Raw genomic sequence first — 72089 nt, 5'->3', positions numbered from 1 at the left:
TGGCTTTTTTTCCCCCCCTCCAAAAAACAGCCCCCATCCTAGTTTTGAGAGACTATCTCCAGCACTTCTTGCACATTTCTGAAGAGCCTAGGGATGGTAAGTCTATCCCTAGTTTCCCTCAAGCTCTTTTGTGTGCTGATGCATGACAGCAGGTTCTCGCAGCTGGTAGTATGCACCTTTGCTGATCTGCTGCTGTGCTGCAATCTATCTTTTACAAGGGATGCTGCATGGGGCCAGTTATCTAATGAACTGCTCATGTGTGCGTAGGAGGGTTCAGGGAGCGCTGATGAAGCCCCATTAGCAATCACATTGCTGGTTCTGCAGGTAGTCCCCTCCCTCCATTTTTTGGATGGCATGACAAAGAAACTGCACATTGACAAAGCCAAAAGGAATTCAGCAAGAGCCTTGCTGTAGTGGTTCCCAGAAAGGTGCCTCCTGCTATCCCGCAGAGCTGGAAAAATGTGCACCCATGTGCTGGGACTTGGGGGAAGTTCTTCCATACAGTTTGAGAGGCCTCAGCAAGCATTTCATTATCCCTCTTTATATCTTCAGCTCATGGCTCATTGCATCCATAAAACTGTCCTGCCCTCAGGCTCAGACATTTCACGGAGGTGAGAAAGGGTCCACGCATCTGTGCTTCACAATTTAGGCTTTGCATAAATAATTCTGTTGCGGTCTGCTACACTGACTTCAGAAGGCTGGAGAAAGACCAAAACCAGAGCTGGATTCATCAAGCTTAAGGCATACACTTTCTACAGCCAGCAGCACATGGGGGAGAGATGTGATTGGTATGGTGTTAACCACTGCAGCTTGAAGGTCCACTGACAGCTGGGTGACCCACCAGCAGCCCTTGTCATGAGACATAAGGGGGCACAAACTCTCAATCTTGGCTCCCATAGCTCTGTGCTGCCACTCCCCATTGCTGCTACATGACTCACAGGCAGCTGAAAACCTTTCCTGATAAAGGTTTTGCAGAAACAAAGAAAGAAATACAGCAAGCAAGAAGTAACATAATAACAACAATAATAATAATAACAACAATAACAAGATCTTCAAGAAAAAGGCAATATAAAAACTTCCTACTTTTCATGAAATGAGATAGCACAAAGAGATACAAGCTGGCACTGATTTTCTGTGTGAATTGCTGCGTTTCCAGTGCAATATGTCCTCCTGAATGAAGCCTCCAAGTCTCACTTCTCATCAAATGCCTTTGCTGGAGCTGAGCATGTGGTCCTTAAAGATGCAGAGCAAAATGGAGAGCTGTGCTTGGTGGGGAGAGCAGCTAAACAGTGGGGGAAAGAGGGGAAAGGGCAGCCACAGTCCTGGGCACACTGACCAGAAGAAAAACTGGGGAGAAAGAGGCATATTTTGCCAACTGTACTCGCAGTTATTTAGCCTGCAGCTGCAGCCGAGGGAGAGACCAGCATGTAGGATAAATGCAAGCTCACATCCACACAAGATAACTCATTTTCTCATTAGTGAGAAATGTACTGCACGCACTGACAGTGACCCATAGCCGAATGCAGCGCTAGTTTCAGGTCTCCCCACTGGGGCTGAGCATTTCCAGAAGCTGGCAGCAGGAATTAGGGTCTTGGTTTGGGCTTGATTGCTGGCACGTGCTGGGTAGGACTCACCATTTGTCATCTCCTCAGCACCCTTTAGCCTACATCTGTGCTGATGCCTTGGGCCAAAACTCTTGTCCCTCTCCTGGTACTGTAGAAAGCTGACTGGAGATGAAGTGGCTGTCCACGTCCTGCTTGTCAGCCTCAGGTCATCTGAACATGGCACAGCTTGGGTCCCTTACATGACCACTCCAACCCCAGAAGCTGAGAAGGTCCAAGGAAAACCAGCTCCACCGCCAATCCTGACACGGCATTGCTCCTGATGCAGTGCAATCCAGCCGCAGTCCCAGGAGGGATTGGGTACCCACCAAGGGGTGTTGGCACCAGCTCCCACTGCCCTACCCAGCTTTGATAATGCTGGCACCCATCTGCAGTCTGCTTCTGCCCCCTCCTTCCCATGGTCTTTCTCCATGGCAAGCTCTCAGCCCATCTGTCTCCAAAGCTGGATAGTTTTTGCCCCATGCCTTGATTCCTTCTTTCCTCATCTGACTCCTTCTCCAGCAGCAGCTGAGGTGGCAAGAGAGCAAAAGCAGGGTCTTGCAGGCCAGCAGCAGACTTGCTTTCATCATCCTTGCGATGCTACCATCAGCTTGAGTTGCTTCAAAACGTAGACTCTGCTGACCTCTAGGGGACTGCTACAAAGCCAAAAGCAGAAAGGCTTCAAACTCATGGCACGTTACAGCCCTTCATATTCTCTTAAGGAGCTCTAGGGTGGGTATAACAGCTGACACCCACTCCTGGGCCCTTTAGCACTACTAGAGGCTGTAAATAAAAACCTACCTCCAACACTGCCCCTGCCATTGCACTATTATAGCAGCAATAGCTTAAGAAAAGTGTACAAGCAAGGTAAGGTTGTTGTGGAGAGATATTACCTGCTATCAGACTGCCCCATATAACCACTGCTTTTATTTCAGCACGGTGAAGCACTTGGGAGTTTGAGATCTTGTGCCTTTCAGCCTCTTCTATATCAGTTTTTCTAATAAAAGGTATAAAAACCTTGCCTTGGTGTTACAACTACAGCACTACTCAGTGAAAAGCATGGAGGCATACACCTAGGGATTGGAAATAAAGGTAAACGTGCTGCTTTATGGCATTTCATCATTCGCTAAGCAAATGGTGGAAGAAAGAACCTTGTAACAGAGAAGAAGGAACATGAAGACTTGTAGAAAGAAAGTGAAAATCTCACGTGCTCCTTAAAACAGCACATGAGGCTGCTGAGGGGGGGCAACTCTGCATTTTCCAGTTGACTCTGCTTGACAAAAACTGTGGTGGGTGAAAAAGCCTTACGCAGGACCCTATAGAGGCAACAGAAACTGCTAACCTCTAATGGATCTGTTCTCCTTGATACAGAGCCAAAACCCATCATAACCCTGAAATATCCTCATTTCTTGACTTGGGGAAGGCATGACATAACTCTGGAGAGCAGGAGTGTGGACAGACATGGACCGAGGCGAAAACTATGTGCATGGCCAAGTGTTCCCATCTGCAGCCGCCACCTGATGTGGGAGCTCTCCACTAGAGCAGGGCAGCTGCTTGTCCCTGGGCTGAGGTCCATATTAGCAGAGAGCTGCTGTCTAAGCTGTAGAACTCCACTTGACCTTCTGACGCAGGAAGCGTCCATCCAGCAGACCTGAGCAGGCAGCGGGCTCCAAGTAGCTGAACACATAGTGGGATTGTCACCTTTTCCACAAGACCAGCCGTATCTGTAGCCAGAGCCTAATTGTCACTATGGCTTCCACCATACACAAAGGTCTCTGAAGAGGTTGTGGGACTTGCGTTGCCAGGACCATGCACCAACCTGAGGGAGTCAGTCCTGGCAGGCACTCCACCAGACACAGGAATGGCTTTAGAGCCAACACTGAGGGCTCTGGACACACCACAGGGCATGTAACTGGCACACTCCTACTGAGAGCTCGTGCCCTGGGAAGTGCCAAAGATACAAGTCAAAGTGCAAAGCTAAAGCACTTTTCCACAGGCTGGAAAAATGTTCAACCCACAGAGTCTCATGACAAAAGCTAACGACTGACAGCATCCCTTCAACCAAATCAGGGTGAGGTGATGTCAAAACGGCAATTAAAACTGGAGTGTTTAAAGAAAAGAGACAAATGAGTTGAAAAGAACCGCCAATTTTCATTTCAGCATCACTACATGTCTCTTAATTAGAACAGACGCCTCCCTCATCTGTGCAAAACAGAAGAGGACCTGGAAAGCCTGACTTACTGGCTCATCCACAAATACTACCACCAATTCTCATCTTCTGACAGCAAATCTACCACCTCAGACTGTGCCTAACTGAACTATCCCAGCAGTTCTGGGGCCTGTCCTGCAAAGCAGGGCTTACTCTGCAGTGCCCAAAGCTCAGATTAAATCCTTTTCTCCTCCTTACAGCTGCAAACATCACATTTATCCCACCACGCGCCAACACTGCCCAGGAAATGTAAGCCTATTGTTCCCTTTGCCACACACATCGTAGTTAGGCTTTAGTCCCTCAAAAATCCCTTTTTAGTTGATCTTGCTCACAGAGAAAAGACTCCATCGGTCATCAGTTTGGTAAGCTCTTTAATGGCAAGCTCATGGTGTAACAACGCTGCTGGATTCGATGCCTCGGTGGTGGGAGAGGAAGGAGGATCATAAGAAAGGCAGGATTCCACTGAAGACCTACACTTTTTAAAGCATCAGGTAAAAGGGCAACATCTTTTGGCAACCCATTTCATAGCTTCATACTCCCAAAGACAGAGAGGTTTGCACGGTGTGGCGCAACACAGGTTTCTGCTTGGCATGTTGAGGTCTGCCTGGTCCCTGCATTCGTAAAGGAAAACCTGACAACAACAACAAAATTCCATTGACTGAAATCCAGAGCTGACATTTCCACCACCCCCGAAGATTAAAGCAGACATCTTTTACATGCAGTGTTAGCACAGATCTTTGCCTACACAAGCAACAGCATATCGGTACAGACAGAATTTCAAAGTTCGATGTCTTTTACATGAAACCAGTGAGCTTTGCTGTAGTCAGCAGTAACTAGTTCAAAGAGTTTTTTTTTCTGCAGACCAATGAACACCCTTTTTGTTAATCTGTATATTTGTTTATGACCAAGCTCGTACTGACACTGCAGAGCTATGTGGCTCTGTAGAAAGTGGGGTTTGCAATAATGCAGATGCTCCTTTAGGCACTGCCCTTCTTTTTATTTATTTATTTTTTTAAAAGCAATGAGGAAAAAGTCAAACATAGAGCATGTAAATGATAATTTGGCTTACTGAATGGGTGACTGCTGTAAGTGAAGAGGTTTCCCTCGTACACCTGCCACAGACACCAGATAGCAACAATGCAACTAAGTAAGTCTCAAAAGTCCAATAAAAACCCAAGGTGACAGGATCTGCCCTCCGAGTCTTTCCCATCAGAGGTAAGGATCAAATTTAAGGAATCTATTTATTTTAGTATTTGCCTCTGAAGTGATGTCCCTGAGCCTTCAGCTCCATGGTGACGCTGCAGGGACCACCTCAAGCCCAGCCTGCTGCAGGGTCACTCCTGCCTGGCTGTCACACCAAGGCTTCCCAGCTGCACAGGCTGCTGGGGAGGAGGGGAGGTCCTGCCAGAACTGAACACATAAAGCATTTCCCTCTGCTCAGCAATTTACACAAAGAGGCATGCAGCTAGAGCCCCTGAAGGGATCCTTCCTGATTTCTCATGTCCTGTGGCCAGACCAAAACCAGCCAGCACTGGGAAAGAGACCTGCAGGCTGGGCCAAGCTCCCCAGCAACCAGCAGCCAGAGAGGCCTCATTTTCTGGAAGCCCAGCCTGGAAAGCCTCAATGGGTCATGACTTTCAGAGACTGGATTATTTAGCTAGGCATTGCTCCCTGTGAAAAGATCTTGGGTTTGGCACCTGACTGCTCTCTCCTGCGTAACTCCTGTCTGTCATGGACCAGTCGTGGGTCTTCAAGGGATGACCCACTTTCCACGCCACATCATCCCCCTGTGTTGCCTGTGCAGAGAGGACACTGTGGCTCAGTAACACACTGCGCTGAACTGCAGCTCTCCCTGATGCACCTGGCTTGCAAGCTGTGGGAGATCAAAGGTGTTCCTCTCCCTGCTCCTCTGCTTCCCCTCTTCTAGGAGTGGGAATTTCTGAGAAGAACAGTGTGGTAAGGATGGACACAAGGATGGACACAGGGTAAAGATGGACAAAGGGTGAGGATGGATGAAGCAGTAACATCGCCTCCTGCCACAGCTAAAGCTGACTGTAAAATACCCACAGGCTTCACCCCTGGATCCCAGTGAAAGATCAGGAAACATGTTCAAAGAGCATGGCAGCTTTCCAAAGTAATATCCATAATGTTATTGTAATCATCTTTAGTGTCCCAGTCTCACATCCCACCCTGCAGAAGGGGAAAGGGCAGTTACCTACTACCTGATGTTGTAGCAGAATCTCCTCCCTGCTGTCCGCAGCCACCGTCTCACACAGCACACTTTACATGGGACACAGTACCAAGACGCAGCAGCTAGCGTGCAGGTCACCGATGCAGGAAAACTAAGTCTGGCTATTCCCATCCAAAGTGGCATTCTTACAACCATGCAACTTGCAAAAGCACAGCACTATGCACAGAGGGAAACTGCTGGGAAAACAGCCCAGAGCAGGGCAGGACATGGAGCTGACGCCTGGTAGGGTTCAGGTCATCACACTCAGCGGTGTGTTGTTCCTGAAGTTTGTGCAAGGGAAGTTTGCTTATTTTTTTATCCCACGAGCAAGTCCTTTTAAGAGACAGTACTGTGCACCTAATAAAGCAGTTTTATGCTCCCTCACTGCTGCTTCTACCTGCTTACACAATATTATTAATAATAATGTTGGGGAAGAGAGGAGGACACTTTTCTGTTTGCCTTTTCTCCATCCTTTCCTCTCTCAGCCATCTCAAAGTATGAATCAGGCAGGCCACTGACAGAAAAGCACAACCAAGTTCAAGGCCCCAGTAATGTCCAGAGCAGCTTTTTTGTAAACAGCATAGGTTCAGTAAGCAGATACTTGGCAGAATGGTTTGGGCTGCCTCAGAAATCTCAGCATTTCTCTGAAAGGGGTCTTTCCCACTCTTGCCCCCGCTACACAAACCAGTTGTTACACTTCTGAAATCAGCTCTTCCCTCTGGCATCCCCTGTATTTCTCACACCCCAAGTAGTACTCTGCTCCTTGTGTTCATGCAACTCATATTCAGAAGCAACAGTTTTGCACTGCTCTGTCATATTTATATTTAGCCAGAGCATGAAATGCCAATGAGAGAAGGGCAAAGGAAAAGGGAGGCTCTTCTGTGTCCTTTCCCTAACGGTTTGCTTTGAGGACAGGCAATGAAAAGGCATACCTCTTTTCACCCAAACAGATCTAAAAGCACTTCATACATTGGTGTGTACTAAGAGCCCCTTTTACAAAAGGCTTAAGGTGGGACTTTCAAAGGAGTTACCCAGCTCCCACTGAATTTCATGGAAGCCTGGATGGATGACTGGAGGCCTGCTTTGAATTCCCAGCTGCTGATATCCACCTGAAGTCCAGGGCAAGGCAATGGCAGAGCTCTGAGCCCATATCTTCTCACTGAGTCCTCTGGCTCGCAAGCCTTTTTGCACGTGTTTACAAATCTTGTGTCGCAGTCTGGCAGCTTAGACACTGGGTCACGCTACCTCTGGTTAATTACTAAATGACTATTAACCTCAGTATGTGGCAGGAGTGAGGGCAAAATAAAATACAAATGTAATTTGTAATACAATTAATCCAGTTCCCCATGTCTTGCATTGCTTGATAAGTATGGAACAAGTAACACAGTAATACAGAAATGTATTTGGTCAAAGTAAGCAATAAATATTTTTTGATAAAATACATTCTATATTAACGCTCATTCACATTTAATACACATGAAAATTAAATTTTCTATATATAAAACTCCAGTTTATTCTCAGTGTTGCCTGGTCATGCTTCAGTTCAGCGGCAGGGCCCAGCACATTCGGCTCCCAGCAAAGCGAGAGGGAACAAGAGCGCTCAGCTCTCTGCAGGACCAAGCCTCACGCGTCCCCTGGAGTGCCCGGTCCTGCAGGTCTCGTATGAACAAAATCTTGCTGGCTTCAGTGGGAATTCTGCAGGGGTGAGTGCTGCAGAAGGGCCCCTGGCTGTCCAGCACATGTAGTCTGGTGTGGAAGTCACTCAAATAGCATATGGCATTCCAAAAAAAAAAAAAAAGTGAGTTAATGAATACAGAAAATTATATATCTACATAACTTACAGTGTTATGTTTGCTTGCAACCATATTAATGCTCAACTGCTCATTAACAATTCCATCAATATGCAGGAAAAGGCAGCGGAGTGCAGAACATACTACAACCTCCTGTATGCAATTACAAGCATTGGATCTTAAACTAACTCCTCATTTCATGAATTCCTGCCTTGCCCCGCTGCCACCCAGAGACCAATTCTTCACTGAGCTAGGTGGAGTCAATCCTCAGCACCTAGGCCAGTTCAGATTGCGTCCACACCTCCGCCATGGGCCCCTGCAAGGGGTGCAAAAGGTGCTTTTTGGCCGCGGGTGCTCAGCTACCACCCCCATCCACCCCTGCACCCTCCCCCCTGCTGCGCCGGCACTCGCCTGTGCAGCCACGCACGGAGCCAGATGGTGGGAATGATCCGCCTGGAAAACTGCCTGTCCGTAAAAAGGCAAAGGGTTATTTCCCAGCCAGAACGCCGCCGCGGCCGTGGCTGAGGTTCGTGCAGACGCGCCCGGGGGTGCGTGCACCTGCACCCAAGCAAAACTGATGCAAGTGGCCAGTAAACCTGAAGAGCAGGACTTCGCCTCCAGCTTGTGCTACTGCAAATAACATCTTGCGTTATGTTACAGCAGAGGAAAGTCAGCCCCCAAAAGATCTACTTGTGCGAGCCGCAACCAAAGGATTGGACGCTACTAAGAGAAAAGGTTCTCCCGAAGCAAGGCTCTGTTTAACGTTATGGCACCCGTTTTAGCTGGAGAGGAAAGAAAAACTTCGGGACTTAAAGCAGGGATGGAAACCACTGGTCTTACACTTTATTTTAGTAAGCAAAAAGCCTATTGCTGCTGTACAGTGTTATACAATGAACTGCCACGGTTCTCACGTCACTAGTCCATAAAAATGTGCTGCGACTATCATGTTTATGCCTGCATGCCGAAAGAATGTACAAAGTTGCATTAAGCTCTGTTTCTCTTCCACTTTTTGTTTCTTTTGTGTGTTCTTAAACTCCAACTTTTACAGTGTTGCAGACACTCCTGTGCATACCCAGGTACCACACACCGTCACAGTTACGGAAGGTCTTTGCCCCAGGTTGGAAAAATCAAGTGCTGTGCATCTCTCAAGCCATCATCAGAAATGTAAACCACCAAGATATCTTACTCCCTTGAAAAAAAAACAATCTTTAAAAAAATCTACTGAAAAGGAGACGTCGCTAACAGCAGGGTTTTCAAAATGGTGCGAGTTGTTTCTGGGAGTTGTCCAAGCATTTTCTCTGCGCTCACTTTTTGGTTTTATAAAGCTAATTCTGTATAAAAGGGCTTTTGAAGCGTGTGACCTTCATTTCGTGATTTTAAAAAAACTGGAAAAAAGGAGTAAATTTAGAAACATTTTGCTCAATTGTGGAAAACGGTTGTATTACAATAGAAATCCCTTTGCTTCTTCTATTTTCAGTACAAAAGGCAAGTAAACAAAGAGACCCTGCATCTTCACAGTCTGGCACTCATCCGAGTCACTTAAATATATGCAAAATAGGTATAAAATAGGAGAGGTCTTCTTTCCCTTTATACCAAGACCCCACCAAATCCCTTCGGGGAGCAAGTCTCCAGCTAAGTGAAACCTCACTAGCTTTTATATCAGCCAAAGTAGCAGTATTTTAGCTCCCCTCCTACAAGGTGTAAATGCCTAGACTAGCTCAAAGGCTGGGGAGAAGAACAAGTCCAGCATGATTTTAAGAGCCAAGTGCTGGTTTATACTCCTTATGGCTTCAAAGTTAAGTTGCACTTTAATTCACAATGCCACAAGGTTTGTGTAATAATTTAGCAGTGTATTAAACACAGCAAAGCTTAAAGTTGGTTGTCATGCAGAAGTGAGACAGGCAATGGCTATTTTTCAATAGATTTGCACAAAAGCAGCATTTGGCTTTGGATCAAATGGTGCCGGAGTACCAGGGTTGGTTATAACTTGTACTGCTGATAGGAATTACTCCCAGTTATTAAAGCAGCACTTGTAAACTCAGGTGTCAGGCAAAACAACATTAATACTCCTGACACCAACACTCTCCTGGATTTCCCATTTCCCATTATTTTTGTTAAGCCTCCATGTGAACTTCTGCAGTACCAACCACTATTAAACTAGTGTTTTTCAGGAGAAATCTCTCTGAGTTTGGTACTTTGTCAAAAACCATAGCTTTTGAACTAAAAAGAAAAGCACAAGTCATGTTTGCTCTCTGCGCTGGTGTCCACGGAAAGGTCACGGGTGAGGACTCGGTGCTCTCACCACACTCTTCCTACATTCTCAGTACTCTACATTCGTGTCAGTGAATGCTACTTCTCGAACACAAATCGAAGAGACAAGTCAGCGACAAAACTACTTCTAGACTGATAATGGCAGAATGCTACCAAGACAACTCCATAGAAAACCCACTGAAGCAGGAGCAAAATTCAGGTCACTTCTTAGCAAAGCTCATCACAGATTATTATTGTTATTAAATTTTTGTTTAAACCATTTTGTAAAACTTTTATCCTGGGAGCCAGATATCCCCATGTGATGTGCTAATTCAAACAGGCTAACGTGGGACCACCTGACCCCACCTGGTACCAAAGGCTTCCGAATTTTTTTAGCTTCTCAGGGAATCACTGCTGACTGACACCCATCTGTTGGTGATCGGCTTCTGGTTCCTCTTCTTCCACATCTGCGTTATATTCTTCAAATGCATCATCATCGACATCTGGAAGCCCAAGTAACTACAAAGAAGAGAAAATACTGTGTAATAGTGAATTACGCACTCCTGCAGCTTCGCTGCAAAACTTCACACAATACCTAAGTGCCACTTCTTGAAAGCCTCACTACTGGAATAACAGTACTGCATAATGATCTTGGCGCTCTCTCTCCCTCCTGTGACAGAAAGATTTGAAAATGCATCCTCACACCAAATTAAGTGCTCAGAGATTGGAAGATAAATAAAACCAAAGCAAAGCACTTGCAAAGAGCTTTGTGCTCTTCCCTGAGGTCGTATCACGAATTGTTGAGTATTTAGACTTGGCAGTGGTTTAACTTCAAAAAAAACCACGGAAATACTATAGAAGAGGTTACCTTGGTTTAAGATTGTGTTTGGCAACCCTAAAATAGCCAAAGAAGAAAGCATCCTCATGCAGAACTGGCTAGTATGGAATAAGCAAGGAGACCCTAAAAACCTAAAGATCCTACCATGTTAAGTGTTTTTCCTGAACCCTTCACTCCTTCACACCAGATGAAGCCTTCCATGCTGGGTGAAGCTCTCGCAGTGAGAAATACTGCGTATTCAACTCAAAATTGTCCGAGTTCCTTTAAATTTCTCCAAATTAGATTTGGGCTTGTGAAGAACTGCCAGCCCAAATTCCTTGGACAATGTTTGGATACCTCCACCTGACAGTTCTGATCACTGCAAGGGCACTTGTTTGCTACAGGAAAAGGAGTGAACAGTGATGCTTGAACTTTTCCCCTCTCCTCCAAAAGGTTGCCAAGCCAACAGAAGTCGAGAAGGCAGATAAACCAAATAACAGTCAAAATAACGCATCTGTTGTGGAAATCTCATATTAGAATCCTACACTAGCAGCTAGTAATAGCCACAAAGCAAAATCACATGCCAGGCATTATTGGGAATACCACGTATTTGGCTTGCCAGGGCTGGAAGAGCAGCACAGATGCATGCAACACCCTGTTTGGAGAGTGATGCAGCTGTCAGCTCTTGAAAGAGGCAAAGCCCAGAAAAATTGGGAGGAGGGTAACACTCGCTAGGTGGTGGCATGAAAATGAGAAGGCTGTGACCAGGCAGATTTTTAGGGACCTAAACTAATTTAGCCTGTGATCGACATTCAAAATTATTCAGTGGACAGAAATACAGTGCACAAAATTAGCCTCTGGGTCCAATGAAGTACGAATTCCCCTCTGTCACTGGGAGAAAAACAGGTTTTTAGTTGCAGGGTTTCTTCAGCAGGGAAATGGAAAGGGAATTTGCTGACTAACCTCCATCCTTCGCATTCTAAAAATACTTACACAGAGACCCCAAACTGAAAATGTTCTTGTTTTGTGAGCAGCACAAAGAGTAAATATTACTATGCTTAACTGAACATGAAACTAGTTGGTTCATTTCCAGGATGTGGGGGTTTGTTTCATGTTGAAGCTAAAATTAAAATACTGAGTTTTTAAAATGCAAAAGCAAAGTCTCTAGACTTTCTTATCTACCAGTATTATTTCACTAAACTGATTGAGTGTATTTAAATTAAATGTGAATATTGTACTGCTCCATTTATATCACCTGACAGAAAGACTCTTGATCACATTTTTTTCCCCAGCTCTGGTTTTAATTCCTCCTTGATTTACACGGAAATGAGCCACATGAGTCTTCATTTTATGGTACACCATAAGCCTTTCCTGTGTAAAATTAGCATGGAAAACACAACATATACCATGAAAACCGCAAAGACACACGCGATCCCGAAGGATGGGGAGCACATCCTGCTTTTCACACATCCCCTCTCCCTTTGCGCAGCTCTCCTCTCCCTGGTGCAGCGTAAATCAGAGTGATGCTGCAGATGTCAGGAATTTTATGGAGTGTAGGAAGGATTGGGATGGGATGGGACGGGATGGGACAGGATGGGATGGGGTGCTCCTCCAAAAGAGGCATAGTTTTGTTCTCTCATGGACACTTTAGGACCTTTCAAGGCACCAAGGACCTCAGCCATGCCGGTCCTGCTTTTAGGGGTCCCATCTCGCTGCTTCCCACAGGACTTTGGTCTCTCACTGCTGTTAACCCCTTACAGCTCTCTGGGTTGCACTGACAAATTGGCCAACATCTTGACCCAAGGAGGGAGAATCAGGGTCCAAAGTGCAGGTAGCTCTACAAATACCAGGCCAAAGGAGAAGGAAGCAGTATGAAAGATGAGGACAAAGTAAGATTATGATGGTGGCCTGAGTTGTCCCTGGACTGACTCCCACCTTGTCTTCTTTCACACTACTTTCTGTTTCTAGTCCGTATCTACTTTATATATTGAAGTATCAGCTATGTGGCAGACTGGAAAGGGCTTTAATGGAAAGTGAAAACAAAGAGGTAATACAGGAAAGAGGTGTAGAAAGAGAGAGCTGATCCATCAGCCAACTAGGCAAGGGGAACAAAACTGCCAGGTGGGGACACATGGGGAGAAGGAGGACAGGAGGGTGGTGAGCAGGGAGGACCACAGCAGCAGCAGCACCTGAACTACACCTATTTATTCCTGCTGGCCAAAGTACCCATCTGGAGGTAAAGCACAGGTCACTGGGACCCATATGAATTAAATATGGGATAAATGGCTTTTAAACTGCAGACTCCCCACTTGGGATGTAGGCTTTTTATGCTGAAGGTGATCTCGATGCGGGAGCCCTGGAATTTGCTGCTGAATTGTACAACTCGTGTTTTGGTTCTCTGCAAAATCTGCCAGTCGGTGCAATGTCCCTCAGGCATTTTTTTATTTTTCACTTGTCTTTCTTAACTCTTTCAAAGTACTCTGATTCTATACAAATAACCTAGTAGATGTTAAGTTCCAAACTTATGAAAGCAGAGTGGCATTGCCTCCCACCAAAAGCTGATGCAGAAACATGCTGAAAAATAAGCCAAGTACAAGACCAAGCTTTAGCGGTTCACACAGTGCTACACTAGTGATAACGAGGTTCTGCCAAATCCCAGTGTGAAGGGCTCAGTCTCCAGGCAGATGTGCTTACAAACACCAGCACGGACACCTCTGGCACCAGAGAGACAAAAGCATCAGAGGAGCTGGGATGCTCTGAGGCAAATAGTGGTATTGTAGCCCAGTGCTATTGATATAATTTCATGTACCTGTGCGGTGTCTGGCAATGTTGGATGCTCCCTGAACAAGTAGGTAATAAAGCAAATCACAGGTAACTGAGTCAGGAAGGCAGTAACGGGCAGAGACAACATGCCCCCCACCACCTTCAGCAAAGAAACAGCTTGACTTTGTCTGGAGCAGGATTTAGAGATGCAGTTTAGCTGTTGAGGGTTAACTAACACTTTAAAAAAGCCTCATCTAAATAAATATCCTGTATTTAGGTATCACTGTGTTTATGCCCAGAAAACATGCTGACATTCAGCAGCAGTTTTTCCTAAATGGCCATTTTTCAAACTGAAATTTGCCAGTCTGGTCTCTGACAGCGAACTCCACTGGGATGGTGTAGAAGAAATGCCCTCCAAATGCACTGCTATCTCCAAACTGACAGCAAGGTGGTTTCAGCAGCAAAACAGGTCCAGCAGAGAAAGCATGGGGGACAGCACAATGTACTGCCAAGTAAATAATTTCCCAAAACTGAGGAAAAGTGGCTTTGTTCTGGCAAAGGTCTGAGGGTGCAAAATAACTGTTTCTGTACATCTACTCTAACATTCTTCACTTTTAAAAATCTATCCTGCCATGCATGTGCTATTTTTAATAATTACAGTAAGGGAAAAATGTCAATGCGTTCCTTATGAGTCTACACACAACCATACCTCAAAGGATAAACTCAGTTTTCTTATGCTGATGAAAATCTCTCAATACTAGGTCAAAGGCAAATCTGAGAAACTTAATTTTTGTGGTGCATCCAAGAGAAAATGAAAAGGTACTTGATTACAATCTGCAAGAGGTCTCTGACAACTGAGGACGCTGGTTTTGAGCAGACAAAAGCATGATGAAATTCAACAGCTAGGACATCATGAAACTAGAAAAATGCAGATTGCAAATAAAAGAGTTTTTCACAGTAGCCTAATTAATGATGAGAAGAAAAAGTGCCCAGCAGTGTTGTATCCTTTAAGTTACCTGAAGACTTTACATCAAGACTGGATGTCTTCGGAAAAGACACCCTCCAGGCTCAACCACAACTTATGTTCTTGGCTGTGGGAATCATGGGGTGAAATGTGATGTATTAATGAAGGGCCCAGACTAAATGAGCATAATGGTTCCCCTTGCTTTGAACCTTTTCATTCTGAAGAGCAGCTTAACTTGGTTTGACTGAAGCAAATTTCTCAGTAACTTAAGCTATGCTGAAATAAATGTGGTTTAAATGAAATAAGTGATCTGTACCAATTTAATTAAGTCTTTTTGAAGTCCTCTTTAGCCAAACCAATGGAAGTTTCTCCTCAAAGACACAGCTTTTCTGAGCAGGAGAAAACAGCTATGAAGATCCAAGAGCTGAATATTGTTCTGGGAAACATATTTATATTTTTGTATGTTTTCACAATTACAAGCAGCTGTAGTGACAGATCAGATTTCCAGTCCTTTCTAAGAAAAGTGTGCATCTGTTCTATTTATTTCCAGTCTCTCAAAGGATTATTTAAAACGATGCTCTTTTATATCGACCAGCTGTGGCGGTGCATGGCAAGGCAAAGCAAGGGTGTAACACAGGGAGGGCCAGTGTTTTCATACTGGCACTCCAGGCCCTCCCTTTCACTATAAAATACTTGGGATACATTTTCAGTCTTCTCGATCAGTCAGCCAGAAAGAGAGAGGAAGGAAAACGGTCTACATTTTGAGCATAAAAACATCCGTCGTCAGCTTTCCCATGGACATCATGGGAGTGTGGTTCTGGCAATGAACCTCTGTGCTGTGCTTTGCACCAGCCCCTTACTCAGCCCCAGGCACTCAAAAGAAGAGGCTGTGCAAAGGGAGGACTTGGCAAAAATGAAGGACAACAGCCAGCCTGAGCCACCTCACCCTGATGAAACCCAGACTTTCACCCAAATCGTAGTGTTAAACAAGAACAGAGAAAGCTGAGTAGCAGCAAAACAGAAAAATACAAGCCCCCCTCCACAAAAAAACCCACAGTTTCTGCTCCAACTTCTCTAGCAGTGACCAAACTGGTGTTTGCAAATACCAAGTGGCAACCATCCTAACAGCAAAACTTGGACCACCCCTAAAATAAAACAAACCACTCTGAGGAGAGACTGTACTTCCAGCTTCCAGAGGTTTACTTTTGCCATTCAAATCCTTGCAAAACTCCCCAGTTCCAGCACCAGGAAACGACTCTGCCACAAACAAAGTCCAGCGGCTCGCATCCTGTTGTTTCTGGGTGTCAGCACTGCACTAGCGGGACATGAGCCCCCGGGGCCGCTGCCACCGGCTGCCGCAACAGCTGGCCTCCCACCCCACGCGGGAATCTCACCCTCTCAAACGCAGAGACGGAAATAGAGAGGCAGCTGGCTCCCAAGAAACAATTTCTAGTTGCCTGATAGTGGCTTGTGTGCTAACACCCCTGCGCACAGGCAGCTGACTGGTGATGTTAAGTCCCTGCAGATGAAAAACCATCTTGCTCCCTCTGGCGCTACCCTATTAAAAGTCACAGGTAACTGTCAATGTTCAGAAGTAAAAAAAAGAGAGATACTTACAGGTCTGAAGGATTTGAAGACTTTTTCCAATATTTCATGGAGCGTCTTTTTCCCGCAGGAGGAGATGTAATCCTGTGCGAGCTGCAGAAAAGGTAAGCAGTCCTCACTTTCGCTCCACACGTGCTGAAAGCCAACAGCAATACAAGAAAGAAAAGGCATTAACAGGAATTCACACCAGCCCTTCCACATGTTTTATAAGGTGACATGTTGTAAACATATGTCGAAGTACATGGGGCCTCCTGCGCTTCAGACCTGTACTGGGGGTCTGCAGACTGTTCCAGACACCACACTTCTGTGGAGGAACCTGGATTTTATTGATGCAATGCATCAGAAAGCAGAGAAATTGATCCAGAAGGGAAAACACCTTATGACTGCACCAGCAACAAAGGGTATGCACGCCTTGCACATACACATTTTACAAGTAAAGGTGTTTGTGTTTGACATCAGCTCTACTCAGACCTGGATGTCACGTTGGATTTTCTCCTCTTCTGCATCATCCGCTGCAAGGGAGCCCTCAAGAAGAGCTAAAGCATCTCTATGTCTTCCTGGCATTAGTGCAAGAGTGATGCAACCCTGGAAGTGGAACCTGATGTGTAATTATCTTGACGACGAAGAAGATGCAAAATATACCCACGGGTTAGACACAGAGCCAAGTAGAGACATTTGGGCACTCGGAACATCCTGACACTTCATGCCTCCCTCCCTACTTTGAGGTTTACTCCTCCTGGAGCCAAATCTTCTTTTCCCAGGCAGGCACATATAAAACTATTTGGGATATTCCTCTCATGTTGCTCTTACTTTGGAGATGCTGGTTCCCCAGCCTGGTTTTGTGCAGCCTTATTCTGCTGCTATAAGGCTGTTTTAAAGAGAGCTGGTGAGGGATGGTGGAAGCACTGAGGCAACAATCCGTCTTGCACACAAGGGCAGCCCGCAGCACAAGCTAACCCATACTTTTAAAGACCTTCTTTTTGAAGACTTTATTCACTGGACTGTCTTAGGCAGTCTGCTACACAGAGAAGTGTAATACTACTAAACTGGTTTGAGGCTCTTATACCTCTATTTTTGCACAGCAGCTCTTTTCTCCGAAGTGTTGTGCAGCTTTTTTACTGTGCTATAAACAGTAAAGAAAATAGTAAACAGAAAGAGGAGGGTCTCTCTGAAGCTTAACTAACATTCAGGGAAAGAGCAAGAACGACGGATGTTTCAATTCCCAACTGTTCAGTCGTGAATACCTGCCAGGGATGCAGTTTCACACTTATCAAAAGAAAACACTACTTAATATCACCTAAGCTGCATCTTTAAGATGAAAAATGTAACTGCTTTGCTATGAGTCTCACTTGACCTACATTTTCTTTTCTGCTTGTTGCATCTTACAAGCATAAACATAGAGAAATGTTTTGCTATGGCAAGAGTCCTGCCTTACTGAGTAGGTTCTGCTCTTTCCGTCTAACCAGACTAATTTCTTAAACAGTCTGGCAATAAAAATAAGTTCTTTACAGTCTTGCTAACTCTCAAAGGCACATACCACAAGTCTCATGATACTTCATGCCATCTTAAGAGTCATGGGCCTTGTAGTCCTATATAAATATACAACCAAATCTCAGCTTCTGTTTACCAAAAAAAAAAAAAGTCTGCATTTCGTGATTTCTATGGCCTAAAAAGGCAGAAGGTACATGAAGTGAACCCAAATGAACCCTCTTTAAAATATCAAATGAACACTTTCAAATCGCAACATTTTAAGAACAGCCTCAAAATTCTGGAGGCCTGGCCCACTATTTCTTAATACTTGGGTTAGCAATAACCATTTATTTACTTCTAATCTTAGCATCAAACTTAAGAGCTGGATGTTGCAGTTTGGCAATTCATGGCTCACGCTAAACCTGCTGTAATTGTTTATATGTATAAAATGATTATGACTGCTAACATCCTGATTCTTGTTTAAATTGTGGCTTCTTTTGACAACCAGAGCTACACACAGGAGCTTCCACAGAAATGAAAATCAGGCCCTGCCCTTTTATAAATTATAGCTAGTTTGCTCCCCAGGGAAAGTTAACCCCATGTTGTCCTATCACATTTTTACAGCCTCTTTTCAAGCTGCACCACGTTTTAGACTCCAGTGTAAATTTGTTAGCACTAGCACAGAATAAGATCATCTAGCACAAGGGGAAACCGTAAACTTGGTCATTGAGCCTTTGAAGATACTTTCCTGCACAGCATCGTAAGGTAATAAGCAAGTAAGGCTTCCAACAATTGCCAGGTCTGCAGAAGATTTAAAAGTTTTAGCTGTAGCAACAAACAGACTATGAAAGGTCTCACCTGCCACTAGTGCATGCGTCTCATTTGGAGATGGCTTGATTTCATTTTCCCTCCCAAGAAAAATCCTCAACTGTGATAAAGACACCGGTTATAACACCTACATATTCAGCTGCATCTACAGTTCTCTGTGGATGTTCTGCTCTGCACTGAGGCAGCACAGGAACTGAGTCTCACCACTGACTCAAGCATCTCCAGAGTAACCTGCAAAAGGAATTTTGGCCTCCCAAAATGAAAACAAACGTAATTTGAGGATTCTGCTCTTGTTTAGAAAGTTAGAGCAGTCAGTGAGGCTGCACATCTGGAGATGCTTTTCCTGGAAAAACCCTGGTGCCTGAGAAGCTCTTTGCAGTGGGATAAGCGGGCTGCTGGCAAACCTGTGGGCCACAGTGCTCAGCCATGGCTGCGCAATTAAAAAAATATTAACCTCATCATCTGAGTATGTGTTTTCCAGGCTTGCCCAGTTTCGCTCACAGTTGCTTTGTGTCACTACAAAAGCACACAGCCATTAATTTCCACCTCAGCTGACCTAGGATCATGGTTGAATTATTTAGTTCAGCATCTACACGCAGCGCATAGCTGAGGCAATTCATACGGTTGCTCCTGGAGGGGGTTGCTTTCCCTCACACCTTTAAATAATTCGGTGTTGCTGGATGACAGAGTCACTTGCTGGACCACATTTTTCTAACCAGCCCACCTGCTGTGCATGGCAGTAAAACTTATTTTTCTTTGTGAGAAGAATTCAACTTGTAGAAAATAATCAGACTCACTGACTCTGTTCTAAAAAAATGTACAGGAGATCTTGCATCAAGCTGGCATCATATTTTTGTTTGATCAGTTACTTTGAACACCAGCAGTAACATGGTGACAAAACAAATGACAGACTACAAGGAATAGCATCACAACCTTTGCCCTCATTGTTTACGGCTCTGCAAGTCCAATGAATTTGTTGAGACTACCATGAGCCTCAGGAGCCAAATTATACATAGTTCAGCTGTCTAAAATGCTGATTCAGAGAGTTTTAGTGTCCAGGTGATACTGAAAATGACAACAGGCATCAAGATGGGTCTTCTGCATCCCTAGCATGTTAAAAACCTAGCCCTAAGATTCCTTTACAGGAAATTAAAATTATATGATTGTTGTGATCTGGAATCTCTGATTTTATACAAAATTCTGAGTTATTCTCCCCCAGATTGCATCTTGACAACCTTTCCATGTTTTTCTCCTCCTCCCTTTGCAGTTCATCATGCCCATCATTTCCTCCTTAGAAGTGGGTTATCACGGACTTCTCTGGCACCTCCTACATAGCTTTTTAAGTTGCATTATCATGAAATTAAGACATAAAGAAAGAGAACAAGAATACCAGGCACCAGATGCTTATTAAATGTGAGGCTCCTTTATAAGAGTCACAGGGTGCAAAAAGGTGGCTTGCATTAAGTCTCTTTAAAATAAACTTTAGCCTGTAATTGCACACAGAAAGGAAACTTATCTTCTAGAACATAAAAAAAAGAAAGTGACTGGAAAAAAAAAAAGGAGACAGCCAAGCTAGGAGCAGAAAAGAAGCCCCACAGTGCACCAGGAGCAGAAAACATGATGCTGTTGAATCAGCTCATTAGTGGTTCTTAATCACATTAAAGAGACACCATCAACATGAAAAGAATTAAGAATGACACCTATCTGCCTGTCTTAAAAGTATTATTACTACAAAAAGTGCCTCAAGTAATCATGACCAAAAAAATAGACAGAAGAAAACGCTGCCTCTGTTTTGCCACTGTTTACGTTCTGCATTTGATAGGGGTTGACCCTTTTGCTCAGTTTTACTATTGGCAGCTTTGGATGGGAAGTCCAAAGCAACCCTGGAATGAAAATATTTGCCAAAAAAAAAATAAAAAATAAGGGAAATATGGTTGCAAACCCAGAAAAATTGGCCAAAGTTGGAAGCATGGGAATAGGGTCTAAAACTGCTTAAGATTTTTTTTTTTAAGTTGACTAGATTTTGTTTTGAAAGTGTTTGCTTGATTATTGAGCAGCCTATAAAGAAACAATACATATCTAAGAAAAATAATGAGCTTTCTTCACAATTTCTGCTTTTATTAGCATCCATTCATAGCTTTAGCCTAGTTCTGCATTGGATCCGTATGTATCCCTGCTTAAGAGTCCAGCAGGCACAGCCCTTTCTGGGCACTGGCATCACTAGAAGGGAACAAGCGCCCAGGTTCAAGAGGCTCATAGGTGCTTGGAGATGGATATGCAGGGCTAGTCCCACCATGGACCAGGAGAATTCACACCCTGAGATGCTCCACTGCCACGGCTGCGAACGAAGGTCTCATGTATCCCAGGAGAGATGCATAACTAAACTCCAGATAACTTCTTTCGTAATTCAGCATGACCATTTGCCCGACACGACAAATTAACGTCCTGCTCGCCAAGATTTGTGGTCTTGAAGAAGTCACTTCACTGCTCTTTGTTTCCGTGAGCCCACCTGTCTAATGCGTTCTTACTGCACTTACCTGTTCGAAAGCGAATCAATGAACATTTGTCAAGCAGGTGGAGGGATGAAAGTTGCTCTGAGAAGGAAAGGACCTACAACATTCCTACAATAATGGACTGTGCTAGGAGCTATTTTTTTTTTAATAAAATAAAGTCCTTTATTTGCCATTAGCTGGAGGGTTGCAGACTACATACCCCGTGGAGAGGTGCCGCTTTTTGATTACTCTTCTTGCACTTCTGCTCACCACCGAGAGGGCTGGGGGGAAGGTGAACAACCCACCCCTCCCCATCCCAAATCCACGGGTTGTTTTGCCGGTACCTTTTCCGCGCAAACTTGACGCTGAAGTCCGCGGGGTGCGGGGCGGGGACGCGGCGGCACCGGGGCCGGCACCTGCCCGGGTCCCCCAGCCCCGGCGGGCCCTGGGGAGCGGCGGGGGGGGTGGAGGGGTGGCCCGGCCCTCCTGTCATCCTGACTCCATTTTATTCCTACCCATTCTCCATTTGCCGTGACAGCCCTGCCAGCCTGCCCGTCCCTGCGCCGTGTCCGGGCACCCCGGCAGGATGGAGGGGCCGCGGGGGGAGCGGCAGCTGCAGCCCCCGCGGGGCGCTGGAGGAGCGAGGGGGGCTCTCAGCCCTCCTGCCCCCGGCGCCCACAGCCTCCCCGGGCTGGGGTGATGGGGGAGGCGGGGGGGTCTCTGCCCGCAGCCCTACCCGCGGGGCCGCCCCGCACCGCCAGCGGACTCCATTTTGCAGATTGTGGTGCGCGCTGGGGAGGATCCTCCCCGGCCCCCCGCCCTGTCCCCGCCACCCCCGGCCCACACGCCGGGCTCCCCTGCATCCCACGGCACCACCACCCTGCATCCCCGCATCCCTCCGCCCCTCCGGGGCACGGCCCCGTCCTCCGCCCCCCTCCCCAGCGCTCCCCTTCGGGTGCTCCCCCAAGCACCGGGGACCCGCACGGACAGAGGAGGGGGATGTCCCACAGCGGTGCAGGGGGTGCCCGCCGGTGCATGCACACGCACGGATACCCACGCACGCCCCTGACTACTCCCCACCCTCACCCCCCCTTTCCCGGTCCCCTCCCGGGTCACTCACGAAATTGTCGCCGCAGGCGGCCTCCGGGCAGAGCACGTAGAAGGAGACGCCGGGCTCGGCGTAGAAGTCCATGCGCCGCTCCGTCTCCTCGGCGGCGATGAGCTGGAAGGGCGTGCGGGCGCACCACCGCTCCGCCGCCTCCGCCAGCGCCTCGAAAGCCATCGCCGCCGCCGCCGCCGCTCCGCGCCCGCCCGCGCCGCCCCGCGCGCACCGCGCCGCCCCGCGCCCGCCCCGCGCGCCGCCCCTCGCCGCCGCGCGCCGCCCCGCGCGCCCCCAGCCCCGCTCCGGGGAGCAACCGGGGAGCGGGCGGGGGGGGATTTGCTGCGGACCATTGACTGCACGCCTGCGGGCAACTTGGGGAGGGGGAGAGGAGCCCAGCGGGCCCCGCTGCCAGCCAGACGGTGCTGCGCTTTGCTCTGCTCTTACGCTCTTTCCAGAGCCCATCCGAATTTCTCCTTTTAGTAAGGAGAAAGTCTACCTGGCTAAAATCAGTGGGTACCTCGTGCGCTGAGCTTCATGGAAGACACCCAATGCAAGACACTGAGTTGTCGTAGAATCATAGAACAGTCTGGGTTGGAATGGACCTTCAAAGCTCATCCAGTCCAACCCCCCTGCCATGAGCAGGGACATCTTCAACTAGATCAGGTTGCTCAGAGCCCTGTCCAGCCTGGCCTTGAATGTCTCCAGGGATGGGGCATCTACCACCTCTCTGGGCAACCTGGGCCAGTGTTTCACCACCTTCATTGTAAAAAAATTCTTCCTCATGTCCAGCCTGAATCTCCCCTCCTTTAGTTTGAAACCGGTAGCCCTTGCCTTGTCGCAACAGGCCCTACTAAGAAGTCTGTCCCCCTCTTTCTTATAGGCCCAGACAGATTCATCCCATGACACTAGAAAGCTTTACACTTTGTACCAATGACGCTGAGGACCAATAGATTTGCAGTTAGGTTCATATTACTCTTCCTAGCGTATCCCAAGTGATTATCTGTAATGTCTCGCAAGGCATATGGGATACGAGAGCTGATCTGCATTTATTAAGGCCCTTAGATTTGCATCAGTGTCTACTCTGCCACAAAGGAAAACAAATCCCCACAGACCTGGGTGAGTTTTTGGCTGGAAGCCCAGGATCTCGTGGAGGTGATCAAGTAGCACAGAGCCCACATGTGGCAGCGGGTAGAAGAGTTCGCATGGACAAAAGCAACACCGGCCTCCAAATAATGTCCAGAGGCTGTTGCTTCCCTCTGCCGTGGTGTTCAACTGCATTTCTGCTGCAGGTATCAAGTGCCCAGCTGATGGTACATATGAATTGGTGCAGAAATAATTTGACTGCTGCCAAAGTAACTGGTGAGGTCGCAAGCTGTGGAGGGGATGAGGACAAGCAGGGCAGTGCTGGCAAGGCGGCAGCAAAGAGGCACCCACCCTTCCTCTGGGACACATGGGGCATGCTCCAAGCACCTACCCTGCTGTGCTCGGTCCCACAGTCATCAGCTCCTGCTCCCCAGCTTCACCCAGCTCAGTACTAATGATACCGCAGAGAAAAACCTCCACTGGCGTCACAGCCGAGCACTGAGGTATCAGGAAATACCAGCGACATGAGCGCTCATGCAACCACAGCTTGGCCCCTTTGTGCATGTGGGATGTGACTGCCTGATGGATTTTCCACCAAAGGATGTTTCATTTATTCTGTGCAGATATTTTGGATATTTCCCTCGTTCCTGGGGTGCTATTACAGTCGCAAGTGCTGAGCACCCCTCACTGCACTTGGACTTGTGCTCTGACTGTGCAAAGCATGGTAAAAATTATGCATGTTCCAAAACTCCTGGCCCAGGAGGTGCCACAAATCCCAGAATCTGTGTGTGCTTCTGTAGGTACTTACCCTGGTCTGGCCGCACTTCCCTTCACCATGGGAAAATGAGGCAACATCAGTCTCCTGCCTACTGCACAGGCCTGGGGGGCTGGGTGCAGTGATGCCAGCAAAACACTCGGAGCATGGGGAACCTGTGGAAGATCCATGGTTTTGCAGGCAACCTGGGGCCGGAGCACTGAGTCCTGAACAGCTAGAAAGGAAATCCTAAACCACTTGACATTTTCTGAAAGAGTCAGGGGTTCTGCAGCAACCCAAACATGACCACAGGCTGTCAGGGCTCCAGGGGCTGTCGAGGCTGTGAGTCCTGTGCAGGGCTTTGTGATTTCAACACTCTTTCACTGTCAGGTGCTCGGTGTAGTCTTTTTTTCCCAAATGTATTTACATAATTAGCATGAAAACGGGACACGGAAAATAACAGCCCTTTCTCCTAAAACGTGACGTTGTTGGCTTGCCTGCAGGCGGTGGGCAGTGTGCCACCACCCAGGCAGACATCTCGCTGGCCACAGTGCTCAGCCACCAAGGCCAACCCGAATCCCGCCGTCTCTGTGTGCTTCCCTGAGATCCGGCCTTGTTTTCCGTCCTCCCAAAAGATGGTGTCGGTATTGGGTAAGGACGTGGTGGTGGGAGCAAAGCCCTGGCCTCCCCTCTCACCAACGGGGCCATGCACAGGGTTTGGCACCCGGGTTTGGGGCTGCCCAAGATGGGCAGTTGGGCAGACGTGTCCTCCTGGCTGGCAGCACCCTGGCCTGTGGCAGCAAGGGGTGGTCAAGGCTGCATTGTAAGCAGCCACAGTTTCAAATAAACGGAGTCTCAGTGTTAAGACCTATGATTTATGTGCATTTTCAAAACCCCACGTGAACATCTCTTCAGGCCTTAAAATGTCACTTTGAAGTATGTGCTATTTGTTATCTCCCTTCTGTGGGGTAGGGAAGCTGACAGGTTTCGAATGAGATTTTAAGTGTCTTATTGCAGCATGCAGTGCGAAATCCTTTATTAGGTGTGACAGCGTGGCCACTCAAAACAGACAGCTGTGTTTCTTTGTTTATTGACATGTGACAAGTCTCTTTGCCCTTGCAGCTGTACCCCAAAAGCAGATTATGAAAACAACCTGGTAAAGGATGGCAATTTTGGCAATGCTAGAAAGCAACCTTCAGAAGTGCTGTTTGCAGAGCAAGCCAGGCTGAGCTGCCCTGGCCATCGTGCAGATGCCAGGAGCCGAGGGATGGCAATGCGGACGTGAGGCAGATGCGGTGTCCGTGACACCCTTCTGCCACTCTGCAAGCTGAAAACAGAAGCACCCACTGCTTGTTTGAGTACATGGGTAGATAGATAGATTGATAGGACAAAGAGTAATGGTTTTAAACTGAAGGAGGGGAGATTCAGGCTGGACATGAGGAAGAAATTTTTTACAATGAAGGTGGTGAAACACTGGCCCAGGTTGCCCAGAGAGGTGGTAGATGCCCCATCCCTGGAGACATTCAAGGCCAGGCTGGACGGGGCTCTGAGCAACCTGATCTAGTTGAAGATGTCCCTGCTCATGGCAGGGGATTTGGACTGGATGACCTTTGAAGGTGCCTTCCAACCCAAATTATTCTATGATTCTTTGGCCAGCAGTGCTCAGCTTTTCCAAAATACTACATAAATCATGTGAATGGGTTTGCTTCCAATTTGCTTCAAATGCCCATGAGTGTCCATGCCCTGAAGGATGGCGACATAAAGGTAGCAGCTGACTTCTTGGGAGAGAAGGAGAGGGGAGGTCAATAAGCTGTCTGCTGTGCCAAGGATGGCTTGCAGAAGGGAAGCCGCACCAGAGGGAAGTTATTTCTCCCTACCCTGTGGGGATAGGCTTCCATTTCCATCTCCCTCTGGGATGCAGCAGCTCTGGTGCCTTTCATTGCCTTGATTCAGGCCATCGCAAGGTGGGGGACACGTTGCGAGATCATGTCAGAGAGTTGCCACTAGCCAGTGTACTATTGCCCACTGAAAACAGCATTTCACTTTGAAGAGCATATGGAGAGTGTTAAGAAGGGGGAGCACGTGCACTTCCATAGCCATACTAATTGAATCAGAAGTGAAAATATTGACATTTTACAGGTGACTTCTGGTTTTATGCAGGTATTCCACCCCTCCCAGAAATTAAATTGTCAGGTCAAAGGTGAATGACAGCATTGAATAAACCAATTTTCTGCCATGTGCATGGATTGGAGAAGGTGCGAAGGGGAAGGTCTTTAAAGTATCAGGTACTTGGCTCCCAGGTGTTACCTTTACAAAAGCCTCTGAGATGCCTGATGATGAGCGTGGTCCAGAAGGCTGGAAACTCGACAGCCCTGTGCTCAAGTGAGGAAGGGAAGAGCACCTCGCTGGGTGTTTACTATTTCCCTAATCCCCTGGGACACAGTGACATTAAATGACATGGGGAAAAGGGACAGAGGGGAGGGGGAGTGAGATCCTACAGAAGGTGGAGCAGCAGAGGGGTTTCTGAAATGTGTCAGACAAAGGCAACTTGCCCATGGCTGTGATGTCTCTGAAACACTGAACCACTGTTGTCCTCTACAGTGGGTTAGAAATTTGACAAATCTCAATGGACTGGCCACCTTCAAGGCTTTTTTTTTCTCTTTTTTTTTTCCCTTGTGAAGAGCCCTCATTGGTCTGCTTCTGGTGAACTGCCAAGCAATTCACATTAATTTGCCTGACCAGCTGTAAGAACCCAATTGCCCTCCCGCAGCCCTCATTACGCACTATTCCTGCTGATCTAAATACAGAAAGGTCAGGAAGATGAGCTCCAGTAAATTATTAGAGATACACCCTTAATTGCTGTGCTGCTTCTGCTTGTCCTCTTGAATCTCTACGATGCCTCTGCAGTTTGGTTTCCTAAGGAAAGAATGGTTCCCTTGCTCCAAAAGAGAAATCCTAGGGGGAAAAAATGGGTGAGGGGGGCTGAACCCCTCATGGCCAAACCCTCGTAGACCTTCTTTACACCATGGACCTTGAAAAAGAAAATATTTCTTACTGTTATCGGTACTGACACATTCACAATGTGCGTTTCACATGTCCAGAGAGCCTTGGCTATTGTAATTGCTTGAGAGAGGTGCTGGCAAAAGCCTGGTCTGCACAGGGCTTCCAAGGGTGCATGCACCATCACAGTGTTACACACCTTTTCACCAAGCCTGTAATAGCATTAAACGTCCTACTGCAGCACAGCAGTGGTGGGTTCTTCCAGGGACTCAAGCTGAGTGACCATCGCCCAGCAGATTGGTTTGTAACTGCTTGAGCATCTACACTGAGGTTACTAAAAAGCAAAAAAAATCCTGGCCGCTAAAATATTTCCAACTCACCCCTTGAGTGTTGCATCGTCCTCAAACACAAAACCCCAACCACATTATCCTTCAAGGCTGGAGTCTGGGAGCCAGCACGCTGCTCTCTTACAAATTGTTTCCCACCTGAGTTCCCTGCTCCTGAGGATACTCAGCTTTCCAGACTGTCTAGACAACGATTTGTGTTTTTCTTGTGTTTAATAAGGAATGCAGCTGTGGCTGTCATCTTTGCTTTGGGTTGCCTTTTTTTTAAACCCATTGCCATGGTAAATGGAGTTGAGAAAAGAGCAAGAAAACTGTGAAGAATGATCCAAGCCAAGAAGATGTTGCAGAGGGAAGGTAAATTAGAAATACACAGTTTCTCAATTAAGCTTTAAACTACCAAAAAATGTTAGTTAAAAATCTATAGGATGAAGATCCTGCTGCTTCCACAAATCCTGACGTCCTCCTTTTGAAGTCAGTGGTAGAACATCCCGTTGCTTTGGCAGTAAGAAATCAAGCACATAAATACTCACGAAGATCTGGGCTATGCAAAATCCACTTTGTAATTAGCAGCTTTCCCTGGTGGCATTGCCTGCTCCAAAATATGAACTTAAATTTTAAAAAGTCATCAAACAATCCCAAATCTGTCTTCCTGCAAGTCCCACCTTTTTAGGAATAGGAAGATCATGTGCTAAATGTGAGGAAGAATATTCTGATGTCCTGTCATCTTCCTGGTCCTGCAGGCAGGCGGCTTTGAAACCTCTATTGCTCTTGACACCTAGACCAGCACTATCACACCGCATTGCTGCATGCTGTGCAGTAACAGTGGAGGGTCTCCAGGCTCCACAGTGCTATGCATTTCTTAACGCAATGGCACATTACATTTGTGAGCAGTGTACTGAAATACAATGGAAATATTTGATGACTCAGCAAACTGAGAGTGACACAAGAGGCTGGATTCACCATGGGTCACCTCACCCGAAGCTCTGTGGATATCTTCATCTACCCTCCTTTTATTCTGACCCTCAAAGCCCAGCATATGAAGCCCTCATCCTACTGCAAAACAAAACAAAACAAACACCAGCTGATTTTGAAAGAAGTCTGTTTTCCTTGAAACTGTCTGAAGCACAAGCTACATACACCTTTAATATTCAGTGCCCTTTTGAAAACGGTGTGACTCATCTCAAGTATAGATGTGATGGCAGAAATGAAGAGTTGTGAACATTGTTTAGGGCCAGCCAGCTGAAGGTCAGCAAGCAGGCAGCCAGACATGGCCAGAAATGGGGCTTAGTGAGCGCAGGCTGGGGGCAGGGATGGAGGAAACTGGGAGGAGAGCACTGGACAGCTTCTGCCCTCATATCTTTTTTTTTGGACATAGAGGTTAATAAACCCTAGTTCCCTCTTTTTTTTCACCAGGAGGCATCTGCCAGCACTCTTGTTTATTGTTAGATCTCTGTAGCCATGAATAGATTGTGTGGCCAGGCAAGCCAAGTCAGGGGTATATTATGAACTAGTTTATTAAGAGCTGAAAGGTGATTTTGCAAAGACCTGAATGTTGTAAGGCACCATAATCCCTTCAGGCAAACAAACAGGACTTTTTTGTCACTTTGCTATCCTTTATGTTATTGAAAGGGCACAGAGCTGAAGACTGTCCCTGATTTTCAGATGAATTGCTCCACTAGTATAAAAGATATTCTCATAATAGTCCCAAATCAGTTGATTGCTTGAAGTGCCAGAATCCTTAATGCTCTGCTATTTTAAACATATGGAAATTGATTCAACACTTCTCATCTATTTAGAGATGTAAATTTATTGAAAGAGATGCCACTTCTTGCTAAGCTTCAGGCAAGCTCTGATACTTAGCTTTCTGGGCACAAGCAGGCTTTTACGAGGACTTGTGATTTTAACTACAGTGATTTATTTTCTTTCTAAAGGCTGAGAGAAGCAGAGGAAAATTGACTATATCATCTACAGAGGAAAAAAAAAATACATTGGTACAAACGCTGGTGTGAACTGACACAAATTGGGCAGTATCTGGCACATTGTGCCCTGAGGGCCTTCTCCCAAATATGGACACTGGCCCAGACCTTGCCCTAACTTCTGTTGCAGTGGCTTTGTCAGTATGTCCACACTGATGTCAGAAGCATCACTGCCTTCTGTTACACTCACTTGCTTCAGGGGAAGAGGGATGAAAAACTGAGCGCTGGCAGTGATGGCAATGACATTGATCAGGTCAACACCCCATGGCAAAGGATCTCCCTGCCTTCCTCAATTCAGTTTAAGCTTCTAAGAGCAAAAAGCATTGATCATTCATCTGCAATTAAAAGGTCTCCTCTGAAAGTCAGGCTGGTTCTCAGCTTCAGTCTCTTGGGATACCTCCCTGCATGGACAAGCTCTGCGTTCATGTTGAGGGCATGAGGCTGCTATTAGGCTTAGACGACAAAATCTGCAGTCCTACTACTGCTGCTGACAGCCACATTTTGGATTTGACATAGTCACTTAGCACCTTATAAGATGGAGATTTGTATGTATTATGTAGGAATGCTGTTTGTGCCTTAAAGCTTGTGAAAATGTGAGTTTCTCCTGTGGAATTTTTTTTTTTAAAAGGGGGTTAAGTCTTGGATATTTGATCATATGTTGTTATTCAGCATGATTCATACATTAATACCATATTGAGGATGTCTTTATAAAGTCTAATATTATGCTTCTGGGATTAAGCAGTATTTCTCAATGTGTTTCTTATCCCAGTGTTCTTGCAAAGAGGCTGGAACGGAGCCAGTTCACGCAAGGTGCCTAAATATTAGTAGTCAAGTCAGGAGAGAACCTACAAAGTGAATGTCCCAATCATCCCCACTTACCCTGCTTTGGTTTGCATCACGGAGAGGGCAGATGAGGTATATTCCTCTCAGATGAAAAGTGCACAGCGCGCACGTTGCAACCTAAGCACTCTTCTGCATTATGGATCTGCTCCTGGCCTTTATTACTTGCTGGTGTAGACACACCTACAGCGTATTTACTGTACCTTAAAATGTCTTGATGGCTTTTGGGAAGCGAGTTGACTGGTTGGATTAACTAAGCACCAAACCTGGTATGTTGACTGGCTAATGTTTAATTAGGGGCTTTATTTCCTCGTTTATACCAGTTTGTTTAGGGTGCTGGATCTGGCCTCTGTAGCATGGGAGAAAAATCTGGCTTCATTCCCAAGGTAAAGCACCTTAATCTTTTGCACAAGCCTGAAAGAATTAATTTGGAGTAAGACAGGATTACCTCAGATGGTTTTTAGAAGTGCCCATTCACATTTGGGGGTCAGGTTCAATTAGTATATTTTCTCCCAGTGGGAAGTGGCAATCTCCCCTGTCTTAAGGCCCACCAGCACCCCTTTGAAAAGACCCAGGAACCACCAGAGCCTTCTGCTACTGAGTGGTCCCTTACACTCCCCTTCTGCTATTGCTGTTCACCAACCAGACCCAAGCAACCAGTTGTCTTCCCCAATTACACAATGACCGTGTACGTAAAAATATGTATTACATCATGGAGGAGAGGGTGACAACCCCCAGCATCTCTCAGGGCATTCAAAGCCTCTCCACTATGCCAGTCACCTCTCACGTTGGTTGTACTGGGCTGCAACAGGGCTACGGTGTGACCTGCCTGACAGGACCGTGTGGCTGGCATCATTCACCTTCATGTCCCATCAATGGCTCTGCTGTCATCTCCTCTGTGCAAACCACTCTCAAACCTCTCCTCCCATTCAGCTTCCCAGTGCACATGGGGCACAGCCTGTCACTCTGGCATCATTGAAAATTTTGGTATGCGTCCCACACGCTTACAAAGTTTTGGCCACCTTTGTCTCGTATCGCAGGCTCTGTGTTCCCAGCAGACTGTCACAATCCTGAGACTTATTTGAAGCACCGGAGTAAAACCCACGCTGCTCACTGAGGTATTTAATGGCTGTTTTCCTGAGCAGATGCTTGTTTATTTTTGTTAGCGATTCTAATGTCTGGCAGTAGGAAAATGTTAAGGAGGTATCAGAGCTATGGAGGAAAAAAGCCAACTCCCAAGTTATGAAGGGGTGATGGCAGAATTTACGGCCTGGCTGGTTGCAAAGAAGTGGACAATTATATCTCACTTGCAACACACAGGGAACGTTCTTGTTCAACCCAGGCCCTGTGCAAGTGTGCCTCCAAGGTCTTTGCACAAGGTCCTACAACAAGATGAGCTGATCTGGGAAGAAACATAGGCCAAAATTTTCCTGCAAAACCTTCAACATGATATTTAGTGCATTTTTTATACCCTTCCCTTCAGAAAGCCCTGTTCTTACAAACGTTTGTGAGAATTAAAATCACTGGGAGAGGTACCGGAACCTACGGATTCTGTGGGATTTCAATTCAAATTCATACTATCCCTTCCAAGATATCCCACCAGTTGTGTCATTTAGCTCGTCAGTACCATTTTTAAAACACACAGTTCAACTAAATCCAACAGTACATGTCCCCGGCAGACATAAATCAAATTTAGCAGGGCCAAACATCTCACCAAAACTCTCACGCAAATCCCTTTAGCACGATATTTTTAACCCACTTTTTCTCCAGATTCGACTTCGCCCAGCCACAAGGCAATGGTAGCCGTGAATTTTGTGTTTTATTGACAACGATGCTGCGGGATCAAGCCAGGCTGGCTCAGGTCATGGCTCCACAAAAGGGCATCTTTGATATAGGCAGCAGCAGCTTGAGCTATTTCACCCTCTCGCATCTCAGCACTTGTTCGCTTGCTGTCCACAGGAACAGTGTTTAGTACCAGTAAAGGCAAAGCCAAGCAAGAGGGAGGAAGATGGGTCCGCTTCCAAGGTCTTTGTCATTTACAATAAATTTACAATAAATTTAGATCAAGGGTGAATACAGCTTGTAACATTTCAACACCCACCCCCTTTCCTGTAAATTCCTGCAGCACTTTGGCGGCAGAAAGCATTATTCGTGTGCTAGAAATAATGGAACTACAAAAGAAAGAAAGGAAGGGAGTGTAAGCAGTGGGAATAGGAAGAAATAGCTAAACAGATTCCTTTCAATTTATATACACACCCATTTCACATGAACCTGAGGTAGTTATCTGCTAACTATTAGTTCGTTAATCAGCTTATCTTTTGAGAACAGGGTTTGGGTGTAACATCACAACTACTTTAAATTCACGTCTGTCCCAACGATTGACTTGTTTTTAAGGCAAGCATCGACAATGCTCTTTTTCCTTCAACACTACATGTATTTGTGAGAGTATAAAAACCTGTAAATAACGAGGTAAATTCAACATTCACCACTAGGAGCTGAACCTGAGACCCTCAGAGTTCCCAGCAGTAGCCTTCACCCCACCAGGATGCCCATTGCTGCACCACTGTGTTTCCCAAGGGACGTCTCTGAGTCAGCAGCTGTCAGGAACTGCACAGCGCGCTGGACGATGAAGCACAGGCTGAAAATAAGTGTTCTCCACAACAAGGAATTCCAGGCTACATTTCTCCTAGTTGCCAAATTAAAAAAAAAAAAAAAGGACACGCATGGATTATTGAGCTTCATTATTTTATTCAAATAAATGGACTTTGGAGGAAGAAAAAAAAACTATTAAGCTTTGCACAGCAAAACTGTTCCTATACATGGTTATAAACAGGTAATCAGCTAGCCTATAATAAAGCAAACTGTGAATCAATTTAGGCACAGATTTTTCACGATAGATGTACTAACCACGGTTAAGCTCTGAGCTATCCCAAGCAACGCTGAAGAACAACATCCTCCTGTCAGTCTGGCTCCTCAAAAAAAACGGGTCGGCCAAGGCTTCTGCCAGGAAGGGGATGCTTTGGTGCTGCTGCACCCTCCTACAAACGTGTGACTCTCCTCATGGGACCGGGACACCCTTGGCCTGGAGGTGACCGTCCCCATGGCTTAGCCAGTGACTCAAGCCAAGCCTGGTCAGCCCTAGGGGGCGGAATAAGGGCAGAGGTGGGTGGAAGCTTCTCTGCGCATGACTGGAATTTGAAACAGCAGCTTGGGCGTTGCTGCAATCATGTTTTAAGGTGTTCGAGATGCACAGGCAGGTGACTGAATCTGTCCTTTTTGAAACCAAACTTTTTATTTAAAAAGTTGGTAACTATAGCTGAAATTATGACAACCTAATTCAATACATTTCACAGTATCACAGTATGTTTGGGATTGGAAGGGACCTCAATACATTTAAATCATTATTGTCTATTACTCCTAGAGCAATTCTAATTATGGGAAAAGTTGTAAGCAGGCCGTGTTTGCTGCTGAAGTTTTAAGGGAAGTCAAACTGCTGAAATGGATGAAGTCACAGAACAGAAGAAACCATCAGAAACCAAAGCTGTCCTGAACCACTAACCTCACCATAGCCAGCAGGCAGCCTTCCCATGAATGCAGAGAAATATTTAGTTTCAGCTCATTCAGATAATTGCATTCCATATGCACTGTTAATTCACATTTAAACTAATTGGCATTTAAAACATGTTCCTCTACTTTACGTGGAAGAAGTAGCATCAGGTGGGAAGATCTGTTAGTGCTGAAATCACGACAGATTAGAACCTACCAGGAATGATCAGGAATACTTTGTTTCATTACCAGGTTGAATCAAAAAACATATTTTAGTCAACTTATTTCTCCAGCATCTTAAAGATATTGCCAACTCATTAAAAGAAATCTAAATAACTGTTTTTTTCCCTGGAAGCAATTTGAATTCCAATTTCCGCCTAAATAAAACCTGTTGCAAATCATGAACAAATTAACAATCATCTAATAGAAATGGATAGACAACTTTTACTATTTTGTAATATACAAAATGTAAAATTTTACGAGCCCAAATCAAAGTGTCAGGCTGGCGATGGCTTTAAAACACACTCATGTATTTAGAAAAAGGGAAAAAAAGCAGCAGCCACCCTTTCCAACCCTACGAGTTGCTTACTGAAGTCTCCCCATGGTTGACCTTCACGAAGAGCAGGTGAGAGAGGAGGGGAAGGTGGAGATCCCAGAGAGTTGCTCGGGACACAGGGCAGGGAGGGGACAGGCTGGTCACACACATGTAGAGACTGTCCTTACGGCCACAAGCAGGCTGTGTGCCGCCGCGTTACTCACCAGCCCTGTGGATGGACAGATGGTGTAGTTGGGGTGTGGGATGTCCAGGTGAACAGCTCAACAACAGCAGGTTGGCCACCATTGATACAATCGTCTCCGTGAGGGCACAAAGGATAGCCAAACGTGTTTTAAAAGCTGTATGGAATTGTGTGAAAAAACATGTTTCGTTACCACCAGAGAGGGGAAGAAACCTTTTAGGATGGGATTGCAGGGAAAGGTGACCTGGAGTACAAACCCAAAACAAGGCAAAATTTGATTAGCTGAATGAAGCCTTCTCACTTGTTGATCTAAACCATAATTAAATTGGCGATTCAAATCAATGTAGCCTGGCGTTGTCTCATCCTCATTTCATATATTTTATTTACACATCATCAGTAAACTTCCTATGACATGTCCTGGATCTCAGAACGCGTGAGCAGCCAGTAAATGATAAGCAACAAAAATGCTGCACTGCAGCTTTTACATTTGAGTACAAATAATGTCAACAGAACTCAGGAATAAGCTCCAGTAGCGGGGAAATGGCATCAGAGAAATGTATCTCTGCTTATTGAAATCTTAAGCTGGGGAAGAGTCAGAACCAGTATTAGCATTAATTAGACTGCCAACTACCATGCAAATCTCCTGCAGCAAAATGTAAAATCCCAAATTGGTACAAGCTTGTTAGAACAGAGCACTTTTACTGTTGGAGAAGGAACAGGGCAAAAAACAAAAGAAGAAAAAAGGAGAGCAATTGTGGCTTTACATCAAGTATATTTCATAATTGTATGTTAAAATATGTACTCCATCATAAAACACTTTAAAAAAACCAAGTATTTTAAATGTATGTACAATAATGCAAAAATATGCCTAAATATGTATCTAATGCAAAAAAATAAACCATTTAACAAAATCTCCCTTCAAATGTCCCCTTGCTCTTCAACACCTTAAAAAAACCCAAAAGAGCTTAGTCAACAAACAAGAGTTAAAACACAAACTGGGTGACAGATGAAAGCAGTGCAAAGCAGATACTTGAGAATGAAGAGGCATCCACTGCAGCTTCCCATTCCCCTGGATTACACAACTACAGTGCCACTTGTCCTATGCCAGTTAAATTTTATTTAAATTTTTATTTTAAAAAGTCAGCCTGGTGTCCAAGCTATAAGAGGCCGCCTGTGGCGCTCATTTTCCATGTGAGCAAAAAAGTTAATGATAATCCAACTAAGCACCATTTAAACCCCCTTAAACAGGGGTGAATTTCACCCTAGGCAAATATTTCATGTTCTGCACAAACCTGCCAAGCACAGAGATCCTGTCCATGAAACAGTATGAACTCAAGTCTACCTGCACAACTGTGGTGGGAGAGAGACTTCTCCTGCTCCACAATCGTTTAGTCATCTCTTCTTTCTGCATTCTCTAGGAAACAGCAAACAGGGCTCTGGCCTTACAATTTCAGTAAATCCAATATCTTGTATTTGTGACGTTGCAATTTCACTAGTAATCGGGCTCCTAAATATTTCTAAAGACTAGGCCTGAATGTCTGAGTTAAACAAGACACTTCAGTTGCACAAGGAAATGCTGATCTGGTTGTTATTTGGATATGTTCAGGCACTGACGTCTATCCTTTATCTTGCTAGCGTAACTACCCTCAGAGTAGAGCTGGCTGTACGTGAAATATAGCTCCCATTTGCAAAAGCAATCTGAAGAGGTTTCAGTATTGCTTCCTATAGGAAAGGTGGCAGGAATTGAAGCTTTCTTTAAAAAACCTGCTTATAAGGCACTGGTGCAGCAAGGTTTGCAACGAACATGGTTTTATGATTTCTCTTTTCCAACTCTTTAAAAGTCAATTAAATCAACCATAAATAGTGATAAAAAGACATCAGAAAAGTCCCAAACCAAAGAAATCAACTTAGCATTGAACCTTGATTTATGACAGTCCCACTTCAGTGCACACAGTAGCTCCTGCATGTTTTTTTAAACTCACTGTTGGCTCATGCTCACCCTATATACAAAATTCCCCCCCTAAAGTCATGATGGCCTGGATATCTTCTGCAAACGAGAATTTTTACATGACATCATGAAGTTACACATTAAACTTACAGATGATGGACAGGAACATAGGAACATATATTGGCTTACCCACTGTACATAGCTATTTAAAGCTTTAAAAGAATAAGAATATACACAAAATATACATTTAATTCACAAAGTAAAACAGCCCTCAACATCTGCTATTTTGTAGGGCTATGTATTTCTCCTATTAAAATTCCACACATGGAACTATATCTGTGCCAGCTCCTCTTCATAAGCAATGGGATCACTTCAAGGTAGATTAGTTCTTCATGTATATGTGGCAGAAACAGCAAAAGCTCAGCCTCTAGTCATCACTGTCGCTCCCAGACTCACTCAACTGCAAGTCATTCCCTATGGAAAACAAAAAAAACCAACAAAACACAGCAAGTGGGTAGGCGTTAATTCACATTTCATGGCAATCAAAGCAAAGAACAGTCCCATTTACACAGGAAGATTTAAATAAGAATAGCACAAGGAATGAACGCAAACCTAATCTGGCATTTAATGGAACTGCTCCCCATGCCCGAGAGCATTAAGAGCTGCATGGGGCTAATACACGCTCAGATCCAAACCAAACCGAGTATCCTGGGCTTCAAAGCCACCAAAACTGCTCCCCAGTGGGAGAAGAGTGCTCCCCACGCCAGCATTCCACAGCCTCCACCCAGCCAAGCTCCTGTACGTGGCTCTGGGACAAGGCATCAGGCAATTCCCTGGCTTTCTCAACCCTTTTAAAATAGATTATTTTAAGTCCATTTGGGTAGACAAGGCAAGGCCTCCACGTGTCAATAAACCAAGATGAATGTTAAAGCCATCGCAGCTCGAGGCTATCGGCTGAACTAGGCTGACACACACTGTGACAGTGAAGGACCCGCTCCCAAGTGCCAAGAGACATCAGCCAGGACAGGAATCAAACCTACAGTCTCAGACCATGTTTTGCAGAGCACTCGTGATCTGGTGAGATGGAGGGGATAAAAGGGGATGGGAATCACTCTTGTGTTCTGGTAACCCAACATAGCTCGTCCAGCATTCTCCCATGGCCCTGCCCCAAACACCGGTCCCTGTCGGAGCAGCTATGCAACAGCCATGTCCTGGATTTCTTTATCTCTTCTCCCCCTTTACGGAACAAGAACTTGGCTTAGGGGTGATTCTCCCCATATAGATGGTCACCAGTGACTTGAATGCTCAAGGACATATTAATCCTTGCCAAAAGACTTTTAAATCCAAAGGCAATAATCATTGCCGGAAGAAAAAGGAACTAGCCTACCTGTTTCCAAATTCTCCTGGAGTCAGAGGCTTCTTGACATTAAATGACTTACTCAGTATTGTTGTCACGCCCCAGGAGATGCAGGGAAGAGGCAGCTCACAACCAGAAACAGGGAAATGGAAAGAGTGCTACTGACTGTTGAACTCTGGATTTCACTTAGGCATTCATTACTGACAGGAAGACTGACAGGCCTCTCCAGTTTTCCTGCTGGCCTTTCAGTACGGTCTCTATAATACACTTCTCTTCTGGAAGGTGGAAACCCTGCACTCTACCTGTATTTAAACTCCACCAATTCTCTATGTGTGGGTACCAAGAGATGTACACAAACATGCTTCAGGAGGAAATAAGAAAAAAATATGATAACTAAGTTCTAGTTTCTTGTAAATGCAAAACTTTAACAGCACTGAGTTAGAATGTACTTGATCTAGCATAAAGAAAGAGCAACACAGATGTGCACCATCTCCCCAGAGCATCCCATGGGACAAATTATGCTTTAAAAATGTTTTGGTTTGGTTTTTTACACTTTTTAAATGGTGTAGTGAGTTTGTGTTGATTCAATGCTTGTAAAGGCCATAGCTGTAATATTTTAACCAAATACATGGCACTTTACATTTCCCTTCAAAATGTGATATTTGTGAAAATGCAGCCAAGACCACCACAGTACAAATACTCTGTCAATGTAATACAGCTAATAACGAAAGCCACAGGGACTGTGCATTTATGACCAGGGGACAGCCTTGTGTCACTCACAATTCTTCACAGACCTTTAACTGACAGACATGTCAACTTCACTATTTATCTCTGATCTGTGTTCTCACATTAAAATAATTCCCATTCTCTGATGCATCAGAACATCCCACATTGATGCTTTGCTACCCGCTCATTCCACTTGGAGGCTTGAATCAAAGCTCAGCATGGTCAGTGAGGGCCATTGCACTCATGCCCACAGGCTCTAGACCAAACTAAATCAACCCCACACCTTCAGACAGGCCTTCTGTTCAAAAACCTGTCCACATATTTCAGCTAGAGTGCAACTCCCTGCACTTCATGGAGTTAGCGTAACATGCTAAGGAACGAGTGGTCTCAAGTAGCTTCCCCCAACAAGGTCAAGTGTGAGGTCCTGCACCTGGGTCAGGGCACCCCCTGCTATCAATACAGGGGTCTCTGGTGAGACCCCACCTGGAGTCCTGTGTCCAGCTCTGGAGCCCTCAGTACAGGAAAGACATGGACCTGTTGGAGAGGGGCCACAGGAGGCCACCAAGATGATCAGAGGGCTGGAACAGCTCTGCTGTGAGGACAGGCTGAGAGAGTTGGGGTTGTTCAGCCTGGAGAAGAGAAGGCTCCAGGGAGACCTTATTGCGGCCTTTCAGTACTTAAAAGGAGCCTGTAAGAAAGATGAGGACAGACTTTTTAGCAGGGCCTGTTGCGACAGGACAAGGGATAATGGTTTTAAACTAAAAGAGGGGAGATTCAGGCTAGACATGAGGAAGAGATTTTTTACAATGAGGGTGGTGAAACACTGGCCCAGGTTGCCCAGAGAGGTGGTAGATGCCCCATCCCTGGAGACATTCAAGGCCAGGCTGGATGGGGCTCTGAGCAACCTGATCTAGTTGAAGATGTCCCTGCTCATGGCAGGGGAGTTGGACCAGATGGCCTTTGAAGGTCCCTTCCAGCCCAAACTATTTATGATCGTAATACACAGGCCTTAACTTACGGAGTGTGTTCATGAGCTGGTTGCTTCCTTGCGGCCTGCTGGTGCCATTAGGGACAGCGTTCCTGTTGTTATACTGCTGGTGTGGTGGCTGGGAAGGAGAAACATGTGCTGGCTCTTCTCCCTCACTGCTGGAGCTTTCATCTTCACTCCCAGATGAGCTTTCTGAATCGGATGAGCTGCTTCCACTGCTGCTGCTCATCTGCTCAATAATTTCAACCTCTGCTCTCAGCTCTGAAATAAAAGGACATTTGTCTGGTTGAAACCATAAACAGGGCCCCATGGAATTTTGGAAAAGAATGTGAAAATGCAATAGTTTTGTCAAGTATAATTTATCACATCAAAATATCTCACATGAAAGAGAGAGACAGGAAGGAAAAACAAAAAATTCTGAAAACTTTTTTACTTAGTTGTCATAGATAAATTTAAAGAAGCAACAGCATAGGTTAGTATCATGAAACCTTCACTTGCACTATTATTATTTATATACTTTACACTCCTGAAAGCATTTCCTGCTTCATTGTTTTTGACAGGCTATACGCTCTACATACAAAGTAAGCACATTTACTGATTGAATTTTACAGGCCAACTGCCAGCCCATTTTTTAAAAGCAACTTAACATGAAGAAACCTAAATTTTTAGATGGCAGTGACACTTAGGCTTTTGGAAAACACAAAAAGGGGGGGCTTGGCACATGCTCACAACAGAAACTACTTGACTTCAGATAACGTATGAAATTGCTCCAGCTCCAAGTCACACAATTAATTTTAAACAAACTTCAGAAGATGGATGACATCAAGATAACTTTACAGTGTGGCAGATGAGAACAGATTGGAATATTCACATGTGGGAGAGCGGTAATAATGCCTTAACCTGCTACAGAGCTTACAAGTAGCCAGGAAAATACAGAGACTGTTCAGAAACTGGGAAGTCATTCAAGTCAGACACACCCCACTTCAGGGTTTCCAGTGCAAAGAAACACCAGAATATCATGACAGCTGCATCAGCAGCAGCTCGTGTTGGCTGAATGACTGGTTACTAAACAGCTATTAAGGTAAGTGATCCCAATTCATACCATATTGTTAAATTTGTCATAATTATAAGTGGCCTAAACACTACTAGAGGACAATTCTTTTGTATCCACCCACGAAGCTGAGTATCTAATGACTCAGTTCACCTAGGCAGATTTCCTTGAGAGAACAATATTCTCACACCAAGCATAGGATGCAAAATCCTAAAAATTTTGGCTTTTGTTGTGCCAGCAGTTCTACACCCACCAGGTCCAAACTCGGTACTTGCCCTGGAGAAGTCACAGGCTAAAGGGACAAGAATGAAAGGAGAGATGAGATATTATCATCTCTACCTGACTAATGGAGAACTGATGGCAGGAGTAATTCACCTTAGGTCAGATGTGTGTCAGAGGGAGGTGAACCCCAGCTCCTCAGCTAGGGACATCCTTCTTGTGTATGGCATAGCCAAATCACATAAAGTGAGTCTCTCCTTTATGTAAAAATGTCACAATTTTAACCTTTCTTATCTTCAGCCCCCACAGGAGTAAGTCTAAGCTACTGGAACTCTTGCTTTTTTTAATAAGACTCGTTTTCCCTGGGCTGCTTAAGACTACAGAGTAGCAGCTAAGTTTTCAGCCTCCATATTTTCTAGAGAGAGTTCCTCTAACTCAGCATGTATTGCTTTGAGAAATTAAGTTTTCTTTTGCCAGTTTTAAACCTGCTAGGTTTCAATTCTGAAGTTCAGAGCTCAATTTCAAATGTTACAGTTATATTGAATCAGAGGCAAGGAAGGCGTATTGAAAAGGAACAACCATGCGACTAACTCCAGGCTGGGTATTTAAGGACAGTGAAGTTTATTTCCAACTTTATTCCTAAATCTAGATCCCTGACTAGACCGCCTGTGTTCTCTATACTTAATTAGCATGCCAGGTAAAACTTAACTCCTTCATCTTGAAGACATAGCATAAGAGACTGTTGGCATAGGGAGGAAGAATACATGATTAGGCCAACAGAAGATATTACTTTGTACTGTAATGTCTTTCTCCCTTGCTTTTTCCCTTTAAAATGCCCAGATTTTTTTTTCCCTAGTTTAACGATGTAAAATTTCCACACACTTCTAGTGATGGCGTTATTAGTTGTAAGTTAGCCTGATGATATTAACGCATTGTTAGAATATCATGGATTGTAGCAAGCACAATCACCTACTGACCACACTCCATATTGCAAAAAGATTAAATAAACAAGTCTAACAAAGGACAAGTATCCAAGAAATACGCATGTATGCTTACAGAGCTAGACAGTCTACGACTAAAATGGAGAAGTGTTGACACACAGGCTGAGAAGAACACAGCAGCCTGGAAAGCAGCATATAAAATAGTGTAAAGAAGGTGAAACAATCCAAAAAGTGTTAGTGGTAAAAGGGAAAAGATGCAACAAGAAATGCACTCCAGAGAACTAGGAAAAAAAAAATCTAAGTAAGTTTGAACTTGACACAATAGGTGAGGAGATAACTGAAGGGAGGAAGGAAGTGATGCAGTCTGATGAATGGGAAAGGAAGATTAGCCTGGCTAATGTGAAACAGAATTAGAGATTAGTGTCAGATTGAAAAGTGAGGGTTTTCTGCTGGGAAGCAGAAAACTAAGAGCCCATTCAAGAGGTTTGGTTGTTAGGAGGGAAAGTGAGACGCCTTGGAAGAACTGGTAAGGCCCACAATGCTGAATACAGGCAGGAAAAGCAAAACAGTGCCAATAGCACAAGCATCCAGGACTGGGAAGTTAAAGGTGTCATCAGTGACAGTGCTCACTGGGGGAAACTTGGTCTGAGCCCATTGTCTAGCCAACTTCTGCCTCACAGGCTGTCAGCTTCCCCTCAGGTCTCCTTTGTCTCTTAATTCCTTGAGCCCAGAATTCTAAACATCTCATCTGTGCAGATGAGAGAAAAAGAGATTGTTTTTACTAATGTTATGGTGGCTGCTGCACCGCTGAGTGTCTGGCAGGTAGAACTCCAGAAGGACCACTAAGGAAGTCTGTCTGAAAGCCTCTTGTGTCACCCTGACAAAGACAGTGGCTAAGCCAATGATGACATCAAAGTCCTGTAGAAAAAAAACACATCTGCTTTAAAATTGCCCAATTTTGCATTTTCTTATTTGCCTGTTATGCTCCGTGCAGTTACAGGTAATGAAGCCTTGGCTAAATGTTTCCTTGCAGTGCCTCCAAGTAAAATAATTGTGTGTATACATGTACATATTTGCTAAGCTGAACAACAAGAGTTGGACCTTTCCTAGATCTTTCTGTGCCGTAAGATCAAACGCCTCATGTTGATGCATCTTTAAGGTTTAAAAGATGACGAGAATCAGGATGCACAGCAGTTACTTTTAAGAAAGCTTCCCATTTGAGTCTTCATCATCTGAAAAGGCTGATGTTGCTAGGGGAACCTTAACTTTTGCACATTCAGGTTACAACTGCAGGCTTTCTTTCTATAAACAAAACAGCTTACTGTTTTACACTGGCAGGCAAGGCAGTTTTTAGAGTAAAAAAAAATGCAAGGTCAGAAAACACTATACAAACAGAACAGTTTTTCTCAACAGGGCTGTCTTCTGTACATATTTACACTATCAAATGCCCTAATTTCTTTCCATAATCATGTCTAAGTGCTCTTACTACTGCTCTCAATTCCAATAGGCTATGCAGAATTTTTAACTAAAGCCCTGACCTTGGACTGCAAGAATGGCAATGACTTTTGGAAATAGAGTAACTCAGCCCTAGGGAGGATAAGGTTGTAGGCCCATAACAGAACGCTTATTGTTAATAATGGTATGCAAGGTGGCGAGAAACCAGCTTGATACTGGTGCTTTGAATATGCAGAGATGGCAGCTAGAAGAGGCAATATCTTACACTGAAGGGCAACAAATCTGACTGAGGTGTTCTTGAGTGACAAACACAGTGCTATGGCATAATCCTCACAGACTACAGCTGGTTTTTAGGAAAACAAGATCTTTCTGCATTTTTTAGTGAGTTTCCTTTCCCTTCCCTTCCCTTCCCTTTCCTTTCCTTTCCTTTCCTTTCCGTTTCCCTTTTTCCAAGTACAGCATGTTGTAGTTATGTCAATGTTATGGAAAACATTCATGTTGTGGTCAAATATATCAGATAAATGCTGATTATTTCATGCACATAAGTGACTGTATTGTGGTACATGTGTACAAATGTTCACCACTTAATGAAAAGTTATCAAGTGTTGCCAAGTATTCAAAAGAACAAGCTCTTATCCTTTCCTTTGCTCCTTTCAGGCAGGAAGACAATATAAAAGCTTGCAGGGAAAAAGACCCCTCTGGTGTAGGACCCTAGACATGGCCTCCCAAAGGCCTCTCTGCCTGATGGAAAGGCCTGGTTCGACTCCCATACGCTCTGACCCTGTCCTTGGGCACTGTTTTTTGGACAGCTGTGTAATGGGACAGAACTGACCTACCTGAAAGTTTGTTTCCCAGTTCATCTGTAAGGAGAGCTACAGGAATGCACAGCTGAGGCTGCTGGGGGAACGCAGAAACCTGCACTGAGGTTACCTTCAATCTGTTGTTAACCACTACTAGGGCCGTGTGTCTTACCACAGCCTTAGATAAGGCATACTGGGAGCAAGAGAGCACCAGAGATGCTTCCAGCCACCTCCTCTGGGGACTGTAAGTTCTGTGCTGCATCCATTAGAAAAACCCCACATAATTTCAGCTTTATATTGATCTTTCTTTCGTGCAAAGGAGGTACTTCACTCAAAAGGAAAGCTACTGCTTGAACGGAAAGAACAGAGTCTCTTCAGAACTTATAAGCCTTTGTTCATAAAAAAGACATATTAAGGGAAGATAAAAGGACTGAAGACTATCTCACAGCTTTTACAGTTAAGTTTTATTAATTATTTTCATTGTATGATGGTGCCATTTTAGTTCTACCTTTCCCAATGAGGTTCTTACAATAGAAATGGTTTAGTAATGCTGATGCTCTAAATAATGGATGCTGGAAAAAAGTTATGAAGAGCATATACTGTAAGCAAAAAAATACCTGCCCAGGTATTTGTGCTCTCTCTTTTTGGGCCTTGAACAACTCTTTCTATGAAACACCAATTCTAAGTCCTGTTTTTAGTACAAGTCAGGTGTTGTTTTGCTACATGTTGGAAACAAAACTCATCAGGTTATTTATTTCTAAGTACTTTAGAGTAAAATACAATTAGGTGGCAGGAAAATTACCAAGACAGTTCTAAACAATGTGACATGTATTTTAGACCACTAGAAAATGCTCTTTGTAGAATACATGTCACACCAGACAAACACAATAATTTTACTATAAGAATAGCTTTACAAATTGCTGAATGTATACAAAAGAGTGCCCTAACGGTTCAGTAACTTATTAAACACTGCAAGAAAAGACATTTAAAATTCACAACTGATTAAACTTTTTAATTGATATATCACCTGTTATCTTTCTCCTTACCTATTACACAGAAAATAAAAATGGCAATGCAGCTAAGGGAACGGTAGCTAACAGACTCTCAGACGTTGATTCTGTCTGCTGACCAGCATCCAGGTATTGAAAATACTACTGCTGCGAAAGAGTGAGACCAGTCAGCACCTATGCAAACACACAGATAGCTTAGCAGTAAAAACGTCACCTAGTGATTACCATGAACTGAAAAAATAGCCTGCTAAGTAATTAACATAGTCTGGGCAATTAACATAGGCTGAGTCTACAGACAAAGATTCCTATATGGGACAGAGGGGAAAAAAGCGAAAGAAAAAGAGACCCAGAAAAAAAAAAAATACTAGACAGAAAGAATAGTTTTAAAATAAAATTTTGTCTGCTGCCAGACAAGAAACAGAAGAGAACCAAATAAAAATTTAAATTTAAAGTCTTCCTCATTCTAACTGTGTCATCTACAGCAAAACCAAATACCACACCAATATGAAAGGAAGGGCATGGGTAAAGAAAATGCCATGTGCCCACAGCAAAACACCGAGCCAAGGCGTTGCTTGAGCAGGAGACTGAGTTGAGCCACTTACTTAGTATAGCAACTATATGGCAGATGTGATCAAAGCTGCAGAGGAGCAGCTGTGCTAAAGGAGAAGCTGCAGGGCTGTTCACACCCTCAGCCCTCCTCTACCAGCACTGCTTGGCACAGCACAAACTCCATGTCTTGTGCCAGGGACATAGCCACCCAGCCTTTCCATGTGGTGCAGGAATAACTTTTGTCCAAGCTACGTGATTGCATAACTAGATCTTGGACCATCAGCTTCTGTTGTTGTTGCTGCTGTTGCCTAAGACACCCATTCAACTCATCTAGCACTCAGCTGCAGGTTTCCGAATTCATGTTTATTTTGTCTTCTTTTCAGAACAGAGAAATAGTTTGGCAGGGAGAAAATTATCCACAAAGAGGAAGTTCTCTCATGCCAGAGAAATATCTATGCTGGCAGAAGAGAATAAATAATTCACTAAGATGCCTTAAAATGAAATATAAAGATGACAAATCAGCTGTCGAGTACCATCTTTTAATCCCTGAACATTTTAACACGTTTATATAAACTGCACAGTTAGAGTTTTTGTTATAAGGAAAAAGACGAAACCAACCAAAACTCGGGAAACTACAAACCCTTCTTTACCTCTCTTAATGTCATCCAGCTGTGGCTCAGGCGAGGGATTATCTTTCAAAGGAGAAGTTTTAGGTCCAGCTGCTGGCTTGGTTGGGGCTCTGAACTGTGTCGGAGGCTGAGATGCTCGGGCAGACTGTTGTTCTATTCGGGCTTGGATCTTACTGCTGCCCTCTGCTCTGAAAAAATAACAACCAGAGACATTCAGCAGTACTGTGCAACTGTGTTTCACCTTTTCAGTATCCTTGTACTAATGCATCACCTGTCACTTCCTTTTGTACAGATCCCTACTTTATTTTATAAACAGTGAATTACAGCTTTCTGTATGCAGCACTTGCTCTCCATGGCAAACATTCATATAAAACTACACTGCAACACCCTTACAAAATGTATTTTCAAATCCAGATGTGGCTCAGTGGTGCCAAATTCTCTACTTGAAGAACAATAAAGGCTTTAATTTAGAGATTAGTATTTGTATTTTTAAAAAAGAATAAGCAATCACAGTAATTTAAAGTAACTACATGATGAAACAAATCATAACACTCATAAAAAAATCCTGCTTAACACAGTCACAGCAAAAGAATCTATTTTCTCACTTGCAATTAAATAATCTCAAACTGAACTCTCTTAGAGGTCAACCTGACTAGAGGAATCATTCCTACTGCTAAATACAGCATGCAAGCATTTAATTTGTGTTTTTCATTCGCTTGCTATTATCCCTTTAAAATAGTTCAAGGTGTTTCCTTACTGGGAAGTAGCCTCCAGAATAATGCTTTGCCTAGGTGTTCAATTCAATTCAAGTATTTCTTCCTTTTACTAAACTAATGATGTGATTCAGATTGTAGGACAGTCAATATCCTTGGCAAAAAAAAATGCCTCAAAACAAAATACTTATTCAGGTCCCTCTGTGGTACACCATAATGAGGTTAAAGTGCGTGATGTATTTATCGCGTAACATCAAAGCCTTTGGCAGAAAGGCTTTATGTAGCATAGCACAGAAGCAGCTTATGCGGGTATTAAAGCTCAGTTTCGGTTTTAGGAGAGTCCCAGCTCAGCAGAGTGACACTTTGTACCCTTGAGCTAATCCCACTGAGAAACAAGTTAAACTCGCCCATGCGGAACCTCCTGGGACTTCACCTAAACCATTTCAGGTACCTGAGCTAGTATACTGAGCACTAACTCAAGTCTCTCTGTGCCTCATTGAATTGTAGATGCATCTTCAAAAATTAAGCACAGAACCACCTCTTCATTCATGACTGAAATGCAGCTATTAGCGAGCACATTAATACAGCTTACACAGTCATTTACAGCAGAAATGAGGATTTGGGAGCACATTCATTGTATCACATGACAAGTAAAAGCAAAAAACTGTTTCCAGTATTAATTACGCTCTTGGAACTACCGAAGATTTTACATAGCATAAGTGCAAGTACTCCCCCAGGACATTAACACTAAAACCTCTGCTCCCACAGAGTGTCAACTGGTCGTTAAAGATCAAAGTAGGCATGAAAATAAATGACACTTCAAGGACTTTGCTAAGCACTATTCCTCAAAACAGTGATCTCCATTTTTTTACTACCTTGCCTCTGCCTGAGAAAAGATGAAACATTTTTCATGTCACCAGAGCCAAAACTCAGTGGATCTAAACACTTCACTGAACCCAAGCTCTCCTGCACTTCTTTGATCCTCTCTGACTTAAGCTTAGGCTTCACCTGCACAAAGTCTAGTCGAACTTCAATTGGGAATTCAAATCTCATCTATGACACGCTCATATCCACTGGACAAGATGAATGCCCGATGGATGAGTTTTCACATCACTGACTTGGAGAAGCGTTACAGTCCATTTACCTTGAACTCAAGGTGTTCCTGGCAAACCTCCAGCCAACTGCTGATGAGCTGCAACCCACATTTCTAGTAGTTTTAGCAGCTAAAAGTTCTACACTGCAATAAAGTGGGTTTTCATTATTTTTTAAATGTAAAACTTGTAAAATTGCTTAAGAGTTTCTTCTTCATGAGACATTTGAATTTCTCTTAATATCTCAATAACCTGTCGTCCATTGATGCTGAAAGAACACCATCCAGAGACTCCAGGTACTTGTGGAGCAGCAAGACTACTAAAAATGTTCCAACTGCACACTTTGCAGCATTTGCTCAGTGAAATAAGCATATTAAATCAGAGGGGATTTCTGGCCTCAGCAATTCTTCTAGGCAAAACCTCACAACCATTATTTCTACAGTTTTCTCCCCACCCTGCCAGCTGGAGGCTTTGGGCTTGGGTTCCACTTCATATATCACTGACCCAATATCGGGATGGAAGTTTCTTGTTTCTTAAGAGTATATTATTAAAGCATCACTCCCACAGGAAGCTGTACAGAACAAACCTCGGAAGTCCAACAATCCTTCTGACAGCCTAATATTTCCATGGTCTTTTTCAGCTAACTAGAGATTCCTGAAACACATCCCATTCTTCAGCTAGCTTCCAAAGCTTCAAATCATGAGTAGTGTTGCGTTGCAAACCATAATTAAGTCCTTTCAGCAGCAGAGAATTTACAAGTACTTTTCTCTTGGCTTCACACTCCTGTTTTCATTTTTAGGCAAGACAATTGGCCATGTAAAGCCCATAATGGTTACTAATTAAACATCACTACAAAATAAAAGAAAACTGAGTTTTGGTTCAAAAGATAGTCTGAAGAAGACACTTCAGCAAGAATTAATCCTACCAACAGCCCTGTCCCCAGCTTTACCTTGTTTTCTTGACTTGAATGCTGCTACTAAGTTTTTCCAGCACATATTCCCCAGTGTCATGATTGATGATAAGCACACAGTCCTTCTGATACGGCCTTTTATTTCCTTTAAACACAGTCATTGGTGGAGTTGAACCCTGGTATCAAAGAAAGAGCATACATTTTGGTTTTTGTTATATTCCCCTACCCAAAAGTTTACAAACACTAAGATAAATGAATACATATATTGTTCTGTCCAAGAGGCTAAGTGGTTAATGTTTAGTTCCCACAGAAAACGTTCATTCAAGAAAAGGGAAAAAGCACAGTCTTATACAGTAGATCAGACATTTCCTCATAGAAATATTATGCCTTTCATCATTTTAAGTGTCTATGCAGTGACAAAACATCTTCTCCATGGTTGCCATTATTTACAGTTCTCCTTCCCAAAATGGTAACATCACTGAATTTGCATAGCTGGCTCTGACAAGTGTCAGAAATGTTGACATTTCTGCTCTGGAAATCTTGGGTTTGAATAAGAAGTAAAATTCTAATTATTAATGTAGCAGAACTGTTGCCTAAAGAAATATGTGGTCAATTGATAAATAAGCTGCTTTGTATATCATCTATCAAAAAGAAGGCAGTATTTTCATAGTGGATTGCAAGCAACTGCCACAAATTATGTAAGAACAGCTGCCTTCTTCAAAGTCAGATTACCAAGAAAATGCCATGCAATTATACTGACATCTTCTCAAAAGTAAACGGGTTATTTTAACACCTTCCAGAAAGTCTCCAAGTCCACACAATGCTGCATAGAGCCATAAATGTCTAATGGCTTACACTGAGAAGCAATAAAGACAAACACATGTGGTGGTGCACGATGGCTGATACTGCTGAGATTATGCCCAGCTGTACTTAATCCAAGTGCAGGGGACTCATACACCTGGGGCTGGGGTTACAGGAGGCAGGATCTGTGATCTCTCTGCACACAGCAGCATGGACATACACCTGGCCATGTCAAAAAAGGACATGTTACTCAAAGGGGATATGCAGAAATATGTTCTCAGACTTCTCTGTAATGTATAGCTACTGTACAAAAGTAATTAAAAAATAAACGTTTATTCATGTGCACCTTTGCACATGCTGTAGGAAAGCAACCAAAATCAAGGAGAGAAGGAAAAAATGCAATCTTGTACATATTATTCTGAGTAGCAAAAATGAACAATCATATTTTAACCACTCAGAATGAAACTCCTATTCTCCATATTGCTAATAAATAGAGTATGTTTGAATTTAAAATGGCTTCAGAACGGCAAGGGTGAAAAATGTGAATTCCCAACAAAGATGCAGTCAGAGATAAAGATGTTTCAGAAAAGATGTTTCAAGAAAGTCTAGTCTTCAAAGGCATGTTACATTTTTATCATTCCTGCATTTAAAAGAAGAAAGCAACATTTAAGAGAATGAAAAGCAAGCTGGAAGTCAAATCCTGCTTGCTGTTGACAATTAAGTCAGAAAACATATAATGCAGGTATTTAATTAAAATTGTTCAAAGTTTGTTGGCTACCATTCTGCTACCCAGAAGCCTCCTAAATCAGCAAAGAGACTGATTTTGGCTAAAAAAAATTAAGCAGAATTGAAACCCCATTTAACCAAATTAACAGTCCCACTCTTTTACTTAAAATTAAATATTTAGGGTTTATTTCAGTGGCTAAGTAACACTGGCTTACAGATTCTGCTGATTACAGGATAGAAGGAGGCAGGTGAAACAGGTGACATTTAATCAACTTGCTTTCATTCATGAGTGTTTTTAATGAACCAAAATTCTTCACTTCCCCAGCCAAGACTGTTTATAAACATTAAAGCCACTAAATCCCCATCTAGAAATAGTACTACAATTTATCCAAGAAGTAAGGGACACCAAAATACTTCCACTGAAAAAATTGTCAGAGATATCCTCAGGGACCAAGGCAATTTCAAAAAACAGCTTAGAATCTGAAACCTATCCAGTTGTTGGGTAACTGAGAACCAAAGCCAGACCCAAGAAATTCATAAATCTTGTCAGGATGAAACGATCTCAAAACTTCTCAGTCTTTTCCAGTATGCTCTGTGCTTCCCGGCTCTCCGTCCGGAACGCAGGCAGCGCTGCCTTGGAATAGCATACACACAGTGGCAGGGCAGTCAGCTGCCTAAGCCTCTGAAGGATACTCTAAGCTTAAAGCTGTTCATACTCAGGGGAAGAAAATCAAACTTAACTCATCAGTACAGAGATTCAGAAGGGGGCATTATAAGTGATTCTGTTAACACAAAAGGTGAATAAACAACACCGTTTCAAGTCAATCCAATATGAAAGCCACTGCTATTAATCGTATTACCTGCTCTCAAATAGCACTACCCTGCTCTTTGTTTTTATAGACAAAGAACAGTATGTGACCTCCTGCAGCACTAAAGGTGACCCAAGCCTTATAAAAAAAGGAGCTGGGGGAAGCAGGCTAAAGCCTCCTTCAGTGAGAATTATCACAGGACCATCACCTACCAATTAAAAACACCAACATGCTGGAATAAACAATACCAAAAGGATTTGACACACAGCTCTTAAACTGACTGGTGCCACCCTGCAACGACCAAACCCATCGGCATCTGTGAATTCCAGTTTATTGGCTTGACACGTAGCATTAACTTCAGCTAATAAACAAATCCAGTTCCAGCATGCAAGCACTTTCTTTTGTTTTGGTGAGGAAACTACTGAACCTTCAATTACGAAACAGCTGCACCTATAAACACTTTGATCACTTGTTTTATTGCTGCTTGACTGTCATCCTCAGACAGTAGATCTTTATTTGAGGAGGAAGTGGATGGGAAACCACTTCATTGACACTCACTAGGACCAACCCCCTTGCTTCCACTAATAAAGCTGAAGGCAGGGTACCCTCTATGCTGTGTGTCCATGCTTTAGTAAGGGGAGGAATACACTTACAGGCCTGTCTGTGGCTTCTGACTGTCAAAACTTGACTGAGGCCCAAATTACCATGCCTTTCTTCATTAATCCATAGCACCAAAAATGGATGGAAACCAGGTACAGAGCTTCAGCTAACAGTAAAAAACTTATTTTTATTCAAGGAAGAGCAGGAAGGAATCAAAACTAAAGAATGGACTACAACCTTACAAATATAACCACTGACAAAGATTCAACTGTACAGTCCTTTCCTACAAGTCTGGCTGCTCAGTATTGAACCCACTTGTATTCACAAAGATGAAAGCAAAAATAACATTTACATTAGACTGCAACTACATTGAAATTCGTCGGGGAGTAAACAAGGACACAGATACAACAAACTTACTGGAATATGTGGCAAAGTGATGGTTACGTCATCTCCTTTACCCACTTGGAGGTCCCCCTCACAAGATGTATCAATCGATGCTGGCTTAAAGTCATCTAAAGAAAAAAACAATTGCAATTACATTTCTTAAGAGTCTTCAGAAGTGTCATCCTGCCTTGCAAAATGTCACTGCACATTTACTGTGATTATAGGGAATGCTAAAATAACATGCTAGAGTTTACAGCAGGGGTGGAATGACGCATCGGTACAATGTGTCTATGCTCAGTGTCCCAGTCATATGATGGTACCAGATTCTGAACTTCCTTTTCAAAATGGAAATAAGGTTCTAGACCTTGTGTTTGAAAACCAAACACAGACTTATACAAACCCCAGGCTCTGAGTGACACTTAATTTTTCTGGCAAATGTAGAACTGTACCATGTATCTCCAAAGAAAATCAACTTGAAGACCCAGGGCTATGAGCAGCTCCTGTCAGTTCCAAACCTGAGGACTCTCTCTGTGACAAAGACTAATTTAGTGACACCAACTCAGCCTTACTTATATTTCTGGCTATTTAACCACCGTCTTGCCTTCACAATACCTCCTCAAGGGCAGAGGAGACCTTAGATCTCACTTATGAGGGAAAAACAGGTGCTGATCTTACTTCAGCAGGCTCCATGACAGTCCAAAGTCACTGTGGATAGAAAGCATGACCAAGGTGACATTGTAAGTATTTTCACTGCATTGTAAAGAATTTGTCTCCCAAACACAGCACTTCTGCTTAGTGGTTTTATTTGAACTAAGAACATTTTAACTTAAAAGTATTTTCCCCTCGTTATTCTGTCATGCTGATGAGCCATTTGTTTTTAAAATAAGCCTCCACTCAATTCTAGCAGGTACAATCATATTCACGATCAAGGCTTTTAATTACTGCATTAGTTAAGAAATGAATATCTCAGAACAAAATTAAAATGTAATTCCATTATGAAAAGCACACTTGCAGAAAAAACAAAAAGCAAACAAAAACAAATAAAAAAAAAACCCAGCTTGTAATAAATTCTCATTAAGAGGATGTTAATGTCTGAGTTTTACTTTGACAACACAACAAGCAGAATCAGGCACACTTGACTTAATCCTCATGCCTTAACTGCCAGACCAAATCATACCCTTCCTTTTCATCTGAGCAATCTATTTCTAGCTATTGTTTCCCACCTACTTTATGTGCAAGCTTGCTAAATAAAACAAATCAGCTGTACAAGAGCTAGTGTCCTTGCCAAAGAGGGATCAAGAGTTTCAACAGCGCAGTCACTAAATTAAAAGGAATATCACTCTTGCACTTCTTTCTTAGGTATCAGCAAAATATAGTTACTTTAAACAAACACTCAACAAATTGTTTTCATTTTGTTAGCTTAATAACTGTACATGCTTGGCTAATCTTGCTGTAGATGGAGTACACATATGTCCCTCTAAATGTGACCACAGTCCTTCTTCCAAAAGTCAAATGGTTTTACGATGTGTTTTCCAAGGATAATCCAGTTTTTCAGCACAGTATTTCATAAACATTATGGAAAGGAATGAAGTATTTTAAGAAGGCCAAAACAAATTTAGCCTAACAAATCCTCTTATTGTAGCTTGTGTGAAGAGGATTACAGAAACAATATAATGCTCGGATTCCAGATAAATCATTCCAGATCAACAGTTAGAGAAAAAATTTATAACCAGGAAATGAAGAGATCTCACTTTAAAGTCATGGATAGAAAATACAGCACACAGAAAGCTCTCTTAAAATAAAACTGCATTCCTTCTGTTGTAGTCTGAAGAGCTTTGACTTTGCAATCCTTTATGAAACTGATTACTGAAGCACTTTCAATACTAGAAATGCAGTGTACTTATTTCTATCCAGATATGGCTTGGGTTTAATTCATACACTATCAGACATCAACCTCATTCATTTGAAAGTTAGGCTATTTAAAAATTTTAAATTTTTAAATGCAGATTTGCTAGTATGCTAGTGCTGGATAAAACTGCTCAGTGTTATGTATAAACAGTTAAATATACCAAATATATAGTATGGTATGGCATGGTATAGTATGTTTCAGCATGGTGGAATCATGTATAACCAGAAGGGTGATAGACACAAAATTTAAGTGTTAATCCACTAGATAGAGTTTACTATTGAGCAAAATAGCTTTGCCTCAGTCATTGGCCATCTGCTTGAGTAACAGCTCAGTCTAGAAAGCTGTTCTTTCAAGTCACACTTGGGTGACTAGCATCACCAAAATTACTTACTTGTAGCATATGAATATGGGCCACGAGACAGGACTTAGGATTAAGCATCATAAACAAAAAAAAACCCCTACTGTTAACTATATGAATTCCCCATCTTAATAGAAAGCTACTGAAATATAAATGCAATGTTACTTTCATTTACTGTTGGTGATTTAGTACTCAATTCAAATCCCGGTCTCATTTAGGGGATGAAAAAGTAATTTCTTGCCCACAGAATTCAAGTACAGAGACCCTGTTCAAAAGAATCTTCCAACATGAAATTAAAAGTACCCAGTGCTAGAATAGAGCAGTTGGAATAATATCTGATGTCTTTAAAAAAACCCACACATATTCTTCCAATTATTCAAAAACTTCATAACCCTACTGAGACCCTTCCTCAGGTTTTCTCTTACACTAATTAGGCAGTACTGCTTGTTTTCCTGGGAAGCAACTTACTACAGCTGGCTGGTGTTGGGGCAGCCAGGGACAGGGCTGCTGGGTTACACGTTGCCTCATCACAAAAATAACCAGTTAAAAATCAAACTGCAGGCATCTGGGCTGCTGAGCAGCCATGCTCCTCTGCTCAGCACTCCCACCAAGATGGGGCCTGTGGGGACCTGTCCTTCAACTGCCACTAAAAACATAAAATAAAATAAAATAAAATAAAATAATATAATATAAAATAAAATAATATAAAATAAAATGGCAAGCCACCCCCTCACGAAGGGGATTGCTAATCGCAGGAAGATGTGCCAGGGGAGGTTTAGGCTGAACATTAGGAAAAGGTTCTTCCCCCAGAGGGTGGTGGAGCACTGAACAGGCTCCCCAGGGAGGTGTCACAGCCCCAAGCCTGACAGTGTTCAAGAAGAGACCGGACAAGGCCCTCAGACACATGGTGTGAACTGTGGGGTTGTCCTGTGCAGGGACTTGATGATCCTTGTGGGTCCCTTCCAACTCAGGACATTCTATGATTCTATGACTGTGCTCCCAAGCGATTTTCACGCATGTTTTACGAAAAACTTAATAATCAGCTCATCCTCCCCGGCTCAAACCTCCTCCCTACCAGCGCCCTCGCCTTCCCCTTCTCCCCCCACGCCGTCCCGCCGGGGACGGTCACGTCTGTGAGGAGAACACTCGTGGGAGAGGCGATGGGTGCTGGTGGCGGGGGAGAGACGGGCGCTGCGGGGGACGAAGCGCTGGGGCTGCGGCACGAAGAGGGAGGTGAGGGGCGGGGGGGGCAGGAAGGTTGTTGGTGGCGGGCTGGAGGTCCCCGCAGGCCGGCGGGGAGGGGAGGGGAGGGGAGGGGACGGCCCCGAACGAGTCCGAAGCCGCCGCGGGACGCCGCGAAGAAACCACGGTGAGGATGGCGGGGGTGCTGCCTCCCGCCTCGGGGCCGGCCGGCGGGAAGGGGTCCGAGGAGAAGGGGATCGGCCGCGGGAGGGGGTGCGGCAGAAGGACGGGACGCGGGGAGCGGGAGGAGATGGGGGGAAAGAAGGGGTGTCCGTGGCGGGGCCCGCCGGGGGAGAGGGGGCGGTGCTCACAGCGGATGGTGTGGAAAGAGGCCTTGGGCCGCCGCTCGAAGCTCTCGCCCAGCTGCAGCGGGTGCTCCTCCTTGTCCAGCAGCGAGTTCGCCGAGCCGTTCATGTCCCCGGTCCCGTCCCGTCCCCTCCCCTCCCGGTCCCTTCCTCTCCTCCGTGCGCTGCCGCCCGGTGCCCTTCCGGGGGCCGAGTGCAGCCGGGAAACTGCTCCGGGGCCGGCGGCGGCGGCGGCAGCGGCGGCAGGTACAGCGAGGCGGGGGCGCCGGGCCGAGCAGGGGCTGCTGTCCCGGCGGAGGGGGCGCGGGTCCCTGGAGGGGCGTCTCTCAGAGGGGAGGCGGCACCCGGCGCTTCCCGCCCTCGGGAGGGCCGGGCCGGGCTGGGCCGGAGGGGCCTCCCCTGCCGCGGTGTTGGGTGCGGTGGCGGCCGCGGCCCCGCCGAGGGGACAGCTCTGGGTGGGAAGGTGTTTTCCCTGGGGGCTGGCGCTGAGGTGTGAGCTGTTTGCGGGCTTACGGGTCGATTAAACCCTTGTAAAAGGCTCTTTAGCCTAAACATAGGCTGTGCTAATAACCCACCACAGCGTTTTCTGAGCGCATATGGGTCAGCTTGGATTTTTTTTTCCTAGCTTGTCCTATCAAGAAATACAAACGTTGATCTTTTTGCAGTGTGCCAGGCGTATAGCAGAACTTTTGCTCATTCAGTTGTTTTGAGGATGAGGAGACTTTCTTTCAAGGGAACCTCTGGTCTGTGACCTTTTCCATTGTTTTTGAAGGTAAAAGCAGGTGTCTGTCTCCCATCAAGCTGGAGAAAAATTTGATAGTTCTTTATTTCATTTGCACGTTTGCATTTTATGTTTCTATTTGCATCATGTAAGATAAAGCATGTAAGTGAAGCGCTACCCTTTTCATGCTTTAAGGTGAGTATTGGGTTTTTCTCATTTCCATTTTGGTACAATGACACTAATGCCTGGATCTGAGTGCTGACATACATGAGTGGCACATTTTGGCTGCCTGGCGTTCCCTGGGAGTTCCTGGGCCATGCAGGATTTAATTCACTTGTGCCATCTTCCAGGATATGTATGTGTATGGTAAGGCTGGGGTCAGAACTAGATTGACATCAGAGGAAATATTTTGCTCCCTTCCAGCCTACGCAGAACTCTTCATTGCTCTGATTTTGTTCACTTCTGAAAATAAACCCACCCGTGATTGTTAAAAGTGATGTGGATCCCCACGAGGAGGCAGTGGAAGGGATGCTGACACAGGCCGGCTATGGGCATTTTGGCCACAGTACTGTTTTTTTGCTTTCGTTTCAGTGATGTGGTCTTATAAATGCTGATGGTTCTCACCCATAGAGGTGAGAGCAGGAAGGAGAAAACCTAACATGAATACAGTTTATTTCATCAGCTTCAATGGGTCTTTTAAATGTCACCTGGTTTTCAGTTATGATTTTTCTGAGGTGTTCTAACTGGGGTTAACAAGAAATAAAGCCCTTGCGTTCCTTTCAAAGTCAGTTTTAGTGAAAATAAAGTTAGAGCTGCATCATCGTTCTCTTGGTAGGTAGCTTTCTAGGGTGCAGAGGGAGGACTAGCAGACTCTGTTAAGCATCTTCTTTAACTCTGACATAAGTGTGATGTCATATGCAGTTGTTTGGGTGGAAGATTTCTGAAATTAAGAGAAATCTGGTGACTTTGCAATTCAGCAGGTAGGACAGATCACCATAAAATTGTAATAAGTACATGCTGTAACTCTTCTTTGTTTTTTCTTTGGCTTCTAGATCCTTGGTTATTTTATCTAAGTTAAGTGATGGGAACATACACTAAAGAAAAAAAAAACCACCCCTGAGTCTTTGGCATTCATATTTGTGTGAAAGAATCTAGAATGTTCCAAGAAAACTCGTCAGCCAGTTGCTTAAATATAATAACAACATCTACTGAAGATGGTGCTTTCCAAAAAAAAGGCCATAGTGCAAGAATCCTTAGCCCAGAAGAAGCTGAGAGATTGGCAAAAGATCAGGTTTTGGTGTCCGAGTTCAAACAACTCAAACTGGAGAAAGAGGCACAGAAGAACTGGGATCTATTTTACAAAAGAAACAGCACTAACTTCTTCAAAGACAGGCATTGGACAACCAGAGAGTTTGAAGAGCTGAAAGCATGTCGGGAGGTGAGATTTATACACTTCCTCTGTAAAAGATGGGATTGTTTGTTTCCAAATGATTTAATAATAGTTCTAATGAAGCCATTAGGGTAAGAGCCATACCCTGCTAAGTTTGCAGTGCCCCATGTAGTCTCTCTTAATATCAAAGATACCTCCTCAGAATCAGATGCATCAGTTTGGTTTCAGTTTATAATTGACCCGTACTGGGTATTAAGAATGAAATCTGGAATATTTGTTTTGTGTCCTAAATAAACAGCTTGTCTTTATGTGGTGTGACATTTTCAGATGCAAGTTAGTGGACTTCAGAACACTAGAAGCATCCAGAATTACAGGCTAATTGCAAAACATTGTTAAGGGGGCTAGCCAGAGGCATCTGTTGTTCATTACAGCTGAATGGAAGACAAGACAGAAATGGTACAACAATCTATTGATTACTTAAGGGGTAGATGACTAAAGAAATATTAATATATTCCAAAATATTTGTAATTTTGCAGAAATGGAGATTTGTATTTTGTGGTGTCACTTTATCCAATGGATACCTACTTCAGTTTTTGAATCAATGGTAACTAAAATTGATTGTAGCTTTTAAAATGCTGATAGAACAGTGTCTCTGGTCATACCATGAGGAAAACAAAAATGATGTGCTTTATCTTGGATTTCTTCCTCCCCAGTTTGCAGATCAGAAACTGACCATTCTGGAAGCAGGCTGCGGGGTTGGGAACTGCTTGTTTCCACTCTTAGAAGAAGATCTGAATATTTTTGCATATGCCTGTGATTTCTCTCCTAGAGCTGTTGAGTATGTGAAGGTTGGTGTGATGTTTGAAACTTCATTTAGAGTGTCTTATGAAGCTTCTGAAATTACACGTGACTGGAACAACAGACTTCTCTTGCCTTCCTTTTTGTAAGAAGGGTAGAATAGCTTTTGCCAAAAAATGGAGACTGATCCATTGCAGTGGAGCTCCTATGCAAGAAGGTGAATCATTGCTCAAGGTCTAGTTTTTCAGCATCAAATTGTAGCATTATGGTAGTATGTGTATGTTACTTTACTTGAATTATTTGTGAAGACACTGTTTCTTTGGGAGCGGTGCTCTGTCTCTGCCAGCTGTGCAGTACAAGCAAAATGTGTTTGGGATGGAGGCTTGCCCTTGATGTTTGTGAGGCAGAGGGAGTCCTGATGAGAATCTTGAAAACAGAGCCATGAAAGTTATTGTTAAGGAAATTTGTATCCTGATTAGAAATAGGTATATTTATACTTATTCATAGGTAAGCGGTACTGCAGTCCAAAGTTAAGTCTTCCAGCAAGGCTGGTGGGGGCTTTGGCCTTTAAAAGTCTCCTCATTTATTAAGTTTGTAATCACAGGTAAAATTCTATATATCTGTTATTTGAAAGCATTATCTCGTGAGACATTTGTGACCAAGAGCCACAAGACACATACTGCAGATCTCATGGGAAAGATGGGAAGAAATACATGTGGCAAACATGAGAGGACAGCAGCTCCCTGCGGTGCCACATCTGCAGTGCAAGATGAGTTTGAGCTGAGTGTGCACGCTGGATTTTGGATGAATTAGTGGTGTGTGCTGTCACAGCTTTTGCTGAACTTATTTCTTGCCAAGACCAGGTTTCCTTTTACCCAGCGAAACCATGGGGTAGAACAGCCCAGCTGCAGATTACGTGACATGAACCTGAACTCCTTCCAGTCTATTTGTAGCTCAAGAGCTGTGCTTTGATCACCCTGTAATACAGAATTTCTTTTAAGAACATTTATTTTTAAAGAGTAGAAACAGGGATAAAACTGAAATGTTTTCTGAACTGTCTTAACACACATTCCTTCTCAAATTCCAGAGAATAGACTATTCTAATAGTTGTAGTTTCCCTATTGAGTATGCAGCAAAGAATTTCTGATTGCTTTAGTCACCTGTTGGAAGTTAATGTTCTTTTGCCCCCATGTTTTGTGTTGCTCTACTTGTTAGTTTTACAACTTCTTTACTTTTTCCAATAACAAATGCTGTTAATTTTCATTGAAAGCCTGCTCTTTTCATTTCCCTAGAAAAATGCCTTATACAGTACTGAAAGATGCAAAGTATTCCAATGTGACCTTACCAAAGATGATCTTCTAGAAAATATACCAGCAGATTCTGTGGATGTCGTCATGCTTATATTTGTGCTTTCTGCCATTCATCCTGACAAAATGCATCTTGTCTTGAAGAACATTTACAAGGTAAAACTAGCTGATTTTGCAGCCTTTAAAGGACTTCTGTTTAGCTTGAAAGTACTTTTTTTTTTTTTCCTGAGAAAATAACCCCTCTTGCAATTATGATCTTTAATACTAAATTCCAGGGATGTATTTAGTTAATTCATCTAGTTTAAGGGACTAAAATATGTTTTACAATGTTTTGTTTATTTTTTTTCTCTCTTGGTATTGTGAGGTTGTTTGGATTCTGCTCTAATGCATACCATCAACATAACAAGGTATTTTGAACCTGTGACTTGGGCTCCTAGGTTGTATGCTACAAATAATGTTCTTGGCTTGCAGAAACATCTATGTGGATAAGAAGTGAATGACAGTGAACCAAAATTGACTTTCAGAAGATACAGTGACTTGCAGTTAGGATGTTATTGTTATTATTAAACACACTTGAGCTGTGGTGATTTGGAAGTGGGTGTTTGGAGATCAACATTAACCTAGAGAGACTCATTTCCCTGGACTGCCTTTGTTAGTTGATAGACCAGGACAGGCCCATCCAAAGGGTGGTTTAAACAATCTGAATTGTGATTGTTCTGAATTTCCCTGAGATGTCATATATTGACTGCAGAGGGAAATAGTCAACATATTTTTATTTATACATGTGTGTATTTGGGGTTTTGTATTATCAGATATCCTGTTTGTTTTATCATTAGTAGTTTGAAAGGAAATGTTAGGGTTTTTTGGTATATCTCCAGTATTTTCTGAAGTCAGGACTCATTCTTAGCTCATGCACATTAAAGGCTAATTATTGTTTTATTTGTGGAGATGCCTGGCTCATTTAACTCACTTGTAGGCTTCTGCATCAATTTGCAAGTGACAAGTACTCTTTTTCTTCTCTAACAAATACAACTGGTACTCGATGAGGCAGGAAATTTGTGTGCATCAAATGTCTAAAGTCAGTATGGCCACTGACCATGTATTTCCAAATTTCAAACCCTTTATGGCTTGTTTTCTTTACCACGTGGAAAAAAAGAAATGCCATGGTATTCTAAATGTTATTGTTAATCATTAAGCAAAGTCAGATGCTAGAGTATATACTGCCCAACAAAGAAAATGCCCTGTTAGAACTTAATTTTTATTGTTAAACTGTATATTTTCTTCTTTCCTCTGTATTTGAAGAGTGTTCCAAAAAGCTTTTTTAGCTGATCAGCACTCACACAGGTATCTTAAAATTATTTGTAGTCTACTCCTCATGGGGAAGCATTTTTAAGGGCGGACAATCCAGTTTATATGCAACATTTTTGTTGCACAGGGAATTAACTAAATATATAAATCACTTCTGTATTCAATGTGTTGGTGTACCTTGTCTTAGTTATATGTGTATGTGTCTGTATATGTATACAAATAAATAAATATATATATGGCTAATTCCATTTAACTTATTAAAGCATATGTGTATTATGTGACAGGTATTAAGACCAGGCAAGTGTGTCTTGTTCAGAGACTATGGACTGTATGATCACGCAATGCTCAGATTTAAATCTGGCAGCAAACTTGGAGAAAACTTTTATGTTAGGCAAGATGGGACAAGATCATATTTTTTTACTGAAGGTAAGAGTAAGACATACTGTAGAGTGCTTTCTTTTCTGTGAATCTTCTGTTTAAACTTGCTTGAAGGAATTGCCACCAAGCCCATGGAAGTTTTGTTTTACACAGATGAACTGTTAAATCATGGTGTACTTTATTTGCTGTCCTTTTTGGGGAGGAAGAGGATATTTGGACTGACAGGACTTTTTGGAGCATTTTCTTGTTTATGGGCTTTTGTGTGTGCGCTATAATGTTCCCAGAGCAGCAGTTTCTGATTTTGCTGAATTTAATTCAGGTTTGGTATCTATGGGAAAAGACTAGTGTTCAGTAACAGAATTGATCATCTTCATGAAGCAACTAAGTAGTTATTTTGGCACTGTTCTTTTTGCAAGACTCCTCCTGGAGTGCAAGATGGGATCTACTGAAGGAGTCAGTGACTTCTAAAGCAGAACCATGACTACAGCACTGAGAAGCTTGTGCACAAATCCTGCTGAGATAGCACTGACTAGCCATGGTCACTCTGTCTTCTGGAGTATTTTTTAGTAAAGATAATGCAAAAAACATTTCCACATGATACAGAATTTAAACAGTTCTTCGTTCAGTGCTCATAATGCTTTAGGAAGGAAGGTAATTATTTCAGTTTACTGGTGGAGATGTGAAGGAATTTGCTTAGACTCTCACAATGAGTTGGTATTATAGCTCCTCTTCTAACTCCCAGTTCCTCATGCTAAACTTCACTGAACCATCATTTTCCTCTGTCAATTATAGGGCATTGTGTAAGAAGAGCTGTGTGTTTATTTCTGTGGGGCTCTTTGTTCTTAGTCTAAAGCAAAATATAGCCACTGAAGAGACCGATTTGAAGCCAAGTAAATGTTATTCATATTTTATGACATAACATATTACCTAATTGCTTCTGATATATAAAAACCATTAATCTTGTCTGAGCTCTCTCTATTCTTTATAGGACAATGATGAAATCTAAAATAATGCAGGCTGTGCTACAGCTTCATTGAAGCATTTCTAGAACTGTTATTTATGGAGTGATCTTTAGTTCTGCTTAAACAATTAGATCCTACAAAGGGAATGCTAAAGGGAACAAATAAGAGACTGACCTAGCTGTGGCATTTTAAATCCCATTTTTACTATGTATTAGAATTGTTTCTGAATGATAAATTCCTTGCTAGTATGCATGTTTGCTTTGGGGAAATAATTGAGGTAGGGAGGAAGAAGAAGAAGGAAAGCAAGGAAAAAAATAGAATTTATTTTGTATTGCTCGTGTTAGCAATTGTTTTGCCTTGGGCTGGTCAGTGAGTGTCTCCTGGACCACCTCTGCTCCCATTTTTAACCATTATGATCTCATTCTTCTCACTGATTTTCATAGAAATATTGCTTAATGCTTGAGAATTCTCTTGTTACTAGAAACATGACTCCCCGTGATTTCCACACACTTTGCAACTCGTGCTATTTTTAATTTGTTTAGCACTACACTGGTATACCAAGTAATTGCTGCACGGGATGATTTGAACAATGCTTTTTATAACATGTTTGGCCTCAGATAATAACACTGAGTTTCTTCCGTGGAAAATAAAATAATCCATTCTTCCTCTCTTTGAAATAATATTAAATTTGTGGAGGAATGCCTGATTGTAATTTTGTATTATGAAATACGTACAACTTCCTCACAATGAGGTTGCAATAGGTCCACAATTAAGTGCAGTTTGTTTAGTTATATTTCACTGATGTGGGTCCCCCATTTTACATGAACACATGTTTACAACCAGTGCATATGGCTTCATGATGGGCTTAAATTGATCTAAGCCCGCGCTACTGCCAAAGTGGGTGGTCTCATCTTCCCACCTCTTCTAGGGCTGAGGTTCCTGTACCCACCTGATCAGCCATTTCATCAAGCTCATCCTCCTGAGCAATGAAAAAATGTAGCACAAGTGTAGAATGGCTTAACTTCATTGTGAAATTACTCCCTGAGTAAATGAAACAAGGTGCAGGAAAGGAAAAGTGATGATTTTTAATTAACATGATAAATCAATTGGATGAGCAGCCCTCTCTGCTACATAGCTCACCCTGTTTGTGAGGTACTTCTGCCTTCCCTAAGGGAGCATTTCCCTTATGAGGAAAGGCTGAGGGAGCTGGGTCTGTTTAGCTTGGAGGAGACTGAGGGGTGACCTCATTCATGTTTATAAATATGTAAAGGGTGAGTGTCACAAGGATGGAGCCAGGCTCTTCTCGGTGACAACCAATGATAAGACACGGGGCAATGGGTATAAACTGGAACACAGGAGATTCCATTTAAATTTGAGAAGAAACTTCTTCACAGTGAGGGTGACAGAGCACTGGAACAGGCTGCCCACGGGGGTTGTGGAGTCTCCTTCTCTGGAGACATTCAAAAACCACCTGGAGACCTTTCTGTGTAACCTCATCTAGATGTTCCTGCTCTGGCAGGGGGACTGGACTAGATCTTTTGAGGTCCCTCCCAATCATTAACATTCTGTGATTCTGCAAGACGTGCTATGAGTAGGAATCTTTTTTTTGGTGGAAAATACTTTCAGTTGCACTTAGTGGAGGCTTGGTACTACCGTATCCACTTTGCCATTTTGTCCATTTCTCTGTTGAGCAATGGTGTGTGAATGTCTGGTATCATAGAGGGGTGGTATTCTTCCTTAAGCAAAGATCATAGAATGTCCTGAGTTGAAAGGCATCCACAAGGATCATTGATTCCAACTCCTGTCCCTGCATAAGAAAACCTCCAAATTCACACCATGTGTCTGAGGGCATTGTCCAAATGCTTCTTGAACACTGTCAGGCTTGGGGCTGTGACACCTCCCTGGGGAGCCTGTTCCAGTGCTCCACCACCCTCTGGGAGAGGAACCTTTTCCTAATGTCCAACCTAAACCTCCCCTGGCACATCTTCCTGCCATTCCCTCGGGTTCTGTTGTTGATTGCTAAGGAAAAGAGTTCGGCGCTTGCCCTTCCTCCCCACCTTGTGAGAAAGCTGTAGCCGCCGTGAGGTCTCCTCTTAATCTCCTCCAAGCTGAACAAACCAAGTGACTTCAGCTGCTCTTCATACAGCTCCCTCCCCAAACCCTTCACCAACTTCTTAGTCCTGTTCTGGACACTCTGCAGTAGCTTTTGATCTTTTTTTATGCTGTGTTGCCCAGAACTGCACACAGTGCTCCAGGTGAGGCCGCACCAGTGCAGAGCAGAGTGGGACAGTCACCTCCCTGGCCCGGCTGGTGATGCTGTGCTTGATGGACCCAGGACACGGTTGCCCTCTTGACTGCCAGGGCACACTCTTGGCTCATGTTCAACTTGCTGTCAGCCAAGATGCATCTACAAGGCTGGATTACCTTTGAAATACTTGAAATAAGTGATGTGTTCAGCTAGCAAAGGTCAGCTGCACAAAGTGAAAATGCACTGGAGTCAGACACAAGGACAATGACATGGCTCAATAAAAATAAGAGATGTGGCAAGTTCTGGAAATTAAACTGAGTAATTAGCTTAAGCCTCAATTTTGCAAGCTGTTTTGCTTAGGTTGATGTTTGTAACGGAGATATGTATTGATTTTTATTCGGCAGTCTGCCTGCACAGGACAGCTTGAAATCTGAAGGCCTGTGTGATCTTCATGCTGTAACACATAAGAACATATGCTTATATAAACGCTGACTAGTGTTTTTAAAATAGCTTAAGTATAATATTTCATCTTATTTTTTAAAATTCTCTTCCAGAGTTCTTGTCTCAGCTTTTCAAGGCTGAGGGATATGAGCAAGTGGTCAATGAATATGTGCAGCGCGAAACGGTGAATAGGAAAGAAGACTTGCGTGTTCCAAGAGTTTTTCTTCAAAGCAAATTTCAAAAGCCTTTCAACAAGACATAAGTTCTTGCTGATTGGCAACAGCATCGCCCCTTTGAAATGGAAGCTAGCACGTAATTTTTCCTTATGTGTGCTCATCTCTTTGGTAAACCAGATATGACTGCATCCAGTACCTCTTGTTGGTTTTCATCATCAGATACGAAATAGGAATGCTCTTTGTATTTCGAATTTAAAATGGGTTAGTGATGCAGACAACCTGTTGAATATCTGTTTTCCTGCATCCAAAGTAAATCCTGTGCAGCATTGTTGGAGGATCAGGTAAAGCACACTAAATATGGTTAATTTTAAGAACTAGTTTTCATTACTTATTATCATAATTGTTGTTTCAATTTTTATTAAAAATTATTTTTAAAGTAAGTATCCTGTGTTTCCTGTCACTTATGGTTTTTGTGGCCTGTTAAAGTTACAGTATTTCATCTGCTTTCAGTACTTGAATGACTTCTGAGTATAATTTCTCAGAAACAGGAATGAAACAGACTCAGTGACTGGTACAATGTAAGCTGCTTTGGTATTTTAATAATGTATATTTTTAAAAGTGCTTGGAATTTAGGTCTGTAAACAAATGTTTGTATTCAAAGTAAGATCATGATTTATCTGATTTCATACTTGAAGAATATTGTTAGAGGATCAGGTTGTCTTTATCCCTAATAATTTCAGATATTCTTCATTTGATGAGCAGAGCTAGTTGAAGTTTTGCAAGTCATTTTCCCATTTGGCACTGCAATCAGTGAGCCAGAAGTACTTTATTTTCTATCAGGTTTAGTCAGCTGCTTCTTTCCTGGGCAGAGGTCTTAATTCGCTTCTGTCAGTCTCAGGAAAGCTGTTGGTCTTTGCTGTTCCTGTCACTAAAAGCCACCATATTGATGCTGTGGCTCAGATCCTGCCGCAGACTTAACTGCCTGAAGGAACTTCATCCTTTCCCTTCAACAGCCCTGGCGCTTTGCCCTGCAGAACCTCTTTGTTCTTGGATGATATAATCTCAGAAACATGTCTGGATCTTTAACCTGATTTTGAACAGCTGCTTTGCAGCAGAGGAAGCTCAGAAGCATCCGATGACTTGTGCAACGGGCTGTGCTGATCTTGTGTAATGTACACAAGTTGCAATAAGGGAAATTCCAATGAAATACTAGGATTTTTTTTAATTTTTTGTATGTAAGGTGTGGTCAGACACTGGGAAAGGGTCCAGAGAAGTTGTGGAACCTCCATCCTTGGAAATGGACTTGAGCAACCTGTGGCTTTGGGAGTGGCCCTATTCTAAGTAGGTATTTCATCTCTTGCAGTGTGTATTAGTATGTGATTGATGGGCTCAGGCTGTCATTTCACTGGACTTGTGTGTTGCTAGATGACCCAGTCATACACATCTGACATGGACCAGACTGAGTATTTGCCTCCATTTATGACAAACGAGCCATAAGATGTGGTAATGATTTTTTTTCAGCAGTTTTAACATTGGCTGCATGTGCGTGGAGATAAAGAAATAATAACTTTTCCAGCAGAAAGCCTAACATTACAAAGTTAACTAGTCATAATTTTTTGAGCAAATTGGAGCTGCCTGAGGTCTTATTCAGTTGATATATTTATGAATACATTTGCAGCAGATCATTGCTTTGCGTCAGGGCACCACAGCTTTTATTGGTCTGATACCATGGGCCCCAAAGCTGGATTTATTGTATCATCAAACTTTGGCTTCAGAGGAAAAAGAAGTTAAGCCACACAGTTCTCCTAATGACTCTTTGAGGAAGGTTATTACTTGACAGGTCCTTTTTTTTTTCTGTGGAGAGTATCATCCTGAGGATTTATGGATTTATGCATTGCTGACCCCTGCTGTGCAACCCATTCTTACTTTCTGCCATACTAGAAATAAATATCAAGTAACATTTAGAGTAAATGAAAAAATATGTTTAAATGGGTATAACAGTGATAACATTATTATAGCCTGAGGAATCATCATTTTGTGGCTTCCCTTAGCAAATACTCTTTAGTACAGCAGTTCTGCAATGACTGCATGTAGTCTGAGCTCTGTAGAGTTTTTAGTGGACTTGAACCCTGTAACACCACATTCCCTTACAAGACTGAACATTTGGTCCTTTTAGAGTATACAGCACATAAATGAGGCTGAAGGATCCCCTTGAGTGACTCCTTGTCACTTTGGCATATGATTGTCAGCATATGCCGAGGCAAGCGCACGGAAGTAAGCATCTCCAAAAAGGAAATGAAATGTAGGCAAGTATTAAAAACATGAATTGGAAGATTTGAGTCAGCCCAGTAGCTGCAGACAGCCATTTACTTCCTTTTTACACTGAACTAACTATTGCCTGAACAATAATACAGCTTTTTGTAGCTGTAGCTTCAGTGTTTCTGTGTGTTTCCACTTGAGGAACTACTGTCACTTTTTGTATAGCAACTCATTAAATGGAGTGGTTCTAATTTTTTTATTTCCCATTCGGTCTCACTTCTAGCCAGACCTGAAAAATAAAGTAGCATGCATTAGTGCCCCTGTCAGAAAGGCCTTCAGCCATAGTTGTCATAAGGCAGAGGTTACTTTAAGGTAAATAGCCAGAAAGCTTTATGTTGTCTCTGTGCCTCTGCTTCTGCAAACTCTAAATCATTGCAAATTTTTGTAACTGTGGTAAAGTTTGAGGAAGTTGAGTCAGCTTTAAGAAATCCTTGCCTCATCATGTGAGACATAATAACCGATGGGGTGCATGAGGCTGTCGTAGTGCTGAGTTAAGTGGATAAACTCCCTCCCAACCCCTCAGCCTTTCCAAGCTCAGGTAAGCTCATGCTGAGGATACCCATACTTGGCATCCTTACTTGAAGAACTGTCCTCAGGGAGATGTGGATATCAGGGTAAATAGTGTCAAAAGGACTTGGAAAAAATATACATGCAACTGAATCATGCTTATGTTGCAGAAACAAGCTATTATGTTGTGACTGTAATAAATGGTTTGATTAATCTATAAGTTGTCTTCAGTCAACAGGGGCTGCTGAGACTGACTCAGTTGTCTGTAGAAACCTTCCTTTGATTTCCCTTAAGCTGAGCCAGCTGCTCTCTCTGGCAAACATAAGTTGGAAGTTACTTCATGCTGTGTTCAATCACTGTGTTGTAAGCAATATTTAGAATAGAAGCAGATAATTACTGAAGTTATGAGACTAAGAAAAGCAAACGTATTTATTTTATTTTATGGTTTGTTGTGCTGAGATTACATTCTCTGAAGTTTAATAAAGTATGAACTCCAGTTGAAGCTTTTCCTTATGGTTAGGGAATCCTAAATGTCACTTTCCACTGTGGGATTCCATGATGTGTCCTACTGGAATTAGACAGCATTTATTAAGGGATCATGTTAATGGGGCAGTGCCTCAGTGAGGGCTTGAGTAAGGTCTGCCTGTTGGCTATTTTCATCAAATGTACAGAAATATAATGTCTTTGAGACTTCTGATATTTCATATCCTTTATGATTCTGTCAAATTCAGTTGATACTGTCCAATGTGTTTGACAGCAGGCTAAGACTAGACAGAAATCCACAAGAGTTGTGCATATACTGTATGCATGGGTAAGCTTTCTTTCCTTGGAAATACAGGCTACTGAGAATAATCTATTTGAACTTTAAAGCAGTGATACCACAGCAGGTATTCAGAAGGCTATTTCTGTGCATCTTTCAGGTACCAAGTGGTTCCTTGGGTCCCAAGGCAGAATATTTAAGCAGTTAATACAACACTATCCCCATGGTTGATCGTGCAAACCAAGAGCTACAAAAGCGGGACCTGGAACTAGAATCTGTAAGCATCAGCAGCCAACTGTAAAACATACATCCTTTATCTCATAGAAGAAAACTGGTATATGAAATCTGAAAGGTCATTTATAGGCCTAACTGATGTTTTTTTCTTGATCTGTTGCATAGTTTATAGGTCTGAATACATTGAGACAAATTACCAATTAGGATGAGTTTTACTGGAAGAGTTGATTGAAATATATGTATATATTTGGAGAGGGTATCAGTGTTGAGCATCAGCATTTGAAGGAAAAAAGGTAAGATAATGTTTAAGCTTCTGGGGAAAACAATTTTCTGAATTTCGTAGGCTGGAGATGACACACAATTGAATAAGTTGTTCATCAAAAACATGGAATTTTGTGAATGAGAGCTTGTGTTTTCCAAAACTAGACTAATGTTACTAAGCAGGCAGAAGAGTGATATCTAATTGTGTGCAATATTAGTAATACATGCAAGACTACCTGGGAAGCAGAATTTTACATTGGAAAGATAGTGTTAAGATAGAGTTACTGAAAATAAGTCTTTGTTTACGGGTTATTGCCTCTCATAGTGTAGCTATGATGAATTTTTCACTGGTTGTGTGTGTTATTAGGGAAGATTGTGAGCCATTTCAAACATTTGGGAGGAAACATTTACCAGTTACACATTCTGCAAAAACATCTGGCCCTTGGGTGCAGTAAGCTCAGGATGTTAGTATGTTTGTGCTCTGTATTTGTAATGTGAATTCATTTATTACAGCAAAGGCAGATGGTGAACCTGTACTGTGGGGAGGCACACATGGGCATTGCTTGCAAAGATAAAAGCTATTAGCCAGGAAAGATATTCCATTGGAGAACTTTTTCCAGTCCCACTTCCCGGGCTGATGTGCACCATTCATAACACTGCTGTGAAATCAAGGAAGACAGGGGCACAAGGAAAAGAGTGTGCGATATTTTTATGTTATGTTGTTATGTTTTTTTCCCAAAATGACTAGTGATTTTTTGTAACTCTACTTAAATGATCATGGGTTGGGAACATTTACCCGCTTTTCAAGCAAGTCTTAGGTCTCATCCTTGGAAAATTGAGTTGCTTTCGAAGGTCTTTGCCAAAAACACTGGTATAACCAATACATGCCTGTAGAATATGTGGAGTGGAAGATTTGGAAAGGCAGCTGTGTGACTGAAAATATAAATCCAGGTTTGTTTTTCTCCCTTGACTTGTAAGAAGCTTTCTACTTCACCATCACTTCAGTGCTTTTTCAGACTTCCCTGTCGTGGGTGTCTGTGCTGTCTTATCCTTCTTTAAGCCAGATGCACCATATCACCTCCTGCTCAGGTTTCTGGTGCCTGTAATATCCAGAGAGCTTAGAATGGGAATAACTGAGGGAAGCTGTAGGGAAAAGTCAGAGGGTAGAAAAATCATAACCTGCCTGCTGTCTAGGCTCCACTGAGTATTTTTCTATGGTCAACTTCTCTGGACCCTTGGATTTCTGTAGTAGATTTTGAATAGCAGAGATGCTGGTCTTCACAGAATCACAGAATGGTTGGGGTTGGAAGGGACCTCTACAGATCATCTAGTCCAACCCACCTGCTGAAGCAGGTTCACCCAGAGCAGACCACACAGGAATGTGTCCAGGCGGGTTGTGAATATCTCCAAAGAAGGAGACTCCACAACCTCACTGGGCAGCCTGTTCCCATGCTCTGGCACCCTCAAAGTAAAGTTTCTCCTTGTGTTTAGATGGAACTTCCCATGTTTCAGTCTGTGCCCATTGCCACTCATCCTATTGTTGAGCACAACTGTGGTAATGATGTCTTAATGCATATGGGATTGTTGTGCATCTGAAATTTAAGGATTTAACACACTTTTTGGATCTTTTTTTTCCCCAATTTTGACTTCAGACTTTTGTGTGAAAGATTACATTTAATTGGAATTTTTATTATCTAATGGAAGCCTGTTTCTTTTAAATATACCAGACCTGTTGCTGTGATGCTAAAACCAGAGTAATCGAAGCAGGATGAAAGGTGACAGGGGAATGAGAGTTGTTTTCTGCACTTGTTCTGTTCTGCCAATTTTATTAGTAAAGCAAATTTCATAGGAGCATAAAAATACTTTAAAGAAGCCACAAAACTATTACGATGCTTTTTTCTGAATTTCCTTCAGAAAGTTCTGAAACCTGTATAACTTCTTAGACTTAGCAGTGACCAGCTGGCTGAAATACCTAAACACCCAATACCTAAACACAGATTTCACAGATTTTGAGGATGCTCTATAATGTCCTTTAGTACCTGGCCCCAGGGAACATTACGTTTGTCACCTCTAGTATGGATGAATGTGAATCACTTTCTGGAAGTTGAATATGCAGATGTTCTAGACCAGGGGTGTCCAACTCATTTTCACCAGGGGCCACATCAGCTTCATGGTTGCCTTCAAAGGGCCAAATGTAATTTTAGGACTGCATAAATGTAGGACACCTTCACCTGATACAGTAGCACACCCTGTGCCCCACAGTGTGTGCCAATACTGTAAGTCTTTTGTCGGCTTTGGATCAACTACCAGAAACAGTTTCAGGCTTTGATTTTGAAAGCAGCTAATACATTAAAGAT

The 72089-nt window shown here is 43.3% G+C and overlaps 3 protein-coding genes across 5 annotated transcripts; 1 reads left to right on the top strand and 2 right to left on the bottom strand.

The window, feature by feature from the left end:
- Positions 1 to 10488: 10488 nt before the first annotated feature.
- MTURN (maturin, neural progenitor differentiation regulator homolog) lies at positions 10489 to 22301 on the bottom strand (the record flags this gene model as incomplete). Its single annotated transcript, XM_080338750.1, has 3 exons — positions 10489 to 10599; positions 16242 to 16364; positions 22140 to 22301. The coding sequence occupies 3 exons, from the start codon at positions 22299 to 22301 to the stop codon at positions 10489 to 10491; spliced, it is 396 nt and encodes a 131-aa protein (XP_080194876.1).
- A 14386-nt stretch (positions 22302 to 36687) lies between these two features.
- EAF1 (ELL associated factor 1) lies at positions 36688 to 56031 on the bottom strand (the record flags this gene model as incomplete). Its single annotated transcript, XM_080339305.1, has 6 exons — positions 36688 to 36823; positions 39451 to 39681; positions 46096 to 46262; positions 48828 to 48964; positions 52142 to 52236; positions 55929 to 56031. The coding sequence occupies 6 exons, from the start codon at positions 56029 to 56031 to the stop codon at positions 36777 to 36779; spliced, it is 780 nt and encodes a 259-aa protein (XP_080195431.1). The 3' UTR covers positions 36688 to 36776.
- Positions 56032 to 56143: 112 nt separating this feature from the next.
- METTL6 (methyltransferase 6, tRNA N3-cytidine) lies at positions 56144 to 65737 on the top strand (the record flags this gene model as incomplete). Of its 3 annotated transcripts, none has more annotated exons than XM_080339970.1 (6): positions 56144 to 56168; positions 57696 to 58081; positions 58747 to 58881; positions 60124 to 60294; positions 61731 to 61872; positions 65589 to 65737. In XM_080339970.1, exons 2-6 carry the CDS (start codon positions 57800 to 57802, stop codon positions 65735 to 65737), a joined length of 879 nt encoding a protein of 292 aa, XP_080196096.1. In that variant the 5' UTR covers positions 56144 to 56168; positions 57696 to 57799. The 3 variants fall into 3 exon arrangements, with proteins under 3 accessions (XP_080196096.1, XP_080196098.1, XP_080196097.1); XM_080339971.1 differs by lacking the exon at positions 56144 to 56168 and adding an exon at positions 56572 to 56694; XM_080339972.1 differs by lacking the exons at positions 61731 to 61872; positions 65589 to 65737 and adding an exon at positions 60610 to 60737.
- Positions 65738 to 72089: the final 6352 nt, after the last annotated feature.

The sequence above is a fragment of the Nesoenas mayeri genome (assembly GCF_963082525.1).
Source record: "Nesoenas mayeri genome assembly, chromosome: 2".
In the NCBI taxonomy this organism is placed as follows: Eukaryota; Metazoa; Chordata; class Aves; order Columbiformes; family Columbidae; genus Nesoenas; species Nesoenas mayeri.
This window is presented reverse-complemented; position numbering and strand designations above follow the sequence as displayed.